This window comes from Mus caroli, unplaced genomic scaffold (genome assembly GCF_978045245.1).
Source record: "Mus caroli unplaced genomic scaffold, Mus_caroli_1 scaffold_10, whole genome shotgun sequence".
Classification (NCBI taxonomy): Eukaryota; Metazoa; Chordata; class Mammalia; order Rodentia; family Muridae; genus Mus; species Mus caroli.
This window is the reverse complement of record NW_028227265.1, coordinates 3,329,240-3,401,089: the sequence shown is the minus strand read 5'-3', so window position 1 is coordinate 3,401,089 and position 71,850 is coordinate 3,329,240. Positions and strand designations below refer to the sequence as shown.

The 71,850-nt window shown below is 47.1% G+C and overlaps 2 protein-coding genes across 3 annotated transcripts in view; one reads left to right on the top strand and one right to left on the bottom strand.

The window, feature by feature from the left end:
- The window catches only part of Pcnx2 (pecanex 2), a 145,394-nt gene extending 141,014 nt beyond the window's left edge, over positions 1 to 4,380 (bottom strand). For both annotated transcript variants that reach the window (XM_085843512.1, XM_021170316.2), the window contains exon 1: positions 4,017 to 4,380. In XM_085843512.1, the coding sequence (XP_085699638.1) occupies positions 4,017 to 4,169 (153 nt within the window). In that variant the 5' untranslated portion in view covers positions 4,170 to 4,380. The remainder of the gene's footprint in view (positions 1 to 4,016) is intronic.
- Positions 4,381 to 17,128: 12,748 nt separating this feature from the next.
- Positions 17,129 to 61,110, top strand: Map3k21 (mitogen-activated protein kinase kinase kinase 21). The gene is made up of 10 exons (XM_021170774.3): positions 17,129 to 18,143; positions 30,638 to 30,818; positions 32,762 to 32,910; positions 34,282 to 34,457; positions 41,884 to 42,124; positions 44,391 to 44,513; positions 52,175 to 52,325; positions 53,341 to 53,438; positions 54,872 to 55,630; positions 58,291 to 61,110. The coding sequence occupies exons 1-10, from the start codon at positions 17,387 to 17,389 to the stop codon at positions 58,662 to 58,664; spliced, it is 3,009 nt and encodes a 1,002-aa protein (XP_021026433.1). The 5' UTR covers positions 17,129 to 17,386; the 3' UTR covers positions 58,665 to 61,110.
- Positions 61,111 to 71,850: the final 10,740 nt, after the last annotated feature.

Genomic DNA, 71,850 nt, shown 5'->3' with positions numbered 1-71,850 from the left:
GGCAGGGAGGGAGGGAGGGAGGAAAGGAGGAGACTGTGAAAAGCTGAGGCAAGAAGCCAGAGCCTGAAGGGCTGAGGATTTCAGACACCAGAGGCCTAAGAATTTTAATGCTAGCTGCTAGCCAAGAGCAGAGAGTCCAAGAGCTAGAGCTCTCACCCTTGTATTGACTGAGCACCCCAATACTGGATGTCTCAGTTAGGGTTTTACTGCTGTGAACAGACACCACGACCAAGGCAAGTCTTGTAAGGACAGCATTTAATTGGGTCTGACTTACAGGTTCAGAGGTTCAGTCCAGTATCATCAAGGTGGGATCAGGGCAGCATCTATGCAGGCAGAGCTGAGAGTTCTACATCTACACCTGAAGGCTGCTAATTGAAGACTGACTTCCAGGCAGCTAGGACTAGGGTATTTAAAGCCCAAGCTCACAGTGACACACCTACTCCAAAAGGTGCCACTCCCTGGGCCACGCATATACAAAAGAGGCTAGCAGGCACCACCTGCTGCTGCCCCCTGTGTGGGAAGTTGAGGATTGCAAGAGCTGCTGAGATGCTGGGACCACTGGTGGTTAAAGCCCAGAAGTGTCTGGCTGCTAAAGCTAGAGTTGTAGTTCTCAACTTATGGGTCATGACCTCTCTGGGAGATTGACTGACCCTTTCACAGGGTGTTTTAGTCAGGGTTTCTATTCCTACACAAACGTCATGACCAAGAAGCAAGCTGGGGAGGAAAGGGTTTATTCAGCTTACACTTTCACATTGCTGCTGCTGATCACCAAAGGAAGTCAGGATAGGAACTTGGAGGCAGGAGCTGATACAGAGGCCATGGAGTAATGTTACTTACTGGCTTGCTTCCCCTGGTTTGCTCAGTTTGCTTTCTTATAGAACTCAGGACTACCAGACCAGGATGGCACCACACAAAATAGACCCTCCCCCCTTGGTCACCAACTGAGAAAATGCCCCACAGCTCGATCTCATGGAGGCACTTCCACAAGTAAAGCTCCCTTGTCTGTGATAACTCTAGCCTGTGTCAAGTTGACACACAAAATCAGCCAGCACACAGGGGTTGTTGAAGACTATAGGAAAACACAGATATTTACAATAGGATTCATAACAGTAGCAAAACTGCAGTTATCAAGTAGCAACAACAACAACAAAATAATACTTTTATGGTTGGGGGTCATCACAACATGAGGAACTATGTTAAAGGGTCGCAGCATTAGGAAGGTTTAGAACCTCTGCCCCAGAGTAATAGGCTTCTGCTTTCAGAGCTTAAGCTGCAGGTTCTGGGTCTTCCAGCGCACAGCTTGGACCCCTGAGAACCCAGGATTCTGGTGACCAAATTGCATCTCCGTTAGTGCTAAGAGTCTCCATCCAAGGAGAGTAGAAAAGCCAGGGGCAGATGACTGATTACAGCTTCTCATCAAAGGAATTCTGAGGGGAAGGGATGGAGGTGCCCGCCACCTAAGCACGAGGACCCCAGGGATCCCTAGTACCCGTGTCAAAGGCACGTGTGGCTGTTTATGCTTGCAATCCCAGATCTGGGGAGGTGGAGATGGAATGATTCCTGGAACTCACTGGCCAACCTGCCTAGTACAACTGGGGGACTCCAGGTTCTAAGGAAGAGAGCAATGGAAAAAGACACCCCACCCCACGCCACAATGTGTCTCTACACATTCCTGGTTCACAAGCACATATCACACAGACAGACAAAAGGATGTCAACTACAACCAACAGAGCACACCGAGAGGGAGCAAGGTAAACGAACTCTGCCTTAAGAAGAATGATACCAACTGAGAAAGTTTGGAAGAACACAGATGCAAAATCAATTTCTTAAGCGCCATGGTGGTAAGTATTTTAAAGCAGGGTATGACAGCCACTGAGTTTAAAACTGTTGGGGATGAAATCTGCATAGTTCTCAATTTACCTATGACTGAGTGCAGAAAGGGAATATATACTTCACAACGCAGAAACTGGGCAGACTCTGCCCTGACTGGTGACCATGGTTAATGGTAGCATTAATGGACTGAGGGGTGGAGAATACGCCATGCCCCTCTGTTGTGCTGCACAAGGACACAACCTTGTTGGGTATTGTCTTCCAAAACTCCTAGTCAAACACATGATCCCAGAAATGGAAACACAAGTTAAGAAACATTCTATAAATGTTATAAATTCTATAAAAACAATTTTAAACACTACAAAAGCCAAAAAGGGGACTGAGGACCCTCTGGAGCAAAGGTTAATTAAGGACCTAGAAGCCTTGCAAGCTCCTCTACTGAACCTTGGATCCAGAAAAAGCACGGTGCCCTTCCACCCAGAACATGACGGGGGAACCTGTATAGAAACCAGACATTAGACAAGAGAGTCATTTCATTCACCATCTTAATGTGAGGATGATATAGTGACTGGCAGCCTTCTCAAGATATACAGTGCTGTCGTGATGCCGGCAGTGACTTGTGGCACATCACTTATTTTGAAATGCTACACCATGCATATTATTAATACATAAGAGAGAACACTGAGGTATATGTGTGAAGCCTGTGATGGCGAATCCTGTCAATCACACGGGATCTAGAGTCACATACAAGGCTAGCCTCTGGGCATGCCCGAGAGGGAGGTTCCAGACTGGGTACTTGAGGCTGGAGAACCCACCCTAAATGTGGATGGCCCCACCCCATGTGCTGGGTCCCAAACTGAATAGAGAGTATTTGGTGAGCTAAATACAAGCATTCCCCTCTCTCTGCCTCCTAACTGAGTACATAACATGACCTGTGGCCTCACACTTCTGCCTCAAGGTCTCTCCCATCACGATGGACTGCACCGTCCAACTGTGAGCCTAGGGTGTTTTTTGGTGGGTATGTTGCCATAGCAATGAGGATGGTAAGTAATACACATGGAGAGTAAAATGTCAAAGTAAGTCAACTCCTTTCATGGTCCCAGAACTGGGAAAAGCTGGGTCCGGAGTTCAGCTGAGCCAGGCTGTCTCCAGAACCACAGCTCTGAACAACCTGCCAGTAAAAGAGCCCAGGGTCTAGGGGTGCCAAGCCACCAGGCATCTCGAATGTCAGACTCAGGATCTGTCACCTATGCAAACTCATTGAAGATTTTGTGGAGCAGAACATGACCACGTACTGTTCTAGGGACAAAGTCCTTCACAGACATATCAGAGTCGGCCGCTCGCCTCACCGGCAAGTTAACAGCAGGCAGCTTTTTAAGGGTGCCCCATCACGCCTTGAGCTACCTATATGTTTAACTGACCTATGAAGGTCATAGGTAACCATTCAGCAAGCATTCACTATCCCCCATTGTTGGCCATCCCAGAGGAGGAGTTGCCACACTGCTCCAACGTAGGCGTATGACATTTATCCACTCCTGTATATTTTTAATTTTTTTTCAGACTTCTCTACACCATGGTGAAACTGCAGAGTGATTGACAGTGGAATCTACCTTCCTAAAGCAAAACAAGAAGAGAAGAGTAGAAAAAAAAAAAACCGACTAACAACCGAAATCAGGTCGCCCTGAGAGGGATTCATACTGCCTTTTTATTGCGACCGCACCTGAGGTGTTATAGCTGGTGTTACAGCTGATATCATCCGAAGTCGCGAGGCTCCATGGTTGGTACCCATAAGCCAGTCTCAACCGTTCAGACAGCAGGGCCTGACTCATCCAGGCAGCCCACATCGATTTTTAATGAGCTCACAATCCCCAAAGTCCTACATACTTCTTTCCGGAGATTCTCCAGTGCCCTGCAGGACTGTTGTCCCAAAACCCCTTCCCTCATTCTTCCGTCCCTACTTCTCAAAAGTCACTGATTCCTTCCCATCCTGGGCATCCTCTGTGGCTCCCCCTCCCCTTCTCTTTCATAACCTTACTTCCCATTTAGTTCTTCCCATCTCCATCCTCTCCTTCCTTCTCTCCCCCTTCCCTCTCTTCTCCTGTTAATTTTCCTTTCCGCTTCCTGTTTCTCCTCCTTTTCCTTTCCTCCTCCCCCCTCCTCCACCCACCCTTAAGTTGGGGACTCACCAGGTGCAGAGCCAGTGGCAGCAAGAGCAGGAACAGCCACAGGTAGAGGTGGCAGCTGTTGGTGAATTTGCTATGCTCCGGGTCGTGGTACCAGCCCCCTGTGAGAGCGGCCCACACACCCTGCCTGAGCAGCTGCAGCACCTGGGACGCCATGCCCGCAGAGTCGGGCAGAAACCGCGCGTGCCCTGGGGCTCAGCACCCTAAGCTCAGCACCCTGGAGCTCAGTACATCGGCGCGTGCCGGTGTGCTCCAGGCGCTCCCCCACCCCCGCCGCCACCGCCCAAACCGCGGCAGACGCTGAACAGTACGGACCGGCACAGCGCGGTGCTGGAGCCGGCTGGGGCTGCCAGGCAGGTGCGCGCCATGTCCAAGGGAAGGAGGATTTTCCCATCATGCTCTGCGATGGCTGCTCAAGGATGCTCCCGCGGCTCCGCCCTGCGCCCACACAAGTCTGAGAAGGAGCTCAGTCCCTCCCTCTCCTTGGTGGCTGGGGCTCCACTGCCTTTTCTCCTGAATTTCCCAAGAGTGAGTTTGCAAGGTGTGAGAACCAAGAATGTTCCCGTGTGAGGGCCACAGACAGGAAACTTCTTGGTTTTTGTCTCCTGCCCCAAAGGGTTTGTATAACCTGGAGGCCTAGGCTTGCGGTACTCAAAGCGATGTCCTCTGAGCTCCACCTGCGGAGCTTTGATCCCTGTGACCTTGGCTGGCTACAGACTAGAAGCACTGAAGTTTTATGTGCGACGTGGTCTGCTCCCACTGACTTCTTTCCACCCTGACTTTTCTCCTCCACCCCCCGATTACCTAATTGGGCGCACAGAAATGATAACCGCCGTTCTGAAATAATCGCTGGAGCCTCAGTTAACCACACATTTTTACTTTACATTGTTTTATCTTACTGATGAGGCACGGTCTCACTCTGTAGACTGAATTGGCTTGGAAGAGATTATGTAGCTCGGGCTGGCCTGAAAATTCATGGCAATTCTCTACAGTATTGAGATTATGAGCATAAGCAACTACATCCAGCTTTCTGTCTTCTTATGTTTCCTGAACATAATCTGGGATAGCAATCTACCATTTCAAGCAGGAGGAGAGGGGGCCGGGGGAGGGCGGGGAAGAAGGGAGGCGAGAAAAAATGAGAAGAGCAGATTTTGATTGCGGCGCTAGGTGGCGCTAGATCGCTGCTAGAACAGAGTAGAGCCCATTCTTGATATTGCCAAACCAGCAATGAATCCTAACCCTGATTAATAAACAGGGATAATCCAATACAGCAGAAAGCTTGTTCACAAAATGAAGGGTCTAATCTTTACTTTAGTTTGTTTGCTCTTCACATGTGTCAGTGTGTGTTCTGTGTACCTTGTGTGGATATTGTTTATTTTTGGTCTTTCTTTTAATTTTCTATATGAGAGTCCCTGAAGCGCAGGATAGAAATAATGGAAGGGAAATTTTGAGTTTCAGTTGAATACATTTTGAATAAATAAGAAAATGACTTTAAATATTAAATTAATGTGCCATGATCCCAAACTCTAAATGAGATTTTAAAAACCAAACAAAAGTCAGCTTTTAAGTAAATCATAGAACCTTGACTTCTATAGTCATAAAGAACTGATGTACACTGTCTCAAAGAGACAAGAAAAATACAGACAAAGCAGCTAAAGCCAGCTATTCCCAACTCCAGAATTGCAGTAAAGCCCCAGACAAAATGGAAAATCGTTTATTTAAAATATATATATTAATCAAAGCAACTCTTTGTTGCATGTTTACTAGAGCTGCCTTCTCCATCACAGGCAAGAACCCTGCTCTGGGTTAGGAAAATGTAGAAAGGACCACAGGTGACAACTTGACTTCATGTAGAGACCCCCACAGCTCTGCCAGGGAAGTTGTTAAACAGGCAAATACAAAGCAAGTATAAACATGTTCTATATATTGCTCCCCTTGTCCTGATGCCTGTTTAAAAGGACCACAGCAAAATGTAAAAATCATAAAACTGAGGCCAGTGAAGTTACCTAGACGCTTCGAGCACTTTCTGTTTCTGCAGAGCATCAGAGTTTGGAGTCGGTAAGTCCAGCTCCAGGAGACCTGATACCCTGCTCTGGGCTTCAAGGACACTGGGTTTGGACACAGCAGACATAAGCACAGTCGAGATACCCTTGCACATAAAAGTAAAAATAAATAAATTTTTCTGAAAATAGGTTGTCATCTTCAGGTACTGGACAGTTATCGACAGCCACTGAATCGATCTGTGCAGGGAAAAGAAATGGTGTGTGTGTGTGTGTGTGTGTGAATATCTGTGCCTGTTAGGTGTTCCTTTCAGCAAATTATACAGAGAGGAAAGAATTTTTTTTTCAAATCAATATACCAGTCCCTTAGATGGCCTCATTGCACAGGGGCTGACTCCATAGCCTGAGTTACCCCTTCTCTCACAGGAAGTGACTCTGTTATAAATGAGCTCTTGTCTACTGTGTTGGGTCACATGGTAAGTACTGGGACCCCTTGGCAAGGACAGCTTAGCTCAGTTCAGTGAGCACAGGATGGCAGGAGAATCAAGCAGACTTGGAAATCAAGGAGAAAGGAAAGACTGCAAGCCTAAAGAAAGCAGCGGAAGGTTTTAGTGGGTGTAAGTGAAGCAGAAAACATGTCAGAGATGAGGAGACCCCTCGAAAATAAAAGGTAAGCACACAGGGTAAATGTGTGCCCTGGCGGTGTGGGGCCATAAAACAGGTAAATCAATGGCTCACCTCAGCAGAGAGAGGGTAACCACGACTACACCAGGGCTTGGGGGAGGGTAAAATAATAGAAAAAAGACATGAAAAGACTACAAATGTGTAATTAAATGTGAGGGCACATGATAGCTTCAGAAGTGTCTTGAAGACATGTTTGCTGAAATTGCTAAAGTAGGACTTGGGGTGGAGAGAGAAATGGCTCAGCAGCTGAGCTCACCTTCTGTTCTTTCAGAGGATCTGAGTTTAATTTCCAGTACCCATAAGGTGGCTTACAACCATCTGTAAACGTCAACTCCAGGGGATCTGATGCCCTCTTCTGACTTCTGAGGGTATTGCACGCACACACACATGCTCATAAAGAAAAATAAAATAAATATTTTTTAAAAGTGAAATGCTAAAGTAGTTTTACATATATATTACATTAATATATTAGAATAAAGTTTTATATATGTATAAATACATATATAATAAATTTGTCCAAATATATATCCTTTATAGGATACTTTACATTTACATACATACATGCATGCACACACATATATACACTATCTTTGAGACAGGGTATCTTTATCTATGTAAGTCCTGGCTGTCTTGGGGCTCACTATGTAGACCAGGCTAGCCTTGAATGTGTGTATATATATATATATATATATATATATGCCAGGTGACTGTCAGGTGGGATTCCTTTAATCTCAGCAGTCAGAAGGCAGAGGCAGGTGGATCTTTTTGTGGATTCAAGGCTAGCCTGGTCTACATAGTGAGCCCCAAGACAGCCAGGACTTACATAGATAAAGATACCCTGTCTCAAAGATAGTGTATATATGTGTGTGCATGCATGTATGTATGTAAATGTAAAGTATCCTATAAAGGATATATATTTGGACAAATTTGTCTCTCATGTATAATTGGATCTGCTCTTGGAGATATAAATTTAAACTCTGAAGCAAGAAAACAGATGGCCAGAGGATGGAGGGAATGTGGGGGAGAAAATTAACTTTTAGATATAAAACATGTATTTTTCTCATATTTTTATAATGAATATGAAAAATGAAGTAGTAGTTATATTTAGATTTTTTCTTGGTTCCCATAAGGTAGCTTCTAAACACAGAAAACATTTTTTTAAAATGAAGAAAGATTATTCAGAGAAAAATAAACAAATAGGAGAAAATCAATTTCATTTTTAGAAATCACCACAGAATCAACCCCAGTGGGGAAACAGGTTTCCAGTACCCAAGTTAATATGAAGGAGAATTTATACGCCTGATAAATGAAGCTGGCTGACGTAATGTTGGCTGTCATGAGGTAATGCTGGCCATCATGGCTTTGGGCCTAGACACTCTTACAGAAAAAGCAGTGAGAACCAAGGCCAGTTCAAGATCTGAACCATATCCCAGAAGGGAGATTGTACAACATTTTTATGGGATGGGAACACAGATTGAAGTGGGAGGGGCTGGGGGAGCTGTTGCACTGACCAATCACATTTTGACACAAGGGGTTATTAAGCCAGTGACTGGGCCTTATTTGGGTCACCTGGTTTCTGGGTCCTTAATTCAGCTTTTGCAGTCAGGTCCCCTCCTGGACTCAGAATTTTAGAATGATAAGGAGACAAAGTGTGTGTGGGGGGGGGGCGTGCGAGGGGTGCAGGCTGCACAAAGTCAATTTAAGTCATGACAGGCAGCACATTTATGACTTGTGAGTCTTAGTTTAGATAAAGGCAGTGCCCTCTTTACCTCCTCTACTGGCAGAAGACAAACCTGAAACACCTGAAGAAGCAGGGTCTAAGTTGGTTATGGGACCAGGGAGCATGAACTCTTCTTTTGGCCTTGCCTGCAAGATGGAACTTGTCCCCGAGGTGGCAGGACTTAGGAAACAGTCCCCTAACACTTGGAGAGTTGTTTGTTTGTTCCCACATTCAACATGTGCTTTAATGGGGTGTATCGATAACCTTCTTTTGTTGTTTGTAGAGAGAGGTTCTTACTTTGCCCGGCTGGGCTGGCCTCAAGCCATCCATATGGCCAAGGCTGACCCTGAACTGCTGATCTTCCTGCTTCTGCCTCCTTAATACTGGAATTACAGGTGCGAGCCGCCATGCCTGACTCATGCAAGAGCTGGGATCAAACCAGGGCTTCCAGCCACTAGGAAAATATTCTTACAAGTGAGCCACGTGCTGGCTCTTCCTCCTATGTCTAGAAATAGATTTAAAACAAACTGCTTTAAACTGGCCTTCCCGTTACATCTGCATCTAGTCCAGTTAAAGGAACCCACCTCCACCTCAAAATCTCTGATATTCAGAGGAAACCATCACTTTCAGCAAGTGAAAAAATAAACGGATCAAACAATCTATGTGAGGCAGAAGCATCTGCCAGCAACATATATGGAGGAGTGCCCAATTTTTGGAATTTAATAAAAAATAAATAAAGCAGCTGATATAAGCCCACCTTTGTAGAGGTGCTCTCTCTCTCTCTCTCTCTCTCTCTCTCTCTCTTTCTATATATATATATGTATATGTATATGTATATGTATATATATATATATATATATATATATATATATATCTGTAGCACATTGTAAAGCATCAGTCATTGTGGTTGAAAAGAGTCAAGGACATTATAAATAAAATGCAACAAAAACTGTAGGAGCAGGGGGCAGGTGGACAGGCTGGTGCCAGAGTGGAGCCCAAGGTCATGAGTACCATGGTTCTGGGAAGGCAGGGATATCAGCAAGGATGGAGAGTGACCTTGGCATTCTAGAAGCCCTCGGCCTTTCTTCACACTGTAGCACTGCTTAATAAAGTGGTCCATTGTTCCTCTCCACAGCCCTGTTGTAATCTGTAACTCCTGGGCTCTATCTGCAAGGCTGCAGCTTGCCCCCCCCCCCCGGGGGATTAAAGTAACAGAAATCTTACAACTCAGGATGACTTTGTCTCAGGCACAGCGCCAGCAGAAACCCAGAATAAACAGTTACCTGATACACAGTCAGCACTCAGAGGTTTTCTTGTAACTCTTGTTGCTCTTCTTGTTCATTTCATTCATCTAACTCCACATTTTAAGGTTGGTGAGGATGGAGACAGAGGGAGGAGCAAGAGCGCAGGCTAACTCCCAGTCTCACGAGGCTCTGGAAAAGTACCAGGCTGCATCACGACTAGCTTCTGACTAAGAAACTGAGACCTCCAGCAAACAGCTGCTTCCGAACACTCCATTGTGATGCTGGCTGCTTCCACTTTGCACTTGCTCAAATCCCTCTGTCCTCTAAGTCTTTGCTCAAGTCTTGCTTTCTGCACAAGACCTCTCTCCAGTCCACCCTTTTGAAGAGCTCCACTGGTTCATGTCACCTCCTCTAGCAATTCTTGACCCATAATCCTCTGAAGTCTTCTTTATGTTTATAGCAGTTATTAAAGTCTAAGCTAGGCATGGTGGTAAAGGCCTATAATCCAAGTACAGCAGAGGCAGGAGGATCAGGAGTTCAAGGCCAGTCTAGGCTGCATAATGAGTCTGTGGCTAGTCTGAGAAGCATGAGAACACTGACCAGAGGGGAAGAAGAATGGGAAGAGGAGGGGGAATGAAGGAAGGGGAAGGGGAGGAGAGAGGAAGGGGAAGGGGAAGGGAAGGTAAGGGAAGGGAAGGGAAGGGAAGGGAAGGGAAGGGAAGGGAAGGGAAGGGAAGGGAAGGGAAGGGAAGGGAAGGGAAGGGAAGAGAAGAGAAGAGGAAGGAAGGGGAAGGTAAGAAAAGAGGAAGAGAAGAAGATATGAGAAGAGGAAGAGGGGAGGGAAGGAGAGGATGTTGGGTTTAATTTGAGGCCATGAATGTAGAGCTTCAGTGAAGAGCTGGTCTAGAGTGAACAAGGCCCCAGTTCAGTTTCCAGCACAAAAATAAGTCTGTAATTATAAAATTCTTGTGCATAACTAAATCAAATAAACCTGTTTCATGGATTCCTGAGGAATGTTGGCTTTATCTAACCGGCAGAAATATCCCATATTAAACTTATTTCTGGATATGTGGACAGCCTGAAACCTAACTCTCTCTCTCTCTCTCTCTCTCTCATGTGTGTGTGTGTCCGTGCCATGTGGTTTCACCTGTGTGCTATAATTAATATGATGGTCCAACTGTATTCATTCTACCTCTTTGTTTTCATCGAAATCTGGTAAAATATGAGTTCTGTAATGACTAGCATTTCATCTTGTCACTTTTTATATCTCAAGTACCCAGAGGGTCCCCACAATCCTATCTGCTGAGTAGCCAGCCATGTCTTCCTGTCTGTCTGTCCTCTCTGTTACAAATGATATGAGTATATTTTTACTGTAGCATTGTTCATAATAAATAAAGTGTGCTGGTGCCAGGTGGACCTAAGGTCCACTTAGCCTCAGATCGTAGAATTAGCTTAGCTGACAAAAGCTACATGAGGAACTGGACCACTAGCTGCTCTGGCAGAGGACCTAAGTAATACTCCTAGCACCCATCTGGTCCTAGGTTTGGTCTGTTGAGGTTTGGTCTGTTGAGGTTTGGTCTGTTGCTATGTATTGTAATGCTAAATTCTATACAGGAAGGTCTAGGCCTATGAGTGACTTATTATGTTTTCAAACTTTTGTTTTACAAAACTTGTTCCTTGATTTAAAACTATATTGGTTAAATAAAATTGGTTGCAGCCAATTACTGGAGGGATTAAAGGTAGGTGGATTTGGAGAGACCTGTTTGGGGGACAGAGAGGTGGAATAGGAAGAAGAAGAAAGAGGAGAGAAGAAGCTGTCAGGAGGGGAGATGGACCATGAGTGTGTGGCCAGGAGAAATAGCAAGTATCTGGGGTATACTGCTGGGGAAGGAGCACACATGCATGCACAATCACATTCGTACACATGCATGCACACATACACACCCATGCACATACACTGACACCCATGCACACACATGCATGCATACACACACATGCACACACCCTCACACTCATGCACACACATGTACACACCCTCACACTCATGCACACACATGCACACACCCTCACACTCATGCACACACATGCATGCATACACACACATACACATGCACACTCCTACACACACACACACACACATGTGCACATGCACACACAGAGTTAGGTCTCAGGCTGTTCACATATCTCAAAATAAGTTCAATATGAACTATTGTAGTGGTGAATTAGTTAAATTGCTTTGGCAGGTCACACTTGCACACTTGCCCAAGAGCTCTCTGGATTCTCCAATGAAAGACACACATAGACCAGCTTAATTTTAATATGCGTTGACTAGCTCAATGGCTAGACACTTCTAAACCCTCCCCCCACCACACCCCGCAGCCAGGAAACACTCCTGCTGGGTTAATACATCTTTTAAAATCTATATTTTACCTTTGCTTCTCTGGCTCCTTCTGTCTTTGCTACCCAAGATGCTTCTGAGCAGCCCTTCCCGGGCTGCTTTTCTTTCTTGTACCTACATTATGGCCATTACTCCCTCCTGTTCCTTCCCGTGGTTCATCCTACCATTTCTCCTGGTGGCCTTTTCTTTCTCCTCCTCATTCTTCCCCCCAGGAACCTAGAAGTCCCTCCTCTTTCATCCTGTCCTGCCATTGGCTATTGGCTCTTTATTAATTAATCAAAAACCAATTGCGGACAGGGACCTTCAGCATTTGGACATGCAGGGTCCCGATTTGGGGGGCTGATTAAGGCAGAGCATTAGAACTAAATCCTAACAGACTATTTCTGGCTGTTAGAGAAAAGTCAGTGTTCCTCACGATCCCGTGAAACAGGGTTTCAGTCCCAGGAAAGGCTTCACTTCCCTGACCTCTGGCTCTCTGACTGGTACCTGTGGAGCCTCTCAGCAAAGTAAAGCCAAAGCTGCCTTCTGGGCTCCTTAACATCACAAGTACCTGTTATATACACCAAAATCTATACCAGCATCCCAGTCTCTGTCTCTGTGTCTGTGTCTGTCTGTCTATCTGTCTGTCTCTTTCTCTCCTCTCACCATCACTCTCTACATTTATTCACTATCTCTGCTCTGAACTTTTCTAGATGTTTCTGTGTATTTCTGCTTCCTTATGCAAACTTCCTCCTAATAATGGAGAGGTCATGTCAACAGTTTCTTTACTCCATCCCCTCTCATATAGCACACACATACACACATGCACACACATACATACACACATGCACACACATACATATACACATACATACACACATATATAAACATGCACACACATACATACACACATGCACACATATATACACATAAATACATACATACACACATGCACATACATATACACCATACACACACACACACACACACATACTCACATGCACACACACACTCTTGACTCTTGACCCTCAGGTAGGATCCAAGTTGGTGTTTCTGAATTTCAAAGCTCTTCCTTCAACATTCCTTTTATCTTGAAATTAGCCACAGGACCCAGCAAAGGCAACCCCACAAAACTGTTATCTTCCTGCAATTCTGTTTTCTGAATAGAATTATGAGAGGGGTGGAGGGTTGGAGATAAGTAAACATCAGGGAAAATATTTTTCTATCCCTAGGATTTTTTTTTTTCAGATCAAAATGCTAAATTACATTTGGTGTGTGTGTCCATGTACATACACACATGCACCAAGTATACACGTGGAGGTCAGAGGACAACTTGAGGACTCGCTTTTCTCTTTTACCATGTGGCTCCTGTGGATTAAACTTGGGTTATTCGCTGAACCACCTCACTGGCCCTTCCCCTACCCCCAGATTTTAAACCCTCCCTCTTGCCCCAGGTCTCAAGGAAATACCTTTCTTACTCCTTGGCTCTCTCTGGCTTCTGGTCTCTCCCAGAACTCAGTAGAGACTCAGTCTTACAGTCACCCACACTCTCTAGCTTCCTCCTCAGCTCTTTCCAGGCAAGCATCTGTCCCTGACATTGAGTGGCATCAGAGCTGGCAATTCCATTCTTCATCCACCCCGACGCCCTAACAAGGTCCCACTCAAGTGACCTCTGTTCCGTTAGAAACTCTTGTTTTGAAAGTAGTCAGTCTCTTGGAATGTCAGTGCTGACTGCCCTGTGACTAGGAGCCCAGGGCAGGTCAATGTACATGTGACACCCCTTGTCATCGATACCCAGACTTCCGCTGCTTTATAATCTCCTATGACCTTCAGGACCTGTCTTTATCTTTAGAGTTATTTCCTCGTGCCTCTAAGTGTTGATACTCTCAGATCCCAAAGTCAAGGGCAAGTCTAGGTTAGCTTCCTCTCTCTCTATTTCCTCACCCTTCAGTTCTTGGTTTGTGATTTTGAGACAATGCTTCCCATTGTAGCCCAGGCTAGCCTAGAATTCGTTATCCTCCTGCTCCTGCCTCCCAAGTGCTGAGATTACAGATGTGAGCCTCCATGACGAGTTCATCTCTTGTTTATTTGTTTTCCCCAATAACATTACCCCCTGCCACATTACAGAAGCATATTTTAATTTTTAAAAATATTATTTTATGTGCATGCCTGTGTGCCCAAGCGTATGTGCACCAGGTGCATGCAATACCCACAGAAGCCATTAGAGGGCATCAGATTCCTTAGGCCTGGGGTTGCAGGCAGTTGAGAGCTACCATGTGAGTGTGGGGGAAACATCGTCTGGAAGAGCAGCAACCAACTTAGCAGCCTGGACCATCTTCCAAAACCCACAGAAGTGAGGTTTTAGACAGTAAGCTCTCTCCTTTGCTGATAGGATGCCCTCTTCTCCTTCTGTAGGCCCCTGGCTCCCTTTGACAGAGAAGCTCTTTGCTGAATTGACCCATGGAGTTCCTATCAGACAAGAAACAAAAGTGGAAGCTGGCTGCAGAGGAGGGTGAAGACACTTCTCAGCCTACACTCTGTGCCCTCGGACTTTTAGCATGACCATTATTATTATTATTATTATTATTATTATTATTATTATTATTTTGGTATCATTTCACAAGCTTTTCCTTTCAAGCTGGTTCACATTAAACTTAATCATGTGAGTCTTGACTTCATTGCTTGTAGGGGAAAATCCATATTATATGTCAGAAGCAAAAGCCAATAATAGTGTAAATATTAGAAAAATGGAAAAGTTAGAACTGGAGAGATGGCTCAGTGGGTCCGGGCATTTGCTGCAAAAGCATGAAGATTTGGGTTTGGATCCAAATAAAAAAACCCAGATAAAAACCATGGTGTAGCTATCTCTGTATCACGGGAGGAGAGAGCATCTCTGTATTATGGGAGGAGAGATCATCCCAAGGGCTTGCTGACTGCCAACCTGGCTCCAGGTTCAGTGAGAGATTTTATCTCAAAAGTGTACAACTGAGAAAGGCAACACCAGATGTCCTTTTCCAGTCTCCACTCCTGGGCTCTCGCATGCGCGTGCGCACGCACACACGTACACACACGTACACACACACACACACACACACACACACACACACCACTATTGTGTTTTATGAACCCAGGTATAATTCGTCGGGAAGGAGCAGGCAAGAGTGACTCCCTGAACAATCAAGCCATAGGACAGACCTAGTATGAAGAAGGTTTGTGGGTAGGAAGGGAAGGAGACCTGAAAAAGGGGTAGAGGCAGAGAAAGGGGGACAGAGAAGGACAGAGAGAGGAAGAGGTCAGTGGGGAACATGCTGGAGAGAGAGGAAATAGGAGATGGTGAGAGAGGGAAGGAGGGAGGGGGAGGGAGGGAGGGAGGGAGAGAGAGAGAGGGGAGCTGAGCAGTCCTTATAGGCCAGGATGGCTTACACCTTGTAGGCTACTATGTAGCTTTTGGGCAGAGCCTGGAAGACTCTGAAACAGACACAATAACAATTATAAGAATAGTTATAAGAATAGAAAAGCCAGAAAATATGTTAATGAAAGGGGTGCTGGCAGACATCTGCTTGCTCTATCAGGGAGTGCCAGGCTTGGCTGATGGCGCTCACTCATAACCCCAGTCTTCAGGAGGCTGAGAGTGCACTGTTCTGAGTTCCAGGCAAACCTGTGTTCTAAAGTGTGTACAAGGTCAGCACAGGCAGCCTGACAAAACTCTGCCTCAAAATAAAAAGTATTAATATTGGTATGAATTATTATTCAGCAAACACCCTCCAGGCTCTTCACAGCTACCACGCGAGGTTACCGTTTTACAGATGAGCAAATTTAGACACTGCGAACAAACAACACGGCAAAGAGCCGAAGCAAAACAAAACCTCCTTATGCGTTTTCGTGTTAGGAGCATCCTACACCGGCCAGGACGCTCAGGCTTAGCACACGTTGTGTTCTGGTGTCGTGAACCGATTTTGCAACTGTATTCTCTACTCTTTTAAGCTTCCTCAGTTGTTTCACCCTGGCAACCTGTTACTCATAGGTGCCTCCAAGGTAGTCTACATCGGAGTCTGAGGGTGCGCAGGGTTAGACGGGACCTGGGGATTCCTGACATCGGAGCACTGTAGGCACAGGAACGCGCCAGCTTTCGGGGTTATGAGATTGTGGCTCCCTATGTCTGTAACCTGGAGACTTTCCATGCCTGCAGCCCAGTGAGATCAAGCACACCAGACCCCTGTCTGGGACCGCGCTCCAGGATCAGAACGTCTATCTGTTGCTGGGATGGTCTGTCACTTTACTTCTAGAGCTAAGGGTCCTCTTCTCTCCATCTCCTCCCTCGTTTCACTGAGGAGTCCAACCATCTTCGAGCACCACGATCTCTTTCTTTAACTTTCTGGAAAAGTTTAAGTGGCCCCAGGCTTACTCCGCCATCGAGGCCAAGAGGGCTCCTGAGGTGTAGTGGAGACGCCGGAGGGCGGGCTCAGAATAGGTCACGCGTGGAGGTGAAAAGGCTGACAGTCTGGGGGCGGGGTCAGAATGGACCTAGAAAGCGGAGGCGGTCCTTGAAGGGCGGTCGAGGGGACCCGGCGGTTTAGAGGATCGTCAGTAAGGGACCTTGAGTAATGGATTTGGAAAGGGCGGGACAGATCCAGGAGATCAAAAGAAGGTGGTCCTTATGAACTCAGAGCAGAGAGTGGGCCTAAGAAGACTGCCCCAGTGCGAAGTAAATAGACCTAGAGGTGTGGATCCAGGAGCACCAATGAACTTAGAGAATGAACTTGGGAAAGGGCGGGCACCAGGGGTGGAACCAGGAAGACTTGGAGGGAGGACCGAATCTCCGCAAAGCAAAATTACAGGGGCAGAAACGCCAACCTGGCGGAATGGGTTTGCTGGGGGGCGTGTCGGGCACAAGAGACTCAGGTTCAGGTTAGACTCAGAGGGAATTCCAGGGGTTAAAGAACCTGGAGGGCGGGACTGGCACTAGGGCGGGACTAATGGAGGGTGGAACCCAGGGGTAACGAACCCGGCGGGGCCAGAGCTAGTGCCAAGGGGAAAGGACCTGGAGGGTGAAGTGGCCAAGGAGGAGGGGCTGGGGGTGGGGGCGACCTCTGGGGAGCGCGCGTAAGTCCAAGCAGGTCCTGCACCGCCACAGGTTGTCTGCGCTAGCTGCTGCGGGGAAGAACTAGCCAAACTGGAGGCAGAGCAGAGGTCAGAGCCCCCGGGCAGTGGTCGTAACCTCTGTAGTCCTGCTCCAGTCCTGCACCCTTCCCTGTTAGCTCGGACCGATGATACGCGTCGCTGGAGACCCGGGAAGCTGAGGTTGTGGCTGTCGCACTTAGTCCACTAGCGACCTCTCAATCGCTCCTATGGCTCTACCTGTAGCCGAGGGCACGACTGACACGCCGCTGTCCCAGGCCCGGGACGACTCGGGGAGTACCTCCTCCGGGATGTGGGCCGCGCTTTATGATTACGAAGCGCGCGGTGAGGACGAGCTGAGCCTGAGGCGCGGTCAACTGGTGGAGGTACTGTCCCAGGACGCCGCGGTGTCAGGAGACGAGGGCTGGTGGGCCGGCCAAGTTCAGCGGCGCCTGGGCATCTTTCCGGCCAGCTACGTGGCGCCGTGTGGCCCGGTGCCGCCGCCGGCGCCGCCCCCGCCGAGACCCTGCTCGCCTGTGCACGTAGACTTCGAGCGCCTGGAGCTCAAGGAGCTGATCGGCGCCGGCGGCTTCGGTCAGGTGTACCGCGCCACCTGGCAGGGCCAGGAGGTGGCGGTGAAGGCGGCGCGCCGGGACCCGGAGCAGGACGCGGCGGCGGCGGCCGAGAGCGTACGGCGCGAGGCGCGGCTCTTCGCTATGCTGCGGCACCCCAACATCATCCAGCTGCGGGGTGTGTGCCTGCGGCAGCCGCACCTCTGCCTGGTGCTGGAGTTCGCGCGTGGCGGCGCGCTCAACCGCGCGCTGGCGGCGGCCGCACCGGATCCCCGAGCGCCAGGCCCCCGCCGCGCGCGCCGCATCCCCCCACAGGTTCTGGTCAACTGGGCGGTGCAGATCGCCCGCGGCATGCTGTACCTGCACGAGGAGGCGGTGGTGCCCATCCTGCACCGTGACCTCAAGTCCAGCAACAGTAAGTGAGGCTAGCCCCAAGGGAATTAGGTTCCAGGAGCCAAGAGAGGGGTCTGGCTCTGACACAGAGTGGGAAGGCAGGCTCTGGTTAACTTGCTTTAGGGAAGTTCGTACTTACCCTGGCGTTATTACCTGTGAGCACCCCTTTAAAAGACAGGGTTAGGAACTTGTAGATAAATTCTTGTTACTCTCCGGACCTACCGGACCCTACACATATAATCTGTGTAGGTCTCCCAATACACTTGCACGGGACTTTACCAGCCCTGGCCTTAAACAGAGCATGTTTAGCCTGCTGGCCATATTACCTGCACTCCGTCAGTCATTTCCTTCCACTTTACAAGTGTCTTATTAAAGTTTCTAATTCCTTTCTCCTGGTACGCTCTGCAAAAGCTGGGTTTCACGCATTCCAAGCAGGCATTCTGCCGCTGAGCTCTGCCCCACCACCCACCCCAAACCATCTCACTGTGAACATGGCTTCTTGCCCTTGGTCTTTCCTTACGGGTCAGAAATCTCTGTCTCTGAAACATGACTGTACTGTTTGGAGAAATCTTTTCTGCAAATTGGAAGCACCCATTTGGACCGAGAACAAGTGCACGGATCCTATATGGTACTGGAAATATCAGGTTGTGTCAGTCACCTGATCTGGAAGTCAGAGTGGACTTTTCAGGCATTAGCAGGGAGCTCCCATGCAATCTAAACACAAACTATCAGCATGAACGTCTAAGAGAGCTGGAGTCCAGGATTGCTGTTTGCAGTTGCTCTCCACTACTGAAGAGCCTTCCCCTCCCCAGAGTGAAATGGAATCTCTTGCAAGACTAAAATATTCAGCCAGAGCTGGTGCTGACCAGGCACAGTTGCAAACCACTCAGTCATCCTAAACTTGCTAGGACAGGAGCTAGCTGGAAGGACATCGGTGTCTTTGGAGAGCAGAAAGACAGTAGCCAGCAGCCAGGGCAGTAAGCAGTACTTTATATGCTGGCACGGATTCTCTCTGGCTGTCAAAAGCCTTCAGTACAGAAATGCACCCGAAAGGTAAAACACATTCTCTCCATTATGCAAATTATGAATAACTGGGAGGTTGCAGCTCTGGGTGAGCACTGGATGGCTCTCCACCCCTCCCCCAGTCCACCTCATTTAGGCCTCAGCTGCTCCAGCCATGAGCCACAAGCTTAGGGAAGCTTGCCTTGACACCACGTGTCTCCAGCTGACTGCATGGGGCCCCTGAAGTGGTTTGCCTTGAGGGTTCTGTCATACTTAATACACAGCATGTCTTTCTTTTGTGTGTATGTATTCACATGTGTCCAGATGCACATGGTGAGGGTGGGTGGGTGTTCCTTTGTTTGAAGGCCTGAGGTAAATGAAACCCTGAGTGTACCTTCCTCAGGTGCCTCTTTATTGAGACAGTTTCTCACATTCCTGGAATTCACCAGATTTGGCTAGGCAGGGTGGCCGTTGAGTCCCATGGGTTCTCCCACCTGGGCCTCCCCACTACTGGGATCCTAAGAGTGTGCTGCCTGCCAAGCCAGACTTTTTATGTGGGTCCTAAAGATGAAACCCAGGTTCTGTCCTTGTGCTTGTAGAACAAGCTCTTTTCTGACTAACCCATTCTTTTGCACCATGGCATGATCTTTAAGGAGCATATTTATGTACATACTTCATGTTTGCTAGTTCCCACTACTTGTCCTTATTTCCTAAAGTATGTTGTCACTGAGAGCAATATGTAGGTAGCCTGCTGCCACAGGACACGGTGAGCCTCCACTTGCCTTGCAAACCTGAGTGCTCGAGGATCCTTCTGAAGGACAGGTAGAGGGCCCCCAGACAGGACAGCACATCACACCAGGCCCTCCTCTGCAGGAGCTTCAGGATAACACAGAACCTGGCATTCTTCAAATTAATACTGCCAAAACTAATGCTTATGACACATCACCCCTTGCAACAAAGGTCCAAGGCCATTGATACTGCTTTGGCATTGCACCCAGTCTGGTGTATGTGTGTGTGTGCACATGTGTGTGTGTGTGAGCATGTGTGTGTGTGTGTGTGTGTGTGTGTGTGTGCAGTTGCAAGCACACACATGTGTGGAGACCAGAGGACAACCTCAAAACTCCTTTGTTCCTCCAGTGCCTTTCACCTCTGACTGAGACAGAATCTCTGACCTAGAAACTTATACAAGGCGAGGCTGGGTGGCTAGGAAGCCCCAGGATTTCACCTGTCTCTTCCCCAGCCCTGGGATTACAAGCACATGCCAGCATTCCCGCCTTTTTGCATGTGGGTTCTAGAACTCTCTCCTGAGCATGCATACTTGCAGGCAAGAGCTATACTATCCTGTCTGAGCTACCTCCCTCTTCCTGCTCAGTGCATCCTGAGGGCCACATCACATGTCCACAAGCAGTGCTTGTTTGCTAGGTGTGTGTAGAGCCCAGGAGGGCTTGGGGTCCCTCTGTATGCTTGCACGTGAAAGGTGATCTTTAAAAGAGTTCCTATTATCTGTAAATGGTTTGTAAAAAAGACAGTAAAATGGTTTCTATTGATCCCGTCAACAGGAGACACTGCCTGTCTGGGAGATTCTTGGTCTTTTATTGGCAGTTCCCTCCTACATTAGCTTTTGGAAATCTTTTTACCGTCAGGACAAGTAGCCCAACTTCCTGGGGTTCTTTTGATTTCTTCAAAGACAGGCTAGATTTCCTTTATTTTACAATTTATTATCGCAGTTCCTACAGTTCTTTCTTAGCATGGGGTCCCCTTCATCTCCAGCACCCCATAAACACACACACACACACACACACACACACACACACACTTAAAAAAGAAACCAGCACACTAAATGGATTTGTTGGCTAGATACTAGCTTGGCCAAGGATTTGCTGGGTTACCTCCACAAGTTTAATTAGTTAATTAGAATGACGTGAGATACTTGAGTGAATATGTAGTCTACCATGTTCACACCAGGAGCCGAGCTGCACAAGGCTCTGTCCTCCAGGTCTGCTTGTGAATAGTGAAAGGTTTTGGAATTCCCTCTGTGGTGTGTGGCTGTACCTTCTCTCTGACTGTGCAGTGTAGCGACACGGTTGCGGCAGGTTGGGTTTGACTGTGTTATTTGCTGACGGCAGTCGTGAATTACTGGCTGTAAACAGGGCTTTGAGTCAATATTGAGCTTATTCCACTCTGCAGCCAGCCCACGTGACAGTGGGCAGTGGGGGAGGGCTGACACCCAGTCGGTGGGAATTACTGTTAAAACAAATGCTTGAATTTGTAGGAAGATTCTGCACCTTTTGATAGATTTTTCTTTTCTAGTTTTTTAACTCTTACTTCTTGGGGACTTGTCTGTGATAAAGCACCAATGACTCAAACAACCTTTGCCCTTTCTGACAGACAGCTACTGAAAGTCAAGCCAAACTTGCAGTGTGTGTGTGTGTGTGTGTGTGTGTGAGATGTGTGTGAGTGTGTGTGTGTGTGTGTGTGCACTGTTTGTTAGTATTTGCCTAGTGTCTGTGCATGTGTGTGTTTGCTGTGCCATGTGTTTGCTATGTGTATGTGTGTGCCCTGTGTGTCTCCTGTGTATATTTGTGTGTGTGTGTGTGCCACATGTGGGAGGATGTGTATGTGTGTGCCATGTGTGTGTGAAAAAGTGTGTGTGTGTCTGAGTGTGTTTGTGTGTATAATGTGTGTATGTCGTGGGTATGAATATGTCAGTGTATGTATATGTCACGTATGTGTGCCATGTATGTTTCATGTGTGTGTGTGCCAAGTGTGAGTGTGTCTGAGTGTGTGTATGTATGAACCATGTGTGTGCCATGTGTGAGGGTATGCGTGTGAGTGTGTATGTCTGAGTGTGTGTATGTGTGTACCATGTGTGAGTGTGTGTGCCGTGTGTGTATGTGTGTGAGTGAGTATGTGTGTCATATGTGAGTGTATGTGTGTGTAGAGGCCAGAGGTCAGCCTTGCTAGTTTGGCTAGGTTTGCTGGCCGTCTAGCCCCAGGGCTCCTGCTGTCTCTGCTTCCCCAGCACTGGATTCATGTTGCCACGCCTGACTTTTTCATGCGGGTTCTGTGAGATCACTCTGGTCCTCATGCACAGCAAGCACCCCACCCACTGAACCATCACTCCCTGTGACCCCAAACTTGCAGGCTTTGAGCTTCCTGGTGGTGAAGACATGCTGAGCCCTTGAGATTCCCAGGAAGCATAGCACAGCAAAGAACAAACCCTGCTAAGCTGTCTGTCTGCCCTTGTGCCATGCTGGAGAAGGAAACAAGATAGCTCTGAGGAGCCCTGCAAACTACCCCCTGTCCCAGTACTAAGGATGGAGCCCAGGGTCTCACCAGAAAATTGGCAAGCACCTTCTGAGCTTCATCCTCAGACCTCCTTCTGTTTCTATTCTGAGACATGGTATGGCCACAGAGTACAGGCTGGCATTGAAAGAACTCTGCAGCTCATGCAAGCCTTGAACTTTCAAACCTCAGCCTCGAGAGCAGCTGCAATGAGTCTGAGCTGGCAGACCAGCGGGTTTTACGTGTACAATCAGAGAGGAAAAAAAAAAAAAGCAAAACAAAACTCCTTGTGCACGAGGACACATTTAAACCTTCTCTGGCTCTTTCCGGGTCACGGGAACACAGTGACAAGGCAAGCGACAGTGACAGTGTCCGCCATCGGAGTCCATTGAGGAAGGACAGGTAGTCATTCATGTTGGGTTAGTGTTAGCATGTCTACCAGGTAACCAAGCTGGTGAGAGAGGAGGTGGTGGTGGAGGAGAGATAACCATCTCAGAGCAAGGGCCACAGGAAGCTGGTGAAGCAGCCTGGTGCAGAGAGCTGGAGTCCAGGTACACATGGTCAGACCTGTGGGCTCATGGCACTCTGACGTCTCTGCCTGGGAGCCTGGGACCCTGGGAGCTTGGGAGCATTTTGTACCCATATCTGACTTGTGTTACATAAATATATATATCACATATAATATACTATAAATTGTATACTATATGCATATTTAATATGATTATATATATAATACACATACACACGCATTTTTCATTGCTGGGGATGGAACACAGGGCTAGGCAAGTGTGTGCTATGCAAATGCTCTACCACTAGGCTACATCCCATCTCTGACTCAGGTTTTAATGACTAGCCAGTGAGCAGAAGGGGTCAAGTCAGGTGTGAAGTGAGTGAAGGCTGTCATTGCAGTCCCAGGAAAATGGCTTTCAGGAGTCTAGGGGCGGGGTCTGAGACACGTGGTCTAGTCCTTGCTAGTTCACACTAGCTTGAGAACATCTAGCATTACCAGAATCCTAAAAGGCTGGGGCATTAACTTAAAGTCACTCAGACCTGGTTTTAGTATGTATGTATGTATGTATGTATGTATATATGTATGTATTTTGAGACAGAGTCTGGTGTATAACAGGTTGGCCACACCTCTATAAATAGACAGGGATGACCTTGAACTTCTGATCCTTTTGTCTCTACTTCCGAGTGCTGAGATTACAAGCACTGAGTCACGCTCCCTTCTGTGCAGTACCGGAGTGAAATGGAACCCAGATCTCCCTCCATGCTAGGCTAGCCCTCACCATTGAGCCACACCCCCAGTCCTGGACTTGAATGTGTCTGTGTCGTCTCTCGTGGCTGTGTAGCCATGGTCAAGTTAAGGAACACCCTGATTTGTGACTTTGTGTACAGAGTTCCTCTCATGGAGACCGACTCAGTCCTGTGGGGAAATCTGTCCCGTGGTTCTTAACACTTCAAAGGCGGTTGGGTAAACATTGCCATGGAGGCATTATAAGGAACAGCGAGCAGTTACAGGTGTGGCTGGAAGGAAAGGCTGGAATGGGTTTGTGGGAGGGAACGCTTCCAATGTAGCCAGGCACCAAGCTTTTGGTGCCATGCGAGGGTGTGTGTGCGGAGGGAGCAGAGGAACAAAATGCCATTGTCTGCTTTATGGTGGTAGAGCCAGAGATTGCCTAATAGCAGCAGTAAAAACAAAGTGACCCTCAGAGGTCAGCCTCATGCACATTGTTGATAAATTATGAGCAAATCATTGTATGCTTTGATTTTTGAATCCCTGGAGACTTGGACTATATTAATTTGGTTCACCGTTCAGCTGCAATTTTTCTTTCTTTCTTTTTTTTTAAAAATCCTTTATTTCCTTTTTATTTTATATGTATGGCTATTCTCCCTACATGTATATCTGTTCACCAGGTACATGCCTGGTGCCCACTAAAGGCAGAAAAGGCTATCGGACTTGTAGTATTAGTGTTAGAGGTGGTTGTGAGTTGCCATGGAGATGCTGGGAATCAAATCTGAGTCTTCTGGAAGAGCAGCCAGTGTTCTTAACCCTGACCCATCTCCCCACACACTAAATGGAGAGATGTTCAGATTATATGCACACACACACACACACACACACACACACGTTATTTATTAACAAATAAATAACCTGTGTATTAGGTGTAAGGAAGTCTTCTAGGCTCTTCATTCTCTGTAGTGGACAAAGTAGAACCAAGCTCTTCCCCCTAGTGCACGAGACAGCTATTAAATCTGTCAGTGGGTAAGGATGCTTAGCCTTCATGCTCAGGTTGGAAGGGAGATGACAGTCAGGTGTGGTGAGCTCATGCTTGAAATATTAGCATTTGGGAGGCCGAGGCAGGAGGATTCCTGGGAGTCTGAATCCACCGTGAGCTACATGGTGAACTCCACGTCAGCCTGAGCTCTATACAGAGAAAGACCCTCTCTCATAACTGAACAACAGCAAGAAAGCTGAGCATGCCGGTGCAGGCAGGACAGCTAGCCTGGGCTACAAAGTGAGACCCCCGTCTCAAGGAAAATAAAAAGAATAAGCCGTTTTGTTAGGATGAGCAGCAGTGTTGACTGTCCTTCAAAAGAAAGGACGTGGAAGAAAAGAAGCCTGTTCCTATGGGAAGTGAAGGGAGCTGTGTCCAGTTCCTGGCAGGAAGCTGCTGAGGAGGGAGAGGGTAGAAATGAGAGAGAAGAGAGCACCTGTCCAACCCTTAGGGTCTGCACTACCGAGCCACAGGCTCTGCGACTGAAGGCTTGATCAAAGCTCTGTGTAGTCTCTCTCTGTCTTGTGTATGGCTTGGTTCGTTGAATGTAAAGGACGACAGATTGAGGCCAGATGCAGGGGGCCCTGGTTGGAGTGAAAATTTGGCAGTCAGAAAGAGAGACAGGGAGGGGAGTCAGAAAAGCCAGGGACCCTGGACTGATATCTGGAGATCTTTTGGGAAGAGGAGATGCAAGCAGGAGGAGCAGGAAGGTGAAGCAAGTGAGGAGAGGGGTTCTCTAAGGCCAGCAGAGGTGGGGCTAGGGCATCGGGGAGCAGTGTGCTCTGAGGCCTGGATTCACACACCTGCGGGGCTCTGATTATTTTTACAGCCTTTCTTTGTGAATGGGTGTGACCCTCTCAAGAGGGCAGAGGCAAATGGTTTTACACCTAGCAGGTGATTTAAGGCCAAAGAGCTTATGATAAGTTCTCTTTCTCCGCCCGTTCCTCCCACACAGTCTTGGTTATTTGGTTACTCATTCAGCTAACAAAGATACAGCAAGGAGCGGAGCATAAAAATACCAGGTCGGCTTGCCATATTCCCAGCATCCACAAGGAGGCGGTGGCAGCTTCAGTTGCAGGGCATCTGACTCCCTGTTCTGGCGTCTGAGGGCACTGTAGGCACACGGTATGCACATACACATAATAAATAAATAAATAAATAAATAAATAAATAAATAAATAAATAAATCTTTAGAAGAAAAGAGAGAACCTTCTAGTCAAGTTAAAGGGAAAGCAGCAGGAAGGGGCGCTTTATAGATTCTTCAGTACAGAAGCAGGGTCCCGTAAGGATCCCAGAGATGATGATAGCCACATAGGGGTTCAGGACCCCTGGTTACGGGTAGAGAGTATTCACTCAGTGAGCAGGTGCTGGGAGCTGGGGAGTCAGAGTCAACACAGTGATGTTTATTCTTGTTTTAAATTTGCAATGACTTTAGAAACCAGAGTTGTTAGAACGTGGGGTTCATGTGGAAAATACCAGAATGAGCTGGAAAGATCACATCAAAAGAGGGCAAATAGACTCGAAAGCCCGGTGAGATTCAGGCCTTTCTTCCAAGGCTGGGGCGCGGGGGGGAGGGGGGCGCGGGGGCGGGGAGAGGAGAGAGATGAGGAGATATGCATTAACACCAGTGTGGTACGGTGCATGAAGACAGTATGGTACGGTGCTCCGTTCCAGACCCAGTGCCCCCTATTGTGTGCAGAGCACACATTCACAAGGTGACCTTATGACCCTAGGCAGAGCAGTGATGCTTGTAAGTCTGTTCCACTTTGTTCCCCCTTCTTCCCACTTGCTGGCTTTTTTTTTTTTTTTAAATAATACATTCCTAGTTAACGATTAATTGAAACCCATCTGTCTCACAGAATAGAGTCTGGATTCAGTGACCCCATAAATGTTGGCGAAACCAGAATGCGTATATTGTGATCGCTTTAAAAAAATACAACAAATTCACAACGGAAAGCAGGAGATTTAGAGATGATGGGGGGCTTGCTGCCTGATGGTTGGGGGGGGGGGTGGTGGCCGAGTGCAAGGCTGAAGAGAGAAGCCCATGGACCAGGGCTGCGAGTTCGCGCTGCAGTCTCAGAGAGGGTTCTCGTGGCTCAGCTGCTAAGGAGGATTAGCAGGTGCCCAGGAATCCCACCTGCTTGGTGTGACTCCGAGCCAGACTTGTTGATAGCCTTTCCGAAAACTTTGAGGGACGGGAAGTGGAAGCAGGCCCAACCTATGTGCACCCGAAACCTGGCGAGACCTGGAGGGAGGCCCGGGTCTAGTTTAACTGTTGAGGTGGCGTGTTGTGGTTTCGGTCACATTGCCCAAAAGATAAGGAATTTCAGGAATTCTGCCATGCCAGTTGGAAACAGAGTCCCAAACAATGGGCCTTTCACGGAGCCCTGGCCTACAGCTGGCACTGAGGTGTTATTTTAATTCGGTTTGTGTTGATCTGGAGTGTGCAGTGCCAGTTGCTAGGGGGAATTTTGGACCTGGGAAAAGAGAAGCTGGGTTCTAAACTGTGGCAGGATAGATGCTAATTGCATGGGCTGCCCCTCTCACTCCCACTGCTTAGGAAAGAAGCTGGCTGGTTGCTGGTCAGAGCGGAATTCCCCCTCCTAGCTGCTCTCCTGGTTAGTAGAGTTCAGGCTCTGGCCTTCCCACATGTGGATCGGGTGACTAGGGACATTTTGAGGTCCGCATTCAGTGCTGCTGCTGCGTCTTCTGCATTAGTGACTTCTCTCATTGTTGTGACCAGATCAAACTCTTAAGGAATGAAGGGTAGCCCCTCTGTGACCGGGGAGCCACAGCAGCAGGAGCGTGAGGCAGCCGGGTCACCTTCTGTGAGAAAGCAGAGTGTGAACAGGAAGTGGGGCCATGCTATAACACCTCAAGGTCTGCCTGCTGTAACTTCTCTGTCCCGATAGGCTCCGCCTCCTGAAGGTTCCACAGCATTCCAAAACAGTGCTGTCTGGTCGCTCCAGGGTTCTGTGCGGGTCAGTTCTCACTCAGATCACACCCTCCTGCCCATCCTCCACAAGAGTGGGGTGATGAAGAAGGAAGACTCGGGAAGGAGCTAATCGTTTGTATTGTTTCTGTGGTTAAGAGTACCCACTTAAAGGATTGGAGGGCACATCTCTTTTTAAATAGGATTATTATTATTTTTTTTTTAATTCACAAGGACAAAATGGGCTTTTAGCTTACAGGGAAGAAGTGTCTCAGTTTGTATATGCTCGGCTCAGGGAGTGCCACTATTAGGAGATGTGGTCTTGTTGGAGCAAGTGTGTCACTGTGGGTGTGGGCTTTAAGACCCTCATCTTAGCTGCCTGGAAATGAGTCTTCCTCTAGCAGCCTTCAGATGAAGATGTAGAACTCTCAGCTCTGCCTGCACTATGCCTGCCTGGATGCTGCCATGCTCCTGCCTTGATAATAATGGACTGAACCTCTGAACCTGTAAGCCAACCTCAATTAAATGTTGTCCTTATAAGAATTGCCTTGGTCATGGTGTCTGTTCACAATAGTAAAACCCTAACTAAGATAGCACCCATTCAGTCAGCAGGCATTTCTGATCACCTTGCCTCCTTGGCACAACTTGGCAGGGCTGGAGAATATCAGAGATCTTCCACATGGGGTATCTTAGCTAGGGTTTCAATTGCTGCTATAAACAATTAAAACAAAATACAAAACAAAACCTATCATGACCAAAAAGCAAGTTGTGGAACAGAGGGTTTATTCAGTTTATACTTCCAAATCACCAAAAATGTCTGGGCAAGAACTCAAATGGGGAAGAGACCTGGAGGCAGGAGTGATGCAGAGGCCATGGAGGGATGCTGCTTACTGGCTTGCTCAGCCTGCTTTCTTATAGAACCCAGGACCACCATGCCAGAGATGGCACCACCCACCATGGGCCATGCCCTATCCCATTGATCACTAGTAGAGAAAGTGTCTACAGCTGGATGTCACAGAGGCATTTCCTCGACTGAGACTCTTTCTTCTCTGATGACTGTAGCTTATGTCAAGTTGACACACAAAACCAGCCAGTACACAGGGATGTCTCTGCATATAGCCCTGGGCTCTCCAGTGACATTTTTTGGACTGTAAACTGAAGGTCCTAGTTCTTCCCTAACTGACTGGAGAAACAGCTTTGCTCATTAGGGGGTGATTGTTGGCACCAAGTATTGACTGCTCGAGGGGTAATAATGTAGCATTGATGAAGGCTAGAGGTATACAGGCTACAGTGTTGCTGTGGGCATTGGGGGAGTGATTAAATAGTTTCTGGAGTTAAGTTTTATATGCAAAGAAGTATCGGGTAAAAGGAAAAGTAACAGACAAAAGAGATGGGCAGGCATCAGCAGGTGTGGGCTGACCTGGGTGGTTGTGGTATCTCACAGTTCATCTCCATGGGTTCAGATGTCTGTAGGGTTTTGCAGAAGCCGGCGTTCGATAATGAGCTACGTTAATATGTCACCTATTGGTGCAGCCTCCTGTGGTGCAGCCTCCTGTGCACTCAGCAGGAAAGACTCTGCTTTGATGAGGATGGAATTTCTAGGAGTGAGACATTTATTTTTCTTGTCATGTTGGCTTTGATAACTGATCTTAGTCTAGACGGCTTGGTGAAAGGCTCTTGGCCCTGAGAATCATTTACTTTCTGCCTAAGCTGTTCCATGCTGGAAGATATTCTTAAAATTTTACCTAGCCATGCTGCAAGTTGAACAAAGTGGCAGAAATACAAATTCATTCTCTGTGACTCTGGTAGCTACTGTGAGATGGTAATTTACTTATTTATTTATTTAATATCTAAAGGAGCTGACATTTTTATGTTCACATCTCCCATTACAATGGAAACTTCATTTTAAAATTCTACTTCTCCATCCAAGATTGTTCTTTTTGTTAGGAAGCTGGGGCAGGGTTTCCTTGACAGGCTCAACACTGCGCCCTCCTAGTAAAATAGAACAAATAATACAGGATAAAGAAAAAGTCCACTCTGCTCTTATCTGTCTGTCTGGGTCATGCCAGGCTAGTGGGTATCATTGTAGGGTGAGTGGGAGTTCTTGACATTGGCAGTCCAGGCCTCATGGACAGACAGCTTCCCAAAGGGTGACCTCATTCAGGAGAGGATCCCACAGACATCTCAGGGCAGGAGGGTCTCCTCCATGGGGCGCTGGGATCATACTTGGTGAGGAGTAATCAGGAGACTTGTGGGGAGGAGGAATCACCATCCATGCAAGAACAGTGTTACATACAAGTCTCTATGGTCAAAATGTTTTTTTTAATGGAAAGAATTTTGCTATTGAAAATTATCTTAGTAGAATTTTACCGCTGTGAACAGACACCGTGACCAATTTAACTCTTATAAAAAACAACATTTTTTTTAAAAAGATGTATTTATTTTATTGTATATATAACTATATTGTAGCTGTCTTCAGACACACCACAAGAGGGCATCAGATCCCATTACAGATGGTTGTGAGCCACCATGTGATTGCTGAGAATTGAACTCAGGACTTCTGGAAGAGCAGTTAAGTGCTCTTAACCGCTGAGCCATCTCTCCAGCCCAAAGAACAGCATTCAGTTGGGGCTAGCTTACAGGTTCAGAGGTTCAGTCCATTATCATCCAGGAGGGAACATGGCAGCATCCAGGCAGGCAACGGTGCACGAGGAAATGAGAGTTCTACATCTTCATATGAAGGCTGCTAGCAGAATACTGCTAGGGTGAGGGTCTTAAAGCCAACTCCCACAGTGACACACCCACTCCAACAAAGCCACACCTACTCCACCGAGGCCACACCCACTCCAACAGGGCCACACCCACTCCAACAGGGCCACACCTTCTAATAGTACCACTCCCAGGGCCAAGCATATACAAACCACTACAAAAATATAAAGCAAAATGATAAATGACTTAGAAGACTTGGGCTGGTGGTCGGATCATGCGCCAAAGCCCTTCCCACCCCTTTCCCTGTAGTTTTGCTGCTGGAGAAGATAGAACATGATGACATTTGCAACAAGACCCTGAAGATCACGGACTTCGGGCTAGCGAGGGAATGGCACAGGACCACCAGGATGAGCGCAGCAGGGACCTACGCCTGGATGGCTCCCGAGGTCATCAGGTCCTCCCTGTTCTCCAAGGGCAGCGACATCTGGAGGTAAGAACACGCCTGGGCTTTGTCCGTCTGCAACCTCCGGTTGTTGTCTTTGAGTCTGCAGGGCTTCGTGATTCCGCTGTGAAGAGCGAAGTGCTTGTGAGTGGTGTTGATTCAGACAGGGGGACGAGAGATTGCTGCTCAGCTTTCTGTCCTATGATAACAGTGTCTGGGGCGATTACATTAAAGAGGGGGAGCTTTATTTTGGCTCAGTGTTTTAGACGACTCAGTTCACCCATGGTAGGACTGTAAAGCATCCATGAACTTCAGTCCTTGAAGAGGCCAAGTCGTGACTGGAAGCTTGTGGCAGACGAAAGCTGCTGCACAGTCTTAAGAGACAGCAGGCTTTCCCCAGCTGTTCCTGTGCCAAGTATTGTCTTCTTCGTAATGCTGATAATCTCTTTAACACCTAGGCCTGTCTGCCAGGTGGAAATGTTACTTTTCTGGCTAAAGTGTTTGGAATATTTCCACTTTCTTCTTCTCCTGATCCTCATTGCTAAAAGCAGCCTGTGATCACCACGCTATAACCCAACTGTTGGGCTGTATTGAAATCTTCCCTCTCAGATTGCTGAGTTCTCTGCCTTCAAATTCCAGCCTCAACTAAAGTCTCAGGGTAAAATGTAGCTATTACTGAAATGTAACTCAAGAGGTTTGTGGAGTTGTTCCTGCTGGAGTTCTGTGAGCACAGCTGTCACCCACCATGTTTCGTTCAGAATCTTCATCTTGTGTCCCACAAGAGCTGCCCATTACTTTTGGCTTCCAGCCTCTCTAGGCTCCTTCTACAAACTCTACCGTACTCCCAGGCTTCCTCACAGAAATGTCTTGTGTTGACTGTGTTCTAGTCAGCTTTCTGTGACTGTGACACAATTCCTGAGATGATCAGGCCATAAGAAGGAAAGAGGATTTGTTTGGGCTCAGAGTTCAAGCTTTCTTCCCATGTGAGTGTTTGCCTCTGTAGTTTCTTGGGCCAATGGTAAGGCAGAGAATTATGGCAGGGAGATGTATAGAAGAATAAAACTGCTCATATCCTGTCATCTAGGAAATAGAGAGAGTAAGCAAGAGAGAGAGAGAGAGAGACAGAGACAGAGACAGAGACAGAGAGAGAGAGAGAGAGAGAGAGAGAGAGAGACAGAGAGACAGAGAGACAGAGAGGAAGAGAGAAAGGAAGTGGGGTACATGCCACGATGTGGACTGAGCCTGCTTCCCTGTGTCTTCCCCACCACAGTGGACTGCACTCTCTTAAACTATGAGTGAGGATACATTTCTGCTCTGGTAATCAGTTCCTTTCAGCTTTGATCACAGTGGCAAGGAAGCTAATGTATAGAATAAGCATGAGAACCTTTCTTCAAAAAGCTTATGTCAAACTCCCCAAGTCACCATCAACGTTTTAATCTTTGTGTCCACCAGAAGTCACTCCCTCACTTCTATACATGAAGTCCTTGGCAGAGACTCTTCTCAACTCCAACCAGAGAAGAGTTAGCTATCCCCATAACTGTCCTGCCACAGTCATATCAGTGGGCCCCTCTTGCTTGGTAGGTTGGTCTTGAAGGTAAATTGATGGAATCAGACAAAATTATATTGAGTAAAGTAAACTAGGAGAGAAAGAGAAATATTGTATGTTCTCCCTCATGGTTGGATGTAGCTTCTAACCTGGAACCACAGTGCTTGCAGAAGCCAGTGCTCTTTTAGCTGATGAGCTATTTCTTCAGATCTTTTCTGGGGGAGTTTTTCAGATAAGGTTGCACTGTGTAGCCCAGACTAGCTGGGGCTCATAATCCTCCTGCCTCAGTCTCCCGCATGCTGGCAGTGCAGGTGTGTACCACCATGCTCCAGCTGTTCTGGGACAGAGCCACCTCTTAACCTGGGAGAGCTGTGGCTTTGTTGGGTCAGCTAGGAGTGGGGCAGGCTCAGGAGCCCCAGTCGCTAACGGGAGCTTTGCCTTCTAGCTATGGAGTGCTGTTGTGGGAGCTGCTCACGGGTGAGGTCCCGTACCGTGGCATCGATGGACTGGCTGTGGCGTACGGGGTGGCTGTCAACAAGCTCACACTGCCCATTCCATCCACCTGCCCTGAACCGTTTGCAAAACTCATGAAAGGTAATGTTCAACCCTGAGCTAAGAAGAGTCAGGTCAAGGGAAGGCATGCACAGGAGCAACAGATACTGTTTTTGGTTTTCTTTCTATTTTTAAGAAAGCACTATGTGTACTGCTGAGATGGCTTGGGAAATAAAAGCATTTGCTACCAAGGCTGACAGTCTGAGTTCAGCTTCCACGTGGAAGAAGAGATCAGCTTCCTGTGGTTGCTCCTCTGACTTCTAACTATATGCAATGGCACACCTGAACCTACACACACACACACACACACACACACACACACACACACACACACACCACACACAAACAAACAAACAAATGTGTAAAGTTTTAAAAAGCCAAGGAAATGTTAAACTTCACACACTAGTTCATGTCAGTAATCCCGGTATTCAAGAATCTGAGGCAGGAGGATTGCTTTGAGTTCTCAGGCCAGCCTGAGCTAATATGAGACCCTGTCTCAAAAAAGAAAAAAAAAAATCCAATTGCTTTCAAGTGTGCTATTCTAAGAACTTCTGCTAGAGTGCTGAAGCCCAGGCACGGTCAGCTGTGCAGCTTAAAGGCCCTCGAGCTTTATCAGCGGTGCCTTCCCTTCCCTGTGCAACTTGGCACAGTGACAGTGATGCTGTCACTGTCCTCCTGTCCCCTAGCAGAGCCCTCAACTGGCTCCAAGCCATCCAGGTAGTGGTCATAGACATCATTCAGGCCTCAGCAGCATGGCCATGCTTGGATGTAGCATCTCCTCTCTTGCTAAAGCTCGTTCCCTTGCTCTGTGAGCTGTGAATTAACCTCGTCAGTTTTGATTTGTGATTTTTTAAAAAATTTCTTTCTAAGATAGGGTTTTTCTATGTATACCAGGCTGGCCTTGAATCCACTCTATCCTACAGTAGATGAAATTTTATTATATATTTCATGGAGTCCTCAAACTCACTCTGTAGCCCAAGCTGGCTGCAAATTCACTATGTAATCAGGGCTGGGCTTTGGATCCTGCCTTGACCTCCCTGGTGTTGGAATTGCTGGCATGAGCCACTGTGTCCAGCGTTGTTATTTCTTAGAACTACAGATTTGATCAGGTTTCCAGACTTTGGTTTGGGGCTTGTGTTTCACAGCCATGTAATTCTTCCATGGCAGCTCCGCCTCAGCACAAAAGACCGAAACAGAAGCAAGACCAAACATGCATGTGCGGCCTGTCTCTGTGACTCTGCTCACCCCCGGCATGGGTGCTGGCACAAAGGCACTCGGGGGCTCACTGGTATGCACTTAGGATTTCCAGGAGCCGACACCACAGACAGGGACTCCTGGTTTGGAGTGACAGGTATCAATCTGGGGACTCCGCTGTCTGGGAGAGGAAAGTAATGTGATTCTCATTTGTCGCAGAGTGCTGGGAACAAGACCCTCATATCCGCCCCTCGTTTGCCTTAATTCTTCAACAGCTGACTGCGATCGAAGAGGCAGTGTTGACCAACATGCCCCAGGAGTCCTTCCATTCCATGCAGGAAGACTGGAAACTGGAGATTCAGCAAATGTTCAGTGAGCTGCGAACCAAGGAGAAGGTAAGAGAGTGGTCTCACCACACAGTACATACGTGTTCACACCACAGTACATACATGTTCACATCACAGTACACACATGTTCACTGCACAGTACACACATGATCATATCACAGTACGTATATGTCCACATCCCAGTACATACATGGTCAATGCACAAAATACACATACTCACTGCACAGTACATATATGTTCACATTACAGTACATAGATGATCACTGCACAGCACACATATGGTCACCACACAGCACACACATAGTCAACACACAGTACACCCGTGATCACTGCACAGTACACACAGGATCACTGCATAGTATATACGTGCTCACCACACAGCACACACATGGTCACCACACAGTACACACATGATCACTGCACAGTACACACATGATCACCACATAGCACACACATGCTCACTGCACAATACGGACATGTTCACCACACAGTACACATACGATCACCACATAGCACACATATGAGCCACAGGGACACCAGCAGGGACCTCTGCTGGTACTCTGCCATGTCTCAGTGCTTATTAATACTTGCTTTTCTTTAGGTTAAAAATAGTGAATACTAAAAGCATACAGTTGGAAAGAAACCCTTTTATTGGGAAATTTCCAAAAGGAAAACAGATAAGAAGTAGCATAAAATACCCATACATCAATGAGCCTTGCTGAATGCCCAGTTTTGAACACTTTACACACTTCTCCCCGTTATTTCCGAAACTGGAGGTTTTAAAATTAAACCCTCACCTCATACTACTTTTATATCTTCCTTGAAAATTTTGATGTGTGTGATGTGATGTGGTATGGTGTGGTGTGTATGCAGTGTGTGTGTGTGTGTGCATGTGTGGTGTGTGTGTGTGGTGTGTATGTGTGGTGTGTATGTGTGGTATGTGTGTGTTGTGAGTGTGCATGTATGGTGTGAATGTGTGCATGTGTGGTGTGTATGTGTGCATGTGTGGTGTGTATGTGTGCATGTGTGGTGTGAATGTGTGCATGTGTGGTGTGTATGTGTGCATGTGTGGTGTGTATGTGTATATGTGTGTTGTGTGTGTGTGGTGTATATGTGCATATGTGTGGTGTGTATGTGTGGTGTGTATGTGTGGTGTGTATGTGTGGTGTGTATGTGTGCATGTATGGTGTGAATGTGTGCATGTGTGGTGTGTATGTGTGGTGTGTATGTGTGCATGTATGGTGTGAATGTGTGCATGTGTGGTGTGTATGTGTGCATGTGTGGTGTGAATGTGTGCATGTGTGGTGTGTATGTGCGCATGTGTGGTGTGTATGTGTGCATGTGTGGTGTGTATGTGTATATGTGTGTTGTGTGTGTGTGGTGTGAGTATAGGCTTGTCAGTGTCATGGCACACACGCAGGAGTCAGAGGATATCTTTGGAGACTCCTAATCTCTTTCCGTTTTGTTAAGGCAGGTACTCCAAGCTGGCTGGCCCATGGGATTCCAGATGATTCTCCTGTCTCCACCTCCCATCTTACTGTGGATTGCTGGGATTAGAGTTGGGAGTACCTCTGTCTAGCTTTTTGTGGGTTCTACTGTCTGAGGGTTTTGAAGTAGGATTCCTGTGAGCACTCCAAGGACTGGTTCCCTCAGATTGGAAGTCCAGGGGTGTTTTGCTTGCCAGAGGGCTTGGCTGTTCCATGTTTAGTGTCCCTCTCTGGTGCTTGGGCAGAATGACCAAGATCGCCTGTAGATATTCAGCCGAGTGCCTGGAGCTCTGGGTCAGACAGGCTGTCTGTCTTTGAGCTCAGCCAGTGGCCTCCGTCACTGGGTGTCACAGAAGGGAGTGTGAACTGCGAGGGGTGTGAACTGTGAGAATGGTCCCCAGTTCAAACTCCCTGCTTAGTGTGTGAGTGTGCCTCAGGAGAAAACGCAGCCTCCCTGGCCTCTGGGAACCAGCTGGAAGAGGAAGCCATGAAGGCCACTTCCTGAGGGATGCCTTCTTCTGTCGAGACTCTTCTGTAGAGTTCTGGAAACACACCTTTGACTTAAAATGATAGGAATTTTTTTGTACTTATCCAGTTCATTTTTGAGAGTTCTGAAGTGAGATGTTTAAACCCACAACCAAACTTGACTTTAGGGGGTGGCAGGTGATTTTGAGGGAAAAACCGGCCTCAAATCATACGATCAAAGTTTGAGAGGATCATTATTCAGAATAATAATTCTTATAATTCTTTTGTTTAATTAATGATGGCTGGTTTTGAAACTATGGGATGTAAGCGCAGGGATCCTCATGTTTAAGAGTGAAATAATAAAACAGTGCTCATGGGATGCACTGCAGCCTCTCTGGGTTCACACCGGCTCTTAAATTCTTGTTTTTCTTTCTTCCCATCTGTGCTGCGGGGTCTTGCTTAGTATCCTAGGCTCCATGACACTCTCTTTGTGGTTTAGGCTGGTTGTGAACTCACAGTAATCCTCCTGCCTTAGCCTCAGAGGTGCTAGGATTATAGGCATATCACCCCCACACCGCCATTTTCTTACTATTCTTTTGGATTCCCCTGGTGTGTCCTGTGTTTTGTTTGACTGTGGCTCATCGTGTCTCCAAGCTGCTCTCCTGGCCTTGGGATCTGTGATGAGAGTGTCTGAGACAATGTTTCTCTTTGTGCTGGATGGTTCCGATCTCATCTTCTTGGGGAGGGAACACCTCTTGTACACAGTCTATCTCTCTTTCCCACTGACTGGCTGAGGGAGGAGGCCCCAGGCGGCTCTCATCCACGTTAGGCTGTACACGGTGAACCTTCCCTCCCTGCGGCTCTCAGTACACAGTGAGCCCTCCCTCCCTGAGCTCAGGCTTCCTACTGCTGTCTGTCTCTGGGTCCCTGTGTGCACCCAGCATAGGCTCTTGGGGAGGGCTTGTCCTTATTAACCATTAACCTTTCCTGCAGGGAAATGGTTTAGCCATGACCAGAAAGCTCCAGCCAAGCCTTCAGGCAAGTGCTCCTGCTAGTAAACACATAGACAGAAGGAAGGCTTTTGTGCTTCATGATTTCAGATGTGTTCACATGTATGTTCACATATGTTCTGATACTTCTGAGGTCTTCTCTTTTCTCAAGCTTATTTTATAATTTGTGTGTATGTCTGTGTGTGTGTGTGTGTGTGAGAGAGAGAGAGAGAGAGAGAGAGAGAGCGCACTTGTGTGCATGTGCATGTACGTGTAGGTTAGAGTTCAACCTCAGATATCTTCCTCAATCACTATCTACCTTGCTTTGAGGCCAGGCCTCTCACTGGAACGTTGAACCCAGTTCTGCCAGGCTGACTTGCTGGTGGCCTCAGGAATCCTCCTATCTGTAGTTAAGTGTATGCCCAGGCCTTGATTTTATACGTGTTTTTCTGGGGGATTGAACTCAGGTGCCACACAAGCACCTTACCAACTGAGCCATGGCCCTAGCTCAGGCTCCAGATTTAAAATTCTACTTAATAAGGTGTGTGGCCCCACAGCTTCCTCATCAACTGTGTTTGTGCTTTCCCTCCTAGGGGGTCTTCCAGTTTGTTGTTGCTGATGCTGACGTTGTAGGGGTTGGACGCTTGTTGACAGGGACTTAGACATGAAAGTGTTTATTTACTCAATCTGTATAGAGACAAGTGTAGGAGGGGTTTCTTTCTGTCTCCAGTTAGCAGCAACCGGGCCCAACACCACTGAAAAAGACTCTCAGGAGAAGGATGGTGTCTTAGAGTTTTACCGCTGTGAACAGACACCATGACCAAGGTAACTCTTATAAGGGCAACATTTAATTAGGGCTGGCTTACAGGTCAGAGATTCAGTCCATTGTCATCAAGGTTAGAGCATGGCAGCATCCAGGGAGGCATGGTGCAGGAGGAGCTGAGAGTTCTACGTCTTCATCTGAAGTCCCCTAGGCTGCCCTAAACTGCTTCCAGGTAGAGAGGAGGAGGGTCTTAAAGCCCTGGCTCTGCCCCACAAGGATACATGTCCTCCACTAAAGCCACACCTCCTAATAGTGCTACTCCCTACGCCAAACCTATTCAAGTCACCATAGGTGGGTACTTAAAAAGAGTGAGAAACCACCCTCTGTCTTCCATTACTCTGTAACCAGTCTCCAGTGTGGACACACTTCAAAACTGCTTCACAGCAGTTGTGACTTCAGGTTGCCCTCAGCCGTGACCCCTGCACTCAGGAAGCAGAGGCAGGAGAAACAAGTTCAAGGCCAGCCTGGGCTACAGAAGGCCTTATCTTTTAAAGAAAAATTACAGATTTTTAGAAATTACACAGCATTTCTTTTTCTTTTCCAGCGATAAACAGTGGTTTATACCTAGCACGTGCCAATGAGGAGACACTGACCGACCTGTAAATCAGAGCCAGCTGGCACGCGGTAGGGAGAATGGCTGCGAAGCCTGTGAGTCAGAACCAGCTGCTTCTCCAGCAGGGTGTATATGAATTATTTAGGGAAACAAGTCAATCTCAGAGACTTCAGAACTGAGTGCCTGCCCCTTCAGTGCAGTTGCCACAGACTGGGGACTCCTTTGATTTGAAGGATCCATTTCTGTGTCACGTGGACTCTCTGCCCCAGCTCTGTTTTGTCCTGTTGGTTGGACTGTACTTTACTGTATATCTCTTTTCTTTATGAATAATGTGTTTGTATATATTATTTGTACATTGGCTCAAATTACCCTGGAGACCATCTAGAGAAAGTCCAAAGGCGCAGTAGACTTGGATGTCAAGTCTCTGTCTGGCTCTAGCTCCTCACGGTGTTTCTTAGTGGATGAGTTTCTTGAGGGGTTCTTGTCTGTCACATAGAACCAGGAGTGTCTGCTTGTCTTTCAAGGCTCAGGAGTGCACAGCCCTACCTGAGAATCTGCAGTTCCTACAGGAGCTTGGCTTGAGGCTCTGCTAAGATGGAGCAATGGCTGTCGGGCTGAATGCTCTGATATCTGTGCGCTGACACAATCACCCAAAATATTTTTTCCCCCATAAAGAAGAGAACACATTGGAGAGATGGTTCGGAAGTTTGCAGGATTCTTGATTTTCCCCAAAGGGATTATGAACTATGTTCATAACAAGTAACTATAAGTGTTATCCTTTAACTCATTGAGTTGTGACTGAAGGTTGTATTTTGAAATGGGTCACTCATGAGGCTAGAGACGAAGCTTGGTTGGTGGAGGGCTTGCTTGGGTTTCGTGGTGCCCTGGGTTCTATCCCAGAACCTCATAAACCTGAGAGTGTGAATAACATGAGCTTGCTATTCAGAGCACTCAGGAGGTAGAGGCAGGAGGATTACAAGTTCCAGGTTATCATGGTTGCTGCAGACCCTCTTGGGTCCCTTGTCTGCATAGGGCGGGTCTCTAGGTGCAGATGGGCAAAGAGTCGGTGAAAATGACAGACAGATGCACACAGGAGATTGTGTAGAATCTGAACGTAATTTGTCAAGTTGAGCATCGAAGATTTTATACAGAAGAATAACAAGAAACCAGGAGAGATACATCCACCGAGTTACAGTGACACAATACAAAAGGAATGTATACATCAAAAGAAAGTGGGGACCAGGCCGCTGCCACTAAGAAGGGAGCCAGGTGTAAAGCTAGTCTACTGTTAAGCCGACCACCAGGGGTTCTGCTCTAGCAGAACTTCTCATGAATGCTTCAATACCACAACCCCCCTATTTCCTGGGCCCTGATAAATTCTTGTATTAGTGTAACTTTTAAGTATCTGTGGAGAATCTCTATTTGTCAGAAGAATTCACTAACTTGCTTCTAATATGCAATGTAGACTGCTATACCTGGCTATGGTGAAGATTACTGTCTCAGTGGGATTCCCTAGCTCTTTCATGGTAAACCCACCTATTCGCTAGACCATTGTGTTTGTGTAAGACTGGCTACTGCCTCAAGTAAACACTCTGCAGACCAGCCCTGATCTATTCCGGCTCCTTGGCTTCAAGCATTGGAACACTGGTGGAGGCTTAGCTATGTCAGAATTCAATCTTAAAAGGCACTTATAATAAAATAATACTAAAAGAGAGCACGTGGATCCATACACCAGACTAACTCGGGGATAGGGTATGAGTACACAGGTTATGAGAATGCCAAAGTTCCAGGAGGTGAGTTTCTTTGAAACTCTTTGCCTCATGAGTGGGCCTAGGCCTCTCGGCCTGCCAAGCAAACTTCACTGGTGTGTGCGTAGCACATGGTGAGCTTGAGGTCAGCCTGAGCTACATAGACCAGGACTCAAAGCATAAATAAGTAAATTAGGTCACTCACAGATGTTCTTTGTTGATGGCTATTGATGTATGATTTATATGTTAGTTCGGTGATCTGCAGCCTTCCTGAATGCTTCAACTCTTTTCTTTTCCATTAATTAATTTATTTATTCACTTTACATCCCATCCCCTTCCTCCAGGCCCCTCTCCTATCCCCCCTCCCCTTCACCTCTGAGGAGGGCGAGGTCCCCCTGAGTAGCAACCCATCCTGGATCCTCAAGTCACAGTAGGACGAGGCACATCCTCTCCACCCTGGGCCCAACAAGGCAGCCCAGTTAGGAGCATAGGATTCACAGGCTGTCAGACTACAGATTCAGGGACAGCCCCCTCCATTGTTAGAGGACCCACATAAAGACCAAACTACACATCTACTATATATGTGCAGGGAGGGAGCCCTTTTATGCTCTTTGGTTGGTAGTTCAGTTTCTGGGAGCCTCCAAGGGTCTAGGTTAGTTGACTCTACCCCATCCCAGTTCCTCGATCCTTTTCCCCAACCACAAGACTCCCAAGCTCTGTCTAATGCTTGGCCATGGGTCTCTGCATCTGTTTTAGTCAACTGCTGGGCAGAGCCTCTCAGGAGACAGTTATGTTAGGCCCCTGTTTGCGAGCATAATAGAGTACCCTTAGTTCCTTATGTTGTGGTGACCGAGCCCCAACCATAAATTTATTTTGTTGCTACTTTATAACTGTAGTTTTGCTACTCTTTTTTTTTAATTTTTAAAAAATATTTATTTATTTATTATATGTAAGTACACTGTAGCTGTCTTCAGACACACCAGAAGAGGGCATCAGAATTCATTATGGATGGTTGTGAGCCACCATGTGGTTGCTGGGATTTGAATTCTGGACCTTCGGAAGAGCAGTCGGGTGCTCTTACCCACTGAGCCATCTCACCAGCCCAGTTTTGCTACTCTTATGAATTGTGATGTAAATATCAAATATTCAGGAGGTCTGGTATTTGATCCATGAGCACTGATGTATTACGCGTTCATAAAGGCTAGAGGGAAGACAAATGATAACCTCTGGTGTGAACGTGAGCGATGCCTTTCCCTGTCAGGAACTAACAGAGGAGAAGGGATCTGGCATTAGTTTCCCCTAGGTTGATAATAGGCTAGGTTACCGGCATCTCACACCATCTTGGGTGAAGGGATCTGGGAGTGGTACAGGAAGCCCGTGTTGATCTCCGTTTGGACCTGACTTTGCAGGAGCTGCGTTCCCGAGAGGAGGAGCTGAGCCGAGCTGCCTTGCAACAGAAATCGCAGGAACTGCTGCTCAGACGCCGGGAGCAGCAGCTCGCGGAGCGTGAGATCGACGTGCTGGAGCGGGAGCTGAACGTGCTCATCTTCCAGCTGAGCCAGGAGGCGCCCCACGTGAAGAAGAGGAAGGGAAGGTTCAGGAGAGGCCGACTGAGGCTCAAAGACGGCCACCGCATCAGCCTGCCTTCAGGTTTGTGCCTTCACAACACAACACAAAAGTTGGGTGCCCGTCCTTGCGTCTGAATATTTGTCTCTCAGCGCGGAGGGTCAGAGATGGGCGTCTAGACTCACCTAAGAGGCAAGCCGCTGGTCATGTCTGTGAAGGAATTTCGACATTAACCGGGAAGGCACACCCTAGTTATGGGTGGCACTATTACGTGAGCTGGAGTCCCAGACTGAATAAAAAGGAGAAGGCAAGCTGGCAGTCTGCACTTACAGCCTCTCCTTTGTCATAGTTAATATTTGGGCTGTGTCCTGGGTGTACTGTAGCAGTTAACACAAGTGAGTTCCTAAACTTGGGGTTGGGAAACGACTAGCAGAACTCAGTCAGAACCCCTGCTTTTCAATAAGAGATGGAACAATATTCCGAATTCTCAAGGGCAGCCGTTGCTCGGCTAATGCATGTATTTGAGGCAGAATTAATGTAATTGGCTATTTTTTTGGTAAGATTCTCAAAAAATCTTGGAATTTAGTATTTGGCATTTCCAGTTCTGAAAAAAAAAAAGAGGACATTTTAGCTACATATTTATTTATTTCTGGCACCTGATACAAGATTTCAGTTATGAGGACTCCAATCACGAAGAGGATTTAGTATGCAGCATCACCCTTTGACCACAAGATGGCGGCACACGTTGTAATTCTAGTCCAGAAGTGTGACGACCATCTGCTGTCATTTGGAGCCCTCACCCTTAGTATGTGTATAGCAGACACAGAACCCTGTGCACATACACACTCTTACCTGTGTGGTACCCAGAACGGGACAGCTTTGGTAATGAAGAGATAGCAGTGATCTCTGTCTTGTTTCCCCAAGAGAGATTTTCTTGTCATTTTCACCTGGCAGAGAGTTCTTTGAGTTCCTGAATCCAGGACTGTTGGAGTGGGCTGAGATTTAAGAAGACTCACTGAGGGGTATAGCTTGCCCTTCTCGGGGTTAACATACGAAATTTCTTGGACTTTTACAGTAATTCTGGCAACTCCCATGCTAAATTTTGGAGGTGCTCTTTTTTTTTTTCCATTTAGATTTTGTTTATTTCTTTTTTTAATCTTTAATTTTTTATTAGATACTTTCTTTATTTACATTTCAAATGCTATCCCGAAAGTTCCCTATACCCTCCCCCTGCCCTGCTCCCCTACCCACCCACTCCCACTTCTTGGCCCTGGTGTGCTCCTGTACTGGGGCATATAAAGTTTGAGGTGGCTGGAGAGACAGCCATGGGTGCTGGGAACCGCACTCTTATATTTTTGGTTGTGAGCCTAGCCTTTAACGGCTGAGCCATCTCTCCAGCCCTGGAAGTACACTTTGTATTGTTAGTATTTTCTTCAGAATTTGTGGGAGAAAGCCTGGTGAGAGGGAAAGCTTTGACGTGGTGATGGGTTGAAGTTGTATCCTGAACAGACATAAAGTCAAAGTAAAGAAGTTCCAGGCGTCACCAGTTGGCACAGCTCTGAAGCCGCTCATTTTAAGTCGCACCTAAATCAGAGGGAGCCAAAACCCAATGAAGAGCAGCCGTTTGCAGCCATTTGTGCATGTGTACGAGTGACAGAGAGGACACACAGGAGAGCAGAAATGAATTTTTAAACTCTGAAATCCCCCTCCTCCCAGTGACACACTTCCTCGAGGAAGGCCATGTCTCCCAAACCCATCCAAATAGCCCCACCAACCGAGGGCCGGGTATTCAAATGCCGAGAGCTTTGGGAAACATTTATCATTCAAACCACCACACAGAACATATCCCGTAATATAGTTTTGTATCTTTTAGACACTGGTACCCTGGGTTCTAGACTGAGCCAACTTGGCTTGGATAATTATTCTACCTCTTTCTAGCTCTGTTCCCCAGGCCTACAGCGCCAACAGAAAGGAAACTACAGCAGAGGAAGTGTCTGTTGCTGTACTAAATCACCCCGACAAAGGCGAGGGCAAACCTGACTTCGCAGGTGGCCAGCCATCATTGCAGGGAGCTCAAGGCAGGACCTTGACACAGCAAGGCACATCCACAGTCCAGAGTGGAGAGAAATGAGCACACACCTCCTTGTGCCTAACAGAATAATGTGTCAGTTATTACCTGTTGACCTGAGTCTCTGAGAAGGGACACAGGGCCATGCTAAGAAACACACTCAGTAATTAGTCCACATGCCTGAAAGAGCTGCTGTCTGGTTATGACGCTCTTGGTTATGAAAAGACAGCAAGGGAGAAAAATAATAAGAATCCCTGAAAATCTGGTTTCTTTCTTTTTCAGATTTCCAGCACAAGATCACAGTGCAGGCTTCCCCAACGCTGGACAAGCGCCGGAGCTCAGACAGTGGACTGTGCAGCCCACCCGGCAGTCCCTTGATGCTCCCCCGCCTCCGGGCTATTCAGTGTGAGCTTCCAGCCTTTCTCTTCATCAGTGCTACACCTACCACATGGTCACACAGAATGAGCGTGGTTTTATAGTGGTCGGTGTGAGTGGGGTTGGTGAGCAAACAGTGTTGAAGACATAGAAAGAACAGCCAACCTTGGGGGTGGCTCTGGTGGCACATTCCAGTAATCCCAGCACGTGGGGATTACCCGAGGAAAATCAAAGGCAGCCTCAGCCATATAATGAGTTCAAGACCAGCCTGACTCTTTCAGGCATGTGAACTAATTCCTGAGTGTGTTTCTTAGCATGGCCCTGTGTCTCGTCTCAAAGACTCAGGTCAACAGGTAATGAATGACACATTAATTCTGTTAGGCACAAGGAGGTGTGTGTTCATTACCCTCTGCTCCTGACTGTGGATGTGGCTATTGTATCAATGCAGTGAGGACCTGGAGCCAGGAGTCCAGGTCATTCAGGGACACTACCACATCAGACAGCATCATCTCTTCTGCTGAGGTGGCTGGGGATACAGCTCAGGGGTAGAGCACTTGCTTAGCTAAGTATAGGAGGCCCCAGATCTAACCCCAGAAAAGCAGTACATTCAGGAACTCACATGCCTCCAGCACTTCACAGCCAATGTAAAGAAGATATGTTTCCGTGCTTACAGAGTTCCTCTCTCTAAAAGGCGAGCGTCTGGCCAAAAGTTTGATGTCTGTCTCTATGGAATTCCCCTCCATGTATGCATGGATAATCAATCACTGTATTAGTCAGGGTTCTCTAGAGTCACAGAACTTATGGGTAGTCTCTATATAGTAAAAGAATTTATTGATGACTTACAGTCGGCAGCCCAATTCCCAACAATGGTTCAGTCGCAGCTGTGAATGGAAGTCCAAGGATCTAGCAGTTACTCAGTCTCACACAGCAAGCAGGCACAGGAGCAAGAGCTAGACTCCCTTCTTCCAATGTCCTTATATTGTCTCCAGCAGAAGGTGTAGCCCAGATTAAAGGTGTGTTCCACCACACCTTTAATCCCAGATAAAAGGTGTAGCCCAGATTAAATCTCCTTAAACTCGGAGATTTAATCTTCTGGAATCCATAGCCACTATGGCTCAAGATCTCCATACCAAGATCCAGATAAGGATCTCCAAGCCTCCAGATAAGGGTCACTGGTGAGCCTTCCAATTCTGGATTGTAGTTCATTCCAAATAAGTCAAGTTGACAACCAGGAATAGCCACTACAATCCACCCCTTGTCAACTTGACACAAGTAATATCTCATGTTCACATGAAACAATAACAAGGTTGTGAATACGCCTAACATGATATAACTATCCCTCGTACAATCGCAAACGCATTTGTAAATTTACAATGGGGCATTCATATTACTTTATAATCCTCTTTTTTGCAACTGGTTACGTGGCCTTAATTGGTATTTATAACTACCTTCCTTTACTACCCATTCTGTATTTCCTTCACCTTCGGCCAGCACCTCAGCAGGTCTTGGCTCTTTTCCTGGAGGATTGACCCATACCTTCATTCCTGATGGGTCTGCGTCCTTTGTCATCCTGCTTGGATTAGGCTGTTGTAGTTTCCCATTGACTTTAATCACAGGACATGGTAGTACTAGGAGACGCCCTAAGGGATCTCCTACACTCCAGACATAATCTTGCTTACCTCCATTGTGAAGAGGTAATCCAATTTCCCCATGGTAATCTGGATCTATCACTCCTCCTAACACGGTTATTCCTTTTTTAGCCTGTTGGTTTAAGGGCATTAGAAGCCCAAAATGACCAGGGGGAAGTCTGAGCTTCCAATTCAATGGAATGTTTGTTGTAGCTCCTGGTAGGAGCACTCCCCTCTCTGGAGCTAAAACTTCTAAGCCAGCAGAACCTAGAGTTATGGGGACAGGAAGCAAAAATTTTCCTAGAGGGTCATTAGGAGTGATAGTAAGTGGAACTATTCCCTTTTCCACCCCTTGATTCCTGGACCCATGAATCCTGGCTATGGGTGAAACTGTACCATATATCGAGCGCTGATTCAAAGCATATACTGCCTTCTGAAGAACTCTACCCCAGCCTTCCAAGCTGTTACCACCTAATTGGCGCTGTAACTGCGTCTTCAAAAGGCCATTCCATCTTTCTATCAGGCCAGCTGCTTCAGGATGATGGGGAATGTGGTAAGACCAGTGAATTCCATGATCGTGGGCCCACTGTCGTACTTCTCTGGCTGTGAAATGAGTTCCTTGGTCAGAAGCAATACCATGACGATAGATAAGGCATTCTGTCAGTCCGTGAATGGTGGTTTTAGCAGAGGCATTACGTGCAGGAAAGGCAAATCCATAACCAGAATAAGTATCTACTCCAGTAAGAACAAAACGCTGTCCTTTCCATGAAGGAAGTGGTCCAATGTAGTCAACCTGCCACCAGGTTGCTGGCTGGTCACCTCGAGGAATGGTGCCATATCTGGGGCTCAGTGTTGGTTTCTGCTGTTGGCAGATCTGGCAATCAGCAGCAGCTGTAGCCAGGTCAGCCTTGGTGAGTGGAAGCCCGTGTTGCTGAGCCCAAGCATAACCTCCATCTCGACCACCATGGCCACTTTGTTCATGTGCCCATTGAGCAATGACAGGGATGGCTGGGGAGAGAGGCTGACTGTCCACAGAACGGGTCATCTTATCCACTTGATTTTGAACTCCTCCTCGGCTGAAGTCACCTTTTGGTGAGCATTTACATGGGACACAAATATCTTCACATCCCTTGCCCATTTGGAGAGATCTATCCACATACTTCTTCCCCAGATGTCTTTTTCACCAATTTTCCAATTGTGATCTTTCCAAGTCCCTGACCATCCAGCCAATCCATTGGCTACAGCCCATGAGTCAGTGAATAATCGTACATCTGGCCATTTCTTCTTGCAAACAAACTGTAATACCATGTGTACTGCCCGAAGTTCTGCCCACTGTGAAGATTTCCCTTCACCTGTGTCTTTCAGAGTTGTCCCAGAAAGGGGTTGTAATGCTGCAGCTGTCCACTTCTGGGTGGTGCCTGCATAACGCGCAGAGCCATCAGTAAACCAGGCCCTAGTCTTTTCCTCTTCGGTCAGTTGATCATAGGGAACACCCCATGAGGCTATAGGCGCATGCTTGGCAGCAGATGGCATTGTAACAGGAGTAGAAACCATAGGCATTTGAGCAACTTCTTCATGTAACTTGCTTGTGCCTTCAGGACCTGCTCTGGCCCGATCACGTATATACCACTTCCATTTGATAATAGACTGCTGCTGTGCACGTCCCACTTTATGACTTGCAGGGTCTGATAGTACCCAGCTCATAATGGGTAATTCAGGTCGCATAGTAACTTGGTGTCCTATTGTCAAACGTTCAGTTTCCACTAAGGCCCAATAGCAGGCCAAGAGCTGTTTTTCAAAGGGAGAATAGTTGTCTGCAGATGATGGTAGAGCTTTGCTCCAAAATCCCAAAGGTCTTTTCTGTGATTCACCTACAGGGGCCTGCCAGAGACTCCAAACAGCATCTCTATCAGCCACAGACACCTCAAGTACCATCGGGTCTGCTGGGTCATATGGTCCAAGTGGTAGAGCAGCCTGCACAGCAGCCTGGACCTGTTGAAGGGCCTTCTCCTGTTCCAGGCCCCACACAAAGCTAGCGGCTTTCCGAGTCACTTGGTAAATAGGCCTAAGTAACACACCCAAGTGAGGGATGTGTTGTCTCCAGAATCCAAATAGACCCACTAAACGTTGTGCTTCTTTCTTGGTTGTAGGAGGGGCCAGGTGCAATAACTTATCTTTCACCTTAGAAGGAATATCTCTGCATGCCCCACACCACTGGACTCCTAAGAATTTCACTGAGGTAGATGGTCCTTGAATTTTGGTTGGATTTATTTCCCATACTCTGATACGCATATGTGTTACCAATGAGTCCAAAGTGGTTGCTACTTCCTGCTCACTTGGTCCAATCAGCATAATGTCATCAATATAGTGCACCAATGTGATATTTTGTGGAAGATCCAAACGATCAAGATCCCTTCTAACTAAATTATGACACAGGGCAGGAGAGTTAATATATCCTTGAGGCAAAACTGTGAAGGTATACTGTTGGCCTTGCCAACTGAAAGCAAATTGCTTCTGGTGGTACTTATGGACAGGTACTGAGAAGAAGGCATTTGCCAGATCAATAGCCGCATACCAGGTGCCAGGAGATGTGTTAATTTGCTCAAGTAACGAAACTACATCTGGTACAGCAGCTGCAATTGGAGTTACTACTTGATTTAGTTTTCGATAATCAACTGTCATTCTCCATGATCCATCTGTTTTCTGCACTGGCCAGATAGGAGAGTTAAATGGAGATGTGGTGGGAACCACCACCCCTGCATCTTTCAAGTCCTTGATAGTGGCAGTAATTTCTGCAATGCCTCCAGGAATACGATACTGTTTTTGATTCACTATTTTCTTTGGCAGAGGCAACTCTAAAGGCTTCCATTTTGCCTTTCCAACCATAATAGCCCTCACTCTACAGTTCAGGGAACCAATATGAGAATTCTGCCAGTTTCTGAGTATATCTATCCCAATTATACATTCTGGAACTGGGGAAATCACCACAGGATGTGTCCGGGGACCTACTGGACCTACTGTGAGTCGGACATCAGTCAAAACTCCATTAATCACCTGCCCTCCATAGGCCCCTACTTTAACTGGAGGGCCACAATGTTTCTTGGGATCTCCTGGGATCAGTGTTAACTCAGAACCAGTATCCAGCAGACCCTGAAAAGTCTGATTATTTCCTTTTCCCCAGTGCACAGTTACCCTTGTAAAAGGCCGTAGGTCCCTCTGGGGAAGAACTGGAGAAAGGGTAACAGCAAAACCTTTGGGTGTCTTATCAGGATCCTTCCTCAGCGGAACCTGGCCACCCCTTCATTCAAGGGGTTCCGGATCTGCAAACTGGCTCAAGTCTGGAAATTGATTCACTGGCCGAGATTGCTGTTTACCACGATCTAATGTAGCCTTTCTTTCATTTGTTTGAGAATTTTTCTGCTTATACAAATCAAACAAATATGCAGTAGGCTTCCTATGTATTTCATTCCTGGAAACACCATGATTGATTAGCCAGTACCAAAGGTCCAAGCGAGTCATGCCATTATAAGTTTCACCTCTCCTGTGCTGACCATTATGGGGTATGTTATTATAAACATTCTTTTGTCTACGCTGTCCATTATAATAACTAGAATCACCTTGTCTCCGGCGATTCAATGCTGCCACCTGGCCCTTGTTACCTCGGAATCCAACTAAACCCAGTGAATTTAATTCATCTAATTGAGCAGAAGCATCTCCAATGCTAAGATCTGGCACAAGGAAAAGGGAAAGAACAAAACCCTTCAAATGTGCTGGTGCCCCTCTCACCAATTTGCGTCTTATAGAGCTGGTGAAGGGCATATCTTCTGGACCTTCCCATTGTGGACAATTAGGCTTTACACAATATATCCACTCTAGCATTGCAATTTCCCTAAGTCTTAAAATCCCTTCATCAACACTAAGCCACGGAATATCAGGCATCTCCAAGTCATTTCCAGTAGGCCATCTTTTGAGAAACACCTCAGCCAACCATTCAAACAAACTTTTGACACCTTTTTTAACCATGCGAGCTTCCGTATTAAACCTAGAATCTCCACTCAGAGGGCCCATGTCAATAAACTCAGCCTGCTCTAGTTTTATGTTCCTTCCACCCTTATCCCACACCCTTAAAATCCATTCCCATACATATTCACCAGGTTTCTGCTTGAATGAATTAGCAAACTCATTAAGCTCCTTAGTAGTGTAGCGAATTTCCTCATGGACTACACTTTCTACCTCCCCTCTAGGAGCCTGTTTTGCTTTGAGTCTTGTTACAGGTCTAGAAGAAACTATTGGTGGGCCTTGAGAAACATCAGTATTGAAAGTCATTGCTGGTTTATCAGACTCTGTAAAATTAATTTCCTCATGTGGGGAAGGCATTATTTCAAGTGGTGGGGCTGAGGGTACTACTTCCTCAGGTGGGGCAAACCCTTGAGAATCTGAAGATTCAAAATTCTCAGCTTCAACATGGTCTTCCCACACATCCCCATCCCATGTTATAGGATCCCATTCTTTGCCAATTAGTGCCCTTACTTTAACTGTCGACACACTCTGAGGCTGAGACTTAAATTTTCGCTGTAGTTCAGCCAACCTTACAATGAGGGTTTCAGTTTGATTTTCTGCAACTTGAGCTCTATTGCTGCAAGAGAGAAGATTCTCTTCAAGGACACACTTAGCAACTTTTAGATCGTTTACTTGTGTCTGGAGCCTTTCGATTTTATCACACAACTCCTTCCTTTCATTCATCATTTTTTCCCCAGATACTAAGAGCAGCCAGCCAGTAAAATCATTTTCTGATTTTTTCCCCATCTTGTAGAAAGCTTTGTGCACTGAATCACCTAAATCATTAAGAAAATCAAGGGCATTAGCTTCTTTAAGTTTGAAATATAATTTCAACCATGGGTCTTCAAAATTCTCTGAGCTCCCAGGAGGGAGAGAATCTGGAGAGGTTTCAGTACTTGAAAGTGCTGGTGGCTCAACAAGCCAATTCCAGTATTTTAAAAGATTCATCCTTGTACTTCTGTTACTCTAGAACCACTCCTGGTACCAACTTCTGTATTAGTCAGGGTTCTCTAGAGTCACAGAACTTATGGGTAGTCTCTATATAGTAAAAGAATTTATTGATGACTTACAGTCGGCAGCCCAATTCCCAACAATGGTTCAGTCGCAGCTGTGAATGGAAGTCCAAGGATCTAGCAGTTACTCAGTCCCACACAGCAAGCAGGCACAGGAGCAAGAGCTAGACTCCCTTCTTCCAATGTCCTTATATTGTCTCCAGCAGAAGGTGTAGCCCAGATTAAAGGTGTGTTCCACCACACCTTTAATCCCAGATAAAAGGTGTAGCCCAGATTAAATCTCCTTAAACTCGGAGATTTAATCTTCTGGAATCCATAGCCACTATGGCTCAAGATCTCCATACCAAGATCCAGATAAGGATCTCCAAGCCTCCAGATAAGGGTCACTGGTGAGCCTTCCAATTCTGGATTGTAGTTCATTCCAAATAAGTCAAGTTGACAACCAGGAATAGCCACTACAATCACACTAGTCTTAAATACTTTATTTTACATTTATTGTAAACCAGGCTGGCCTTGAACTTACAGAGATACACCTGCTGCCCCCTGAGTGCTAGGATTAAAGGAGTGCACCACCGTGCCCAATACTAGTCAAACCATTTTAAAGGAATGTATGGTTTGCAGTTTTTAAATTGTCTGTGTGTGCGTGTGTACGGTGTATGTCCATGCATGTGTTCGACTGCCTACATGCGTGTGTCACAGAGAGGGTGGCAGTTGGGGAACAGATTCAGGTGTGGGCCTCAGCGCTTTTCTTCTTTGAGATGGGTTCCCAGACCTGTTGGCTGATGACCTGGGGATTCTCCTGTCTTTACACTTCTGGTACATTCCCTTTTTTCTAGCTTGCACACACACACACACACACACACACACACACTTCAGTTTTCCAAGGTGGACGAGTGAGTTGTTCTGTGAGGAGCCTTCACTCCATCTAAAGCCTTCGAGGATTCTGAGACCTTTTATTGAAATCAGAAGTAACGGTGGTTTTCCTGTGTAGTAACTTCAGATGAGAACAATAAAACCCGGGGAAGGAACATGATCTTCCGCCAAGAAGACTTTGAAGATGTGAAAAGGAGTTTCAAGAAAAAAGGATGTACATGGGGACCAAGCTCCGTTCAAACAAAGGAAAGACCAGAAGGCAGAGAGAGGTAAGGGTGTGAAGAGGAGGCTCGTGGCACACACTGGGTAGTTGCGCTATCTATCGTGCATGTGACCATGTGGCTCAACCTGCCTCTTGGGAAGCAATTATATGGATGCTAACTTAATGTTCAGTCAGCATGCTGAGCTGACTTCGTGAAATAACTATTAGTTCAGTACATAATTCAACATCTTTATGTATCACTTCGTAGTTTGTGTATGGGGGTGGCGGTGGTGGAGAGATTGCTCAGTCCTGCAGAGGATCTGAGTTTGATTCCCAGCACCAACATGATGTCTTACAGCCACCCTTTACTCCATTTACAGGGGATCCATCACCCTCTTCCGACCTCTGTGTGCACCAGACATGCATGTGGTTTGCATGCATATGTTTGGGCAAAACACTTATACACATAAATAAGTCTAAAATACTTTTAAAAGATTTTATCAGGTTTTCAAAATTCAGAAGCACAAAGTGGGTATTGTCTTTGTATCTTTAAAAATACTGCAGCTGGACTGAGACATTCGGCAGATGAAGTGCTTGTCTGGCAAGCAAGAGATGCAGAGTTCAATCCCCAGCACTCAGGTAAAAGCTGGGCAGGCATGGTAGCGGTCTGTAATCTTAGACCATCAAGACCTGAGACCCTGCACTCCCAGACTCCAAGGCACCAAGGTAGAGGGTCCTGTGGGTCTAAGGAAGTCTTAGAAGAAACAAGGGACCTCTAGGGCAAACTGGCTTGCTACCCTAGCCAGAACTGGTGAGAGGCCCTGCCTCAATATAGTAACAATAAAGAGCAATTGAGGAAGACATATGATGTTAGCTTCTACCCTCCATACACACACACACACACACACACACACACACACACACACACACCACAGAGAGAGAGAGAGAGAGAGAGAGAGAGAGAGAGAGAGAGAGAGAATCATGCATATATACATAAAAAAATCTTCATCGCTAACTTGTATCTGCTGCATCCGAGTGTCCTGAAGTTCCCTGACGTGAACATAAATGTCCTTCTCTCATAGGGTCAGACCTCTCTCAGATGGCAACAGTCCTTGGTCATCTCTTTTAATAAAAAGCCAGAAGACCACACCCTTGGCTTCACTGTTTGTGGACCAGCCAGGTAACTGTGTCTCAGGAGGCGGATGTGCTGTGGTGCTCTTAACTTTCGGGGCTCTGGATTATCTCATGTGGTCCTTAAGGATGCTGAAAGGGTGACAGCAGGTCTTTTAGAGCTTTACTTAAGCCCCGAGGTTAATTCGCATCCTGACTTCATGGCACTAAGGAAACGGGCTCCCCGAGACTGGGGGAGATTGGGAGCTCATAGCTCCATATCTTACCAGAAGAAAAAAAACTAGTATTCCACTTAACCATATAGGCATGAGTTTGGCATAGATGTTGGCCAGATTAAGGATGGGCTGGGGCTATATCCTGTGTAGAATGAGTTCAAGAAGTGAAATGATTGAAAACTTTCAAAGATGACTGTTAGCAAAAATGAACTGGTCTTTTATACCTGAGTGTGTTCGATGGCTTTTATACCATGATGAAACTGGAGCTGCCGGTATTGAGTCGTGTAGAGAGTGGCTTTCCTGATGAGAGTGCCTGTCTAGAAGGCAGTAGGTTTATGCCCCAAAGGACGCCACTCTGGAAAACCAAGCAGGTCTATTGTGTTTTACCATGGAGCCCAGCACAAGGAAGTTGTTGCTGTTGCCGCATGCATACAGGAGAACTTCACCTTCTCCCTTAGCCAGTGCACTTAATGACCCCCCTAGGGCTCCAGCCTCTTTGGAGAATCATTTCACCGCACTACCATTACACTAGCTCCAGCTTGGGGACAGGTCTGTCACATAGCAGCTTTATGGCTCCTTCTCAGGACTTTTGGTTTTGCACCAGGTCGGGCAAGAATTTGGGTGTTTTAATTGTCCATGGGTTGGGTGCTACCCTTGAGAACCTGTGTAGTGCTGTGTAGCAGTCCTGTGTGCAAAGTGAGAATTGGATGGGGCTGTGTCCTTTGGTGAAGCAATGCAGTGTGTTCATTTTGTGGAATGGTGTGTGTGTGTGTGTCTGTGTTTGTGTGTGTGCATGCATGTGTATGTTGGTGTGTGTGCATATGTATGTGTATGTGCACAAGTGTGTTTGTGTGTATATGTGCATGGGTATGTGTCTGTGTTTGTGTGTGTGTGCATGCATGTGTATGCTGGTGTGTGTGCACATGTGTGCATGTGTGTGCACATGCCTATGTGTGTTTGTGTGTGCACGAGTGTGTGTGTTGGTGTTTGTGTGTGTTTCTATATTGGTGTTTCTGTCTCCACACTGATTTCTGCTGATGAGGAACACTTTCCTGAAGGGTAGGAAGTATCAATAATTTTCATACAACCCTTGGGTGCCTGCGTCCAGGGCTCTGGACTTTTCTCACCAGCGTTCTTCCACTGAAAGACCTCTGCATGTTCTGTGTAGTGTGGTGGCTCATGGGTTCTAGGGTGTCAGTGCACCGTTTCAGTGGTGGTGTTTGCTGTGCAATTGTTCTGCAGTGTTTACATTTGTCCCTTTGCTTAGGATCTTGTGAGGAGCAGAAACCTGTCCCTGACGGATTAGAACATAGAAAACCAAAGCAAACGAAGTTCCCTGGCCAGGCCCACGTTGGTCTACCTCTTTGCAAAGACAGCCAGAGAGAAGACTCATCAGAGGCTGAGAGTCGGGAGGAGGGATCCCCTAAGGGGTCCCCAGTGAACAACGTGGGTGCACCCATGCTGAGGAAGAAAACGGAGTCAGCACTGTGTGAGTGTGGGATGCTGCTGGCGTCGATGGCTTTGGGACTGGATGTCAGGAAACTTCACGGAGTCCAGGCCCCCGCAAAACCATCACCCAAGATGGAAAAGAAGGAAGAGGGTGCCCTCCAACCTGTCTCCAAGTGCCAAGCAAGTTCCAGTTCCCTTCTGAGACAGCCATCTGCAGGCAGGGCACCCAGCGATGGCTCCACGCTCCTGCTGCCCAGTGCCCCAAGCTATTCCTCAAAGTCTTCTCTCTCCATGAAGTGTTTGCTGCAGGCTGGTAAGGAGGAGTCATCTTTGGGGAATGCTCGGGACTCGTGTGGTCCCACGATGTTCACTCCAGATCCTGGCTCTGCCGCACCAGAGAGCGGCTGTGAACTCATCCCTGGACTGAGACCTAAGCCTGACTATGGTGTGTTGAGAAGCATGCCGCATGCCATCCTGGAGCAGACAGGGGAGAGACTGCCAGGCTGTGCCATTGTAGGAGACAAAGAATGCCACCACATGCAGATGGAATCTGAAGAAACTCCTCTCTGGCTCCAAAGTAGGTGGCAGCAGTTGGGTCAGTGGGAAGGACATGGGTGGGGGTAGAAGGGTGTGGACTGGACAGGCAGTTTCCCCCTTGTCTAGTGATTGCAGTTAGTAACTTGATATTGTCCACGTAGCACTTGAGTGTCATCCTTCTGTGTTATAATTTCAATATCGCTAGAGCGTCGATTCTGAAAAGAGGCTTGATCAGGATCTAGTAACTTCATATTATCCTGTAAGTGCAAGCCATGCGATAAATGATGCATGGGGTCAGAGATGGGTCACAAGCCCAAATCCCAGCAAAAAGACAGTGGAAGAGCTGACTGCAGACCTGAACCACAGCCATCAACCCCAACCCTAAAACACTCACCCCCTCACTGAGCCCTAAACCTAAACACTAACTAACCTTAACCCTAAACCTAAACACTAACTAACCTTAACCCTAAACCTAAACACTAACTAACCTTAACCCTAAACCTAAACACTAACTAACCTTAACCCTAAACCTAAACACTAACTAACCTTAACCCTAAACCTAAACACTAACTAACCTTAACCCTAAACCTAAACACTAACTAACCTTAACCCTAAACCTAAACACTAACTAACCTTAACCCTAAACCTAAACACTAACTAACCATAACCCTAAACCTAAACACTAACTAACCTTAACCCTAAACCTAAACACTAACTAACCTTAACCCTAAACCTAAACACTAACTAACCTTAACCCTAAACCTAAACACTAACTAACCTTAACCCTAAACCTAAACACTAACTAACCTTAACCCTAAACCTAAACAAACACTAACTAACCTTAACCCTAAACCTAAACACTACCCTTAACCAGAAACAATAATGCTAAACACTTAACCTTAACTCTAAAGCACTCAACAACATTGAATACTAAACCCTAACCCCAACCCTAAACCCTAATCCTAAACCCTAACCCTAAACTCTAAACCCTAATCTTAACCTTAAACACTAACCCTAAGCCTAATCCTTAACCCATAAACAGTCACCCCAACTGAACCCTAAACCTAAACACTAACCTTAACCAGAAACAATAATGCTAAACACTTAACCCTAACTCCAAACCACTCACCCACACTGAACACTAAACCCTAATCCTAAACACCGACCCTAACCCTAACACTAACCTAAACACTAACCCTAACCCTAACCCTAACCTAAACACTAACCTTAACCCTCAGCCCTAACCTTAACCCTAAACACTAACCTCTAACCTAGACATAAACCCCAATCCTAACCCTAAGCCCTGCCTCTATTACCTGACTACAAATCCTAACCCTCTAACCCGAATGCTAACCAAAAGCCATCTTCAGGCTCCCCCTGGGACATTCTGGTGTCACCTGCTGTGACTGTGTTGGTCCCTGTCCTGTCTGACAGGTTGGTGTGTAAAGCTTGCAGCCAGAGTGGCTTAAACAGGAGCCCGTCTTTCCCCACTGTGCTGAAGGCAGAAGTTGTGGCACGAGTGTAGGCAGGACTGGGTCTTCCTGAGACCTCTCTGCTGGGCTAGCTCACACGCTCTCTCTATGTCCTGACATGATGGTTTTCCTGGGTGTTTGTGTCTGAATCCTATAAGGCCCATAGTCAGACTACACTGGGGCCTGCCCATGTGAATCTATTTTAACTTAACCACCTGTGAGGACCCCCATCTCTAGGGTGGGGGAGACAGCTCAGTAAGTAAAATGATTGCTGCACATATAACAGGACTCAAATTCAACCCTCAGAACCCACATTGGGTATGTTGATGCACACCTGTAATCGCAGTATTGAGGAGACAGGCAGGTGCCTGGGGCTTGCACACATACATGCATGTACACACACATGCATACATATCTGTACACACCATGTACACACACATGATACACACGCAGACACACATATGACACATAGACACACAACACACAGACACACACACAACACACAGACACATGGATATATGCACTTGAGTGCATACACATATGCATGCATACATATACACACAGACATACACCCCCCACAAGACACATATACAGATATGCATACACAGACACACAGATACATAGACATATGCATGTACACACATACACACATGCATGTACCCACAGATACCCACATATGCACACACATACACACATGTGCACACACACACACAAACACATGCACAGGTCATGGTGATGTCACAGTTAACTGTGAAAAAGCTAGTGCTCGGGCTTGTTGAATGTGACCTTGGGTCCAGTGCTGAAGCATGCTTGTCTCCTGCTAACCTACATCACCTCTCCTATCGATTGGAGTGGGGTACAGAACTGTGAACAGGCACGACTGTGACTCTCCTTTTGTACATGGAAGTAACTATACTGATATCATACATGTATTCTCTGAAGCTATGGCTATGGAAAGCCATTTGAGCCGGGCACCGTGGCTCTTGTCTGGCATCCTAGTTATGACGGCGGCTCCGTGAAATGGCTGGGAGACCCTCTCTGGGTCCAGTGGTATAGTTTCACTAAGGAAAGCATGCTCTGGTGCCTAGGGATGGTTTGCGTAATTAGTGTTGAAACTTGAGATAATGTCAGTATCTGCTTGAATTGTCACCATCTTTCTCTTCCCTCACTGCTTCAGAAGTCTGTCTTCTCCTTACACACTGTCTGACTTGGCTTTCTTCACCCACAGGTGCCCCTGAAGACTCTCGACTACCACACTCTCCCTTCCCTGGACCTCAAAGTGACCTGGCCAGCCAGGCCTCTCTTGTGAAACCTGAAGGTGTTCTGGGCAAGTGCCAGGCATGCCCGGACCTGACACAAAGGCCACACACTGCTTTGTTGAGAACAACATCTCCACCTACCTGGGCTTGTGACAAGGACCATCAGGTGCCAGCCCTTGCCTGCTTGCTTGGTGCTCAGGAGAGAAGCAGGTGTCAGACTCCTTCCTTGCTGGATGCCAGCATCGAAGGTCAGAACAAGGACTGTGCCATGCCCTTGTGTAGAGTGAAGAGCGTGATGTGTCAGCCGTCCATCTACGCCCTGGAGAAAGACTTTCTGACCTGATGACTTCTGCCTTCCTGCCATGATCATTTGATGGGGGCACACGGAGGCACCGTGTGCCTTGTGCTGATTTTGAGGAGCACTAGTGACTGCTATTAGCTGCCGTATCACGGCCTCTTCATGCTAGTTACCCAGTGACTTGAAGTACACAGCAGTTCAAATGAGTGTCAGCAGAGGTGGGGCCTTCCTAGCCAGTTCCTGTCAGTCTTATGTATGTCCTGCCCATGAGCACACAAGTGGCGAAACTGCAATGGCCGATTCTCGTAGCTTCCTGCCTTCATCCTTTTCTCTCTTTTAAAAAGTCCTTTTGGGGTTTTATTTGCTTGTTTTTATACAACAAAAAAGCCAAGAAATAATTATTCTCTTCTTGCCAATAATAATGTGATGTTAAAAGTAAACATATTTATTTATAGGGCAGGGAAAAGGTCCTACTGTGTGGAGCTAATTCAGAGTCCTATTTAAACTCCCCAGAGAAAGCAGTAGCCTTGTAATGTGGAAGTGTGTCCACTGACTCCTGAGTTACACGAGGATAGCCCTCTTCCAGGAGGTTTTACTGGACGTAGCCTATGAAAGCTTTATTGAGGCCTGAAGAGATGGCTAAACAGTTAAGCATGCATATCACACATTTGGAGGGCCCAAGTTCAGTTCCAGGCACCCATATCAGATAGCTCACACCTATCTGTGACTTCAGTTCCAGGGCATCCAATGGCCTCTTCTGGCTTCCACGGGCACCTCCTTTCATATGCATGTATCACCACACAGATGTACACAGACACATACTTAAAAGTTAAAGTATTTTGAAAGTTTGATTGAATATACTATATTGTTGTCTCATGTAACCAAAATGCCCTAGAACAACTTAAAGGGAGGCACTAGTTACTCTGCTCATGGTTTTGGAGGGATCAGTGCAACCGTGGGAAGGGCCGAGTGGGCTGTCTTCACATCATGGAGGACGGAAAGCAGAGGAAGGGGGAGACAGGAAGAAAACAGGGCAAGGGTTTTTAGCAGTAACTGCCGAGCATCACTGAGACCAGGCATTCATATTTGGCACCCTGCACAAGGCCACTCTGTAGGTTTCCCTGAAGAAACGGCTCATCATTAGCAGCCAGAGGTGGGAAATTTCTTCATGCTCTCGCAGTCTTTAAAAATTAAAAGATCCATGGCTATGTGCGAAGAACCCGTGTGCTGTGGACATGCATGTTGTGTGGTTTTACGTCTCCCTGAGCCCGCAGTTTTGCCAACGCTAACAACACTGCTGTGCAGGAGATGGCAGGACAGGTTTCCAGTCAGCGTGAGCTCCATTTAACTCCGAGTCAACATGTGCATCTGTGGGGGTGAGCAGGCATGATTGGAAGACACAGATGACTTCTGGAAGTGACCTTGGAGAGCAGACGTGATTGGAAACAACTTAAAGCTATTCATGAGTCACCTGTGTAACTTCACAGAGAGGGCAGTGCATCACTGGGGCTGGGCGACTGACTCTTCGGGAGCTCAGTGTCCTTGTCTGGGTTTCTTGAGTACTGTGGTCCCCTTCTGTCTGTAACCACAACATAGTTATTTGAGAGGCAGAGAGTAAATACTTAAATTCTGACACAGTAGGAAGCTAAATTATCCGTAGCCCTTACGTCTTATTTAACATTGTATCTTGCCTTACCGATAATAGCAGGAATTTAAAGGGGATTAAATAGGTGCCATGACAGATCTGAGTCCCAGAACAGGCTCGTCAGCAGGTGACCTGCGGGGAAGATCTCACTGCCTGCTCTAGGCAGGTTTCAGGTGCTCAGAGCAAAACTTAGGTTTTCACCGGACTTCTTGTGTTGTTTCCACTCTCTGACTCTGCTTCACCCCAGTCTTTATTAAATGGTTTAACAGGGGTGCAGTTGACTCGACATTTGTCACATTGGAGAGACCGTTTGGCCTCTTCTCTTCAAGAGATGCTAAAAGTAAAAGACGTGCCCCAAATACCCAGTGCACGGAAGGAAAATATTGAAACAGATGGTGTGCTCAGCTTTGCTTCTGCCCCAGCCTCCCTCGGAGTGTGTGCATGACGGAGATGGCGGAATCGGACCTGTCTATGTGTCACGTCCTCTCTAGCTCTGTGTTCCAGCCTCCCTTCTCTTCATTTTGCTCCACTGTGATGAATGTAGAAAGGAAGCCATGCTAAAACATAAGGAGCCAATCCGACTCACGGCTGCTGAAGATTTTCACCGACATCCCAGATTTTCTGTGCATGCTACACACCTAGCAGAACCTGGACATTCATTTTCTGTGGACCTTGGCGATCCAATAGATCTTTTAATCTGGTTCCTATTGACCCATACTCTGCTCTTTCCTCTCACAGCAGAATAACATCTGGGGTCCGGACACGCTATACTCAGAAGCCTGTGGCTGACAAAAATGTTTACATATGTTGTCTAGTTGTTTAATAAACCTTTTTTTAAAGCTTGTCTGTGGGCTTAGTGGCTTTGATGTCCTCCTAAATGGTCACAGTGGTTTGCTTTGTATTCAGCGAGGACAGCATGCAGGGGTGAGGCTTGCTGTGCTGATGGGGAGAGCCGAGTCCCACCTCCAGGACCCTTGCAAAACAGAAAGTCCTTGTGATGTTCCCTTGTGATCCCACAGAGAGGTGGGGATCTGGGACTCACTGAACAGTCAGTCTAGCTGAACCAGCAAGCCCCGGGACCATGGGAGACCTGGTGCCAAAAACATGGCGGATGATCCCTGAGGATTAACACCTAAGGTTGGCCTCTGGTTCCACACGCATACATGTGTGCCCAAATGCATGTGCACATGCACACACTCATACACACACCTATGATATACACACTCAAATATAAGAATAAATCAAAAAGGTTAAATCTAGTTACATGGGGTGCCTCCCACATGTGTTCCCATCTCTAGTTCTCCACGGCTACCAGCTTGAACCTCTTAATCATTTCCTGGCTGCTCAGTATTATGTCAGCTTGACACAAGCTAGAGCCATCTGGAAGAGGAACCTCAATGTAAAGGAAAGAGAAAAATCTCTCTATTAGACTGGCCAGTAGGCAAGTCTGTGGGGACACTTTCCTGATGTGGGAGGACCTAGGCCATGAAAGGCAGTGCCACCCCTGAGCAAGCCCTGGAGAGCTAGTAGGTAGGACCCTTCCATGGTTGCTGCATCAGTTCCTGCTTCCAGGTTCCTGCTGGAGTTCCTGCCCTGACTTCCATCCATGATAGACTGTGCTTGGTCTGTGTAACTATCCAAGCACACCCTTGTCCCTCCCAAGTTGCTTTTAGTCGTGATGTCTTACCAGAGCACCACACAGTAACTAACCCACTTCCGAACAGGGGCTCACCCGCTTTTGTTCACCTGGCCCTAAATTGCTTAGATAAAACCCCAGACTTAGGGCTGGAAAGATGGCTTAGCGGTTAAGAGCACTAACTGCTCTTCCAGAGGTCCTGAGTTCAATTCCCAACAACCATATGGTGGCTCACAACCATCTGTAATGGGATCTGATGCCCTCTTCTGGTGTGTCTGAAGACAGCTACAGTGTACTTATATATAACAAACAAATAAATTAAAAAAAAAAAAAAACAGTTTATACCCTCCTCTAGCCACCCCCACCCCCCATCAATCTTCTCAGTAAAAAACCCACAAGTGTGAGTCAGAGGCCTCCAGTACTGAAAACCTAGCATCGCAGAGACATCTGTGTGGCTGAGGATTGTCCAGCACTATCTGTAGGGTCTAAATGGATGATTTCCACCTTGCTGATAAGCTGAGCCTTAGGGTGATTAGGTAAATTGCACCTGAATCCTGCCTTGCCTATCAACCTCCAAACCACGGGGGAGGAAGAGTCTGCTGGCTATTGGTTGGTTTTCAGTAAGTGTTACTGTTGATAAGTGTGTCCGGAGGCAGCTCGAAGACAGCAGTGTGACTCTGTGTGGCCCCTGGAGGCCTCTGCATGCCACCCTTGAAAACCTGACATGGGTTTGGCACCCGCTGTGAAGAATTTCAGGCTTTTAGTTTAGAGTATGCATTCTTTTAGAGAGGGTTGCATGGAGAGGAGGCCAAGAGGATACGCATCTGAGTAGAGACATTTCCTAGAAACCGGCTCCCGACAGAGCTGACGCTGCCAAGCCTGAGTTCTGCAGGGCAGCCTACTGACCCGGGGAGGAATGGAGGTTACACAGTGGCACCTGTTTTAAAAGTTTCCGACCCTGAGATTAGAGGGTGCAGCTATTCAGTCCTGTCTGTCACTGTGAGCAAGCCCTGGCTGAAGCACCCAAGGGAGGCTCTTGTTTGGGGTCAAGGAAGGTATGGAGGGCACCGTGGATCAACTAGCGGCAGAGGGAGCTTGGAGAAGCTGGGCATTGTGACAGCAGAGGGAAGCAGAGTGCAATGGTTATTCCTGGTTGTCACCTTGACTAAGTCTGGAATGAATGACAACCTAGAATTGGAGGGCTCACCTGTGATCCAGATCTTGAGGCTGGAAGATACAAGTTTCTGACCTGGATCTTGGCATGGAGATCTTGAGGCACAGCGGTGGCTAGAAAAAGCTTAGGCCCAGGCAAGGCAGTGCACGCCTTTAATCCCAGGAGACTAAAACGAGGAGCTCTCGGAGTACAAAGTCAGCCTGGGACAAAGCAAGTCCCAGATCCAGGCATGATGGTACACACCTTTAATCTGGGCCACAGCTTCTGCTGGAGACCTACACAAGGACATTGAAGAAGGAAGACTCGCTCTTCCTTGCCTGCTTGCACTTACTTGCCAGCACCTCTGTTGGAATCGACTTCTACAGAAGACCAGCTGAAACAACTGGCTTCGTGGGCTAGATCCTTGGACTTCCATTCACAGCTGACCATTGTTGGGGTAGTTGGACTATAGTCTGTAAGTCATCAAAACAAATTCCTTCAATATAGAGAGACATTCCCTAAGTTGTGTGACTCTAGAAAACTCTAATACACAAAAGCTAAAAGCCCTTGAAACCCACCCCACCCAGTGGCCTATATTGCCAGTTATGCCCATGTCCAGAAGGCTCCACTGCCTTCCAAGGGTTCAAACACACGAGCCTGTGGAGGAACAGCTAGGCACTGACTGGTGTTGGGCTTAGCCACTGTGTAATTCAGACATACTGATTCAAGTCTCCAAATCATTTGGACTTTTGATGCGCTGAGACCTCTGATAAAGGCACCCTCCTACTGTGGGTCCATCTCAGCACTATGTATAGCCAGACACAGGTGTACAGAATGGGAGAGACTCAGGCTGGTGGCAGCACCCAGGTGTGCTTCACTGAGACCGAGCTCACCATCCGGGTATGTCTCTGGAGTTTGCAGCTACATACGGGATACAAGCTTGATTCAAGCCCACCAACTTGGTAATGTTGGTTTCTCTTCACCCAGACTCAAAAGTTTCCAACTATGGAAACCCGCTTTTGTATTGGGCTTTATGCTTCCTGTCCACGAGGTGGCGCTAACCACACGTGGCGGGTAATGTTGGATTCTCCTCGCCCAGACTCAAAGTCGCAAACGTTTTTTGTATTGGGCTTTATGCTTCCTGTCCACTAGGTGGCGCTAAATACACATGACTTAACAGATCAGGGTGCACAAGCGCTTGGGTGGAGAATCAGTCACAATCACCCTTACAAGCAAAAGGCTGAAGGACAGGGCTTGGGAAGGTGTGGAATGGAGGGGGAAGAGAAGGAGTCATTCGCAGTACGTGTGCGGGGAGGGGAGCTCTCACGTGAAGCTCAGCTGTGTGTTCACAATGAGCAGGATTTTAAAACTGCAAGTAAGGACGATCTCCAGTGTTTGCGCTCAGTTTAGGCAGAAGTGAACCTTGTCTCAAGTAGAAGCTGCTACCCCCTCCTCAGACACTAGCAAAGGAAAGAACTTCCTTCCACATCAGGGTTCTCTAGAGGGACAGAAACAATGGGATGAGAATCTAGAGGGACCCAGAGGGAAAGGAGGAGGGGGAGGGGAGGGAGCAGAAGAGGGAGATCCTGGAAGAGAAAGGAGATACAGTCACACTTGCTGAGAGGGAAGACCCCAGCAACAGCAGGGACAAAGAACACAAGCAGAGGGAAACATGCTCTGCCTTGGCCTTCAGGAAAGGAGTTGCAGGTCACCCGAGTCTCCTGCAGTTGGATGTGGTCTCTGGTTTGACTAGGAAGCAACAGCATAATGTGACAGCCATGTTGTATGCATGTGTCCACGCGTGTTTCTATTCGCCCACACCCACTAGACTTTACATTTAAAAGGGGGCATTTTTACCGAATGTTCACTATATGCCTCTCAGTACCTGACAGCCGAGGCCACACCACCCTGAGTAGCTGAATGAGCTGGCTCCATTGATCATTGCATTGCCACCAAGCAAAACCTCCGGCGCCAGGAACTGGTTACATCTTGTTGAGTCATTGGCCAATGACCCCCAAAGGAGGTCCCATAGACCCTTCCCTAAACGTCACAGCTTACTTCCATTGGGTGCTCTCTGCAACCTCATGATAAGACTCCAGTGCCGAAGAGAGCATTTCCTTTCATCATTGGATATGGAAGAGCCAAGCTGGTGCCTGACTAGCAGCTTCACCCTACTTAGCATTCATACTGTGACGGTGTCTGCATGACGCTGAGGAGAAACGTAATAATCTTTGTCACCCAGCTTGCGACATGGAGTGGTGGAATAGTGAAACAAATTTTGTGTGAGCAACCAATCACATTTTGATTGGATGTAAGGCCCATACCTGACACTGTTAAAGCAGCCAAGAACCCAAGACTATATGGGGTATGTATGTAAGGGAAAACGTATTGCTATCATTCTGCCAAAGAAACAGCATTAACATGACTCCTGATGACATACTCGCATGCTCACAGATCAGAGCCTCTCTCCACCCTCATCAGAGAAGCCTCTTCTTGCTGTAGGTGGGAATCAACACAGGGACGCACAACTTGGCAGTGTGTAGAGTGGGAGGCTTTGGGGTGCTCAGTCCTAAATAGAATGTCTTCATTGGTCCCTTCCCCTGCAGTTCAGAGATTTGTGTGGAACATGAGGCAGAAAGATAATAAAGGCTGGAGGTGGTTGGTGGCTCCGAGGAAACAGAGCCTTCCAGACACAGCAGAGTAGATGCACGTAAGAACTCACAGAGACTGTAGCAGCTTGTGTACAGGTTCAAGTCGGATGGCGTTCCAGCACTGAGAGGTAAGTGGACACAGGGTCCCACCTCAGCCAAGAGTCTATATGTAACTAACTGATACCTGCTGGCATATCACCCACGCCTTCACTTTCACTTACAGACTGTGTCTCTTTGTTGTGATTTCTGACATCAGCAGCCAAAAATCATCTTAGATTCCACGGTATCCTTTCCCCCTCCCGCTCAGAGCCCAGGACTTCTCCATGGCGATACCTCACTGAAACCCAGTCCCTTTTTTTTTCAACATGAAAAGCATGGTAAGGGAACTCTTGACCATTTCATCGAACCACGTTTGACCGGGGACAGTTCCAACTGGTGGGAGAGAGATACCTTACCATTAACATCCAAAGCTGCTTTGCATGGGCTTGCCCTGGCGGCTGGTTTGTGCTGGGGTCTGGAGTAGTTAATAACAGGCTCATGGAAAACAGATTCAGTAAAATCCCATCTCTCCCCTTGTGCCCAGATGCAACTGCAAGACGATGTTAACAGGCATGTTACACGGAGGCCACAATGGCTCCTGTGCCCCAAAGGGCAGAAGTGGGGGGGCTTCATCCAAGGAGAAGGAATTTCCAGGGTCCCAGGGAAGCAATGTGTGATGGTTTGTATATGCTTGGACCAGGGAGTGACACTGTTGGTAGGTGTGGCCTTGTTGGAGTGGGTGTGGCCTTGTTGGAGTGGGTGTGGCCTTGTTGGAGTAGGTGTGTCACTGTGGGCATGGGCTTTAAGACCCTCATCCTAGCTACCTGGAAGCCAGTCTTCTGCTAGCAGCCTTCAGATGAACATGTAGAACTCTCAGCTCCTCCTGCACCATGTCTGCCTGGATGCTGCCAGGCTCCTACCTTGATGATAATGGACTGAACCTCTGAATCTATAAGCCAGCCCCAATTAAATGTTATCCTTATAAGAGTTGCCATGGTCATGGTGTCTGTTCAAAGCAGTAAAACCCTAACTAAGACACAAGACTTCTTTTTCTTTTCTGGTTTTTCGAGACAGGGTTTCTCTGTATAGCCCTGGCTGTTCTGGAACTCACTCTGTAGACCAGGCTGGCCTCGAACTCAGAATTCTGCCTGCCTCTGCCTCCCAAGTGCTGGGATTAGAGGCATGGGCCACCACTGCTTGGCCGACATAAGACTTCTGAAATTAAAACAAAAACATTGTATGTAGAAATGGGGACATCAGAGGGAGAACCAACCCATTACCTCCATGGTCACTGAACAAAGAAGCTGGTGTCCTGGGCTTCAAGATAAGGGGTGTCCCTGTGCATGCCCACTGTCCTCATCTCAAGGGCACCGGAAGTCTTCCTCTAGGAGATGCTGGGTGCTGTATCTGGCTTGTATCAGTTGGAGTTCTCTAGAGGAACAGAACAAAGAGAATGGATATATAATACAAAAGAGGTTTGTTAGATCAGTTTACGTGATATTGTCCACATACTGGAGAACCCAGTAGCAGTTCAAACCACAGGCCTGGGGGCCTCAGCTCAGTATCCTAGTCAGTCCTCAAAGCCTTGGGAATCCTAGAGCCTCTGGTCTCCAGTCCACATTGGAAGGCCAAAGAAGTTGGATTCTGATGTCAGGCAAGAGTGACTGACAGCAACAGCAACAGGGTGGATTTGCTTAGTAACACGATGCAGAGGCAGACAGGCAGTACTAATACCCTCTCAGTCTTCTTCGTATCTGGGCAACCGCTGGAAGGTGTTGCCCACTCTAGGTGAGGGTCTTCTTTCCTTAGTTAATTCTTCCCGGAAATACCTTTACAAAGAGACCCAAAGGTTTGTCTCTTAGTTGATTCCAGATTCCAACAAGTTGACACCCAAGGTTCGTCGTTATACCACCATGGGCTCTCAGGAAGCCAAGACCAAGATGATCAGCCCACTCTTAGCTCATTATCTGGAGCCAAAGCTGCTCATACCTGCAGGTCCCTTTGGGCCCCGACTCTCTTGCATACCTCCATGGAGCGCCAAGAGGAAGGAGGAAGGAGGAAGGAGATGGAGCCAGATCTGCACATTACAATCAAAGAACACCATATACTTGGTAATATATATATATATATATATATATATATATATATATATCCCATGGAATATCATACAGGTGGTAAAAATAAATAAAATAAATAAGAAAAAGTAAAGAAAAAGGCCAGAGGCTGTCTACATCTGACATGGAAGGACATGACAACATCACCATATTCAGAGCATTCCCTGTTGTTTGAGGTGCTCACAATAGCCATGTCTTGTCTAATTCTTCCAACTAGAATATTCACATAGTTTGGAATTTCCCAAGCAGATAAGGTTTAAAAACCCAACCAAGATGGCAATTGATGTAGAGACAACTAGCTAAGGTGCAAAAAATTAAGAGTGCTCAGCCCTGAGTGGGGGTGTCTGTATCGCATACCTACCACCAAATGCTCTCAGATCCTTGTGGGAGAGGGGAGAGGGAAGACTGTGAGAGTCGGAAGTGTTGGCCGACTGCGTGAAACAGTATCTTTTGAACCTGATAGGATTGTTGTGCACCCGAGTTCATAGCTGGGACTGCACGTGCAAGACTTACACAACATCAAGCCAGTCGAAACCCCAGTGTGCGTTTTCACAAAACCCTACCCCTGTGAAGAGCTGTTGGCAACTGGTGGCTTTTGGGGGAGAGTGGGTCGGTTTTCTTTGGAGATTCTGCCTCTTGTAGGTTACCCAAGCCCCAGCAGGTGACTCTGCATTGTGCCCATATTAACAGCGCCACGTGGTTTACGAGTTCAAACCCTGTGCATGTTGGTACCTCAACCTGCCGCTTAGCAGAGCCCAGCAGACCCTGGCACACCACAATGCCCCCCTAATACTGTGGGGTGAGGTCCCACAGATCCTGGTGGCTGTTCTGTGTTGTGCTAAGAGGGCATTTCATTTCTTGGGCGAGAACAACCAGAAAGACCAAATGTGGTCTCTACTGAAAACTGTCCGTGTGAATGGCCGGCTGTGTTTCGCAGCCAGCGCAGTGAGACATTTACGGGGGCTCTCGGGGATAATCGCTGCCCACTGACACTGGGCACAGTGAAAGGAAAAGGAACCAGAGCAAACCAGGAACACGGGAGCGAAGCAGGGAGACAGACATAAAAAACCATGGTGGTCAGCAGAGAGGACTTGGTATTTCTCCAGAGACACCACACGGGGGCGCTCTAAACATGTGTACTGTATCATCCCCAGACTTCAGTTTGAGGCTTAGAGGCTTAATTTGCTGTGTGTCTTTTAGAGACTGGGTCCTAATAACCAAGTACAAAGCGGCAACATCTATGAAGAACAAAAACTCATCGATTCAGGAACTCAGCTGGTCACTGGCTGTGGCTCAGTCTGATCTGAAGGCACTATTTGGGGGTATTTTGTAGATCTGTGGGGGTCTACTAGGCAAAGACAGATGATGGTTTCGATTTCTACCTGGATTGAGCAGAGAATCCTGGCTGAGCTGGTGACAATGGTGGCATCTCACTAGTGAGCTTGCTTTTGTAGGGACAACTGGGATGACAGGGCATGAGTTGACCTTGCTTTGAGGGCTGTTTGGTAACAACAGGTCATTTTCTTTCTTTCCACCAATGATTGTTCTTACAGCTTTCCCCCCATGGGTTCTGAGTAACCATACACAGGTTCCCATGCTTGTGAGAGAGAACCGCTTTACCAATTAAACCATCTCCCCATCCCTGGGGCGGAATGTCTTATTTATGCCATTGATTGGGGTTTACCAAAGACACAACCCAGCTCCCTCTTGGGTTGGTTGCCATATTGAATCAATGGTCAATTTCCAGATTTCTATATATTCTCCAAATTTCTCCCTCAATGATATACATAAGCGCCTGCAAAGAACTGGAGAATGAGTCCTGGCAGGAAAGCACACATCCACTGTTTGAGGTGTGCACACATTTGCATAAGAATACCCTTGAAGAGCACACCTTAACACCGGCCCTGACCAGGCCGCATGTGCTTCTGGGAAAATCACAGTAACTCGAGTTGTCCCCCACCCAGTGACACCTGCTTAACTGTTTTCAGATTTTAAAATCCAGGTGACATGTTGGGAAATCTGGAGTTTCTGTGAGGCAAGCAAGATATTCCCTGTCTCTTCTTGGTGTCTTTGAACACACTGTAAAATTCTTCACCGCTGCCTGAGAAAATGACTCCAGGGAGCTCCCAGTGATTCGACCAGGGATGCTGGGCAGAGGGTTCCCGGCAAGAATGCAGAGAACCCCTTTTACCCCTGCCCTCCTTTGCCTCTTGCTTGTGTGAGCTGTTGGCATCCCCCACTGACACGGGAGCCCAGCCTCTTCAGCTTTCCAGCAGGACTGAAGGCCAGCAGCTCTCTGGGAATCCTCCAGGCCTTCAGTAAGATTGTGACTGGTAAGTCGGCTCGCCTCCCCGTTGTCAGTCACAGTTAGATTGCCCTCCCTGTATCCTGTAAGCCAATCTAATAAATTTAGTATATACTCTGTCTGTTGGTCCTGTCTCTCACCATGACTAGTACACAAAGAATATTTCGTTATCAGAGACTCGGGACATCCTAGGACATCATGGTTGGACTCTGGACACATGGTCCAGAGTGTCTTTAATAATGTCATAGGAACTCAAATCAAACCTACTTTTTTTTTCTTCTAAGTCTTACTAAGCCTTGGGTTAAGCAGAAGGAGAAAAAAGGAAATGGGCATAAATTTCAGAGAGCCTCTGAAGCCCGTATCGATTCAGAGCCTGGGACTCAAACGAGTGGATCGATGTGTTCTTGTTGTCAAAGGTGCCAAGTCCTATTTTCTGCCCTGCTGAGAGCCACAGGGCGAGCGGTCTGACTAAGTGAGCCCGTGCAGCTCTAATGGCTTGCTGATGAGTTCTTACCCTGTGGTCTGACTTGCAAAAAAAAAAAAAAATTACCAATATTTTTAGGCCCTGAAGGAAAAGTCCAGCTGCCCTGGCTCTTTAATGATGGTGTAATAAAATTTTTCTGACAGTCACAGCAGACTTTATTAGGGGAAAATTTAAGTGGTGACTGCCCTGAGAGGCATTTTCTACTCAAAATTGCTTAGCGTCCTTCTGTTCCTTCCCACAGCCATGACTGGTGTTCCACACAGGAAAGGAAGAATTTGTTCCAGTCACCTCTGGTTGGCCTGTGAGCACCAACAGTCGAACATGGAGATGACGTCAGCTGACTACGCTGGATGAGCAATAAGCAAGACTTAAGTTATTCAGGCTGAAAGGAGAGTGTGAAACGAAGATGCAGTGGTTTGTAACAGAGATGCAGTGGTTTGCGTACCTCATTCCTTTCCTTAAATGTTCATTAAATGAGGTTACAAAAGCATCCTTATCTGGTTATTGAAAAGGTCATTTCGGAAACTATGATCATGCTTCAACTCTGATACCAGAGGGGCCTTGGAAGAGGATTAGAGAACTCAAGGTGAGGGGGAGGGTTTCAAGACATGAATGGCTCCCTTGAGCGGGTGCTAGACCCCTTCTGAGAATTCTGCATGGAGCTGGCCTGTTTGCAGAGCGCTCATGAGCTCTGTGAACACCGGAGGGGGTGGACAGAGAAGGAGCCTCTCTTTTTATTCCTTTGCAAATGTAACAAAATATCTCCATTCTTTTGAGTTTTTAGATTTATTTTTGTTTGTTTCCAATTATATGTGTGTGTGTGTGTGTGTGTGAGAGAGAGAGAGAGAGAGAGAGAGAGAGAGAGAGAGAGAGATGGGGGGGGCATCAGATCCCCTAGAGCTGGGGTTACAGGCAGCTGCAAGCCCACCAGTGTGGGTGCCAGGAACGGAAGGCTGGGAAGTGTTCGTTCTTAGTGACTGAACCGCCTCTCTAGCTTCCATGTTCTTAACACACATAAAGTAATAATTCTTTAGGATCAAGCACAGGGACAGAGCTTAACACTCTCAGAAATGCTGCCTTCCCCTGTTGGCTTGCTTGAGTCTAGATCCCAACAGTTTCCAGTTTCTTAGTCTGTGCCATATGTTTCTTTAGAAACATTTTTTCCATTTCCCCTTTCATTACACAGGGTTACTCAAGGCCATCT

Excerpts from the sequence above, each read along its gene's own strand:
- Map3k21 (XM_021170774.3), top strand. The coding sequence starts at position 17,387 with ATGGCTCTACCTGTAGCCGAGGGCACGACTGACACGCCGCTGTCCCAG. Across the intron at positions 18,144-30,637 it reads TGACCTCAAGTCCAGCAACA|TTTTGCTGCTGGAGAAGATA; the intron begins GTAAGTGAGGCT and ends CTTTCCCTGTAG. Across the intron at positions 42,125-44,390 it reads CCGCATCAGCCTGCCTTCAG|ATTTCCAGCACAAGATCACA; the intron begins GTTTGTGCCTTC and ends TTTCTTTTTCAG.